Source organism: Arachis ipaensis, chromosome B2 (genome assembly GCF_059453495.1).
Source record: "Arachis ipaensis isolate K30076 ecotype BB chromosome B2, ASM5945349v1, whole genome shotgun sequence".
In the NCBI taxonomy this organism is placed as follows: domain Eukaryota; kingdom Viridiplantae; phylum Streptophyta; class Magnoliopsida; order Fabales; family Fabaceae; genus Arachis; species Arachis ipaensis.
Window position 1 is genome coordinate 119650368 of NC_142437.1, and position 72089 is coordinate 119722456.

Here is a 72089-nt window from a genome sequence, read left to right on the forward strand (position 1 = left end):
TCTTCCGAGCCATTTCATTTCAATTTTTTTAAGGGCTAATAACTACAAGCCAAATATTACAACAATGCATCAATATGTCATATTGGTAATAAGATAGAGGAGAACTCCCTTCATCAATTTTACAGTTTTCCCTTTCATCTTTCTCCTTACCCCTTCTTCTTCCGAGTCATTTCATTTCAATTTTTTTTAAGGGCTAATAACTACAAGCCAAATATTACAACTGTACATCAATATGTCATATTGGTAATAAGATAGAGGGGAACTCTCTTCATCAATTTCACAGTTTCCCCTTTCATCTTTCTCCATGCCCTTCTTCTTCCGAGCCATTTCATTTCAATTTTTTTAAGGGCTAATAACTACAAGCCAAATATTACAACTGTACATCAATATGTCATATTGGTAATAAGATATAGGAGAACTCTCTTCATCAATTTCACAGTTTCCCCTTTCATCTTTCTCCTTCCCCCTTCTTCTTCCGAGCCATTTCATTTCAATTTTTTTAAGGGCTAATAACTATAAGCCAAATATTACAACTGTACATCTATATGTCATATTGCTAATAAGATATAGGAGAACTCTCTTTATCAATTTCACAGTTTCCCCTTTCATCTTTCTCCTTCCCCCTTCTTCTTCCGAGCCATTTCATTTCAATTTTTTTTAAGAAATAATAACTACAAGCCAAATATTACAACTGCACATCAATCTGTCATATTGGTAATAAGATAGAGGGGAACTCTCTTCATCAATTTCACAGTTTCCCCTTTCATCTTTCTCCTTCCCCCTTCTTCTTCGTAGCTATTTCATTTCAATTTTTTTAAGGGCTAATTACTACAAGCCAAATATTACAACTGTACATCAATATGTCATATTGGTAATAAGATAGAGGAGAACTCTCTTCATCAATTTCACAATTTCCCCTTTCATCTTTCTCCTTCCCCCTTCTTCTTCCGAGCTATTTCATTTTAATTTTTTAAGGGCTAATAACTACAAGCCAAATATTACAACTGTACATCAATATGTCATATTGGTAATAAGATAAAGGAGAACTCTCTTCATCAATTTCACAGTTTCCCCTTTCATCTTTCTCCTTCCCCCTTCTTCTTCCGAGCCATTTCATTTCAATTTTTTTTAAGGGCTAATAACTTCAAGCCAAATATTACAACTGTACATCAATTTCACAGTTTTCCCTTTCATCTTTCTCCTTACCCCTTCTTCTTCCGAGCCATTTCATTTCAATTTTTTTAAGGGCTAATAACTACAAGCCAAATATTACAACTGTACATCAATATGTCATATTGGTAATAAGATATAGGAGAACTATCTTCATCAATTTCACAGTTTCCGCTTTCATCTTTCTCCTTCCCCCTTCTTCTTCCGAGCCATTTCATTTCAATTTTTTAAGGGCTAATAACTACAAGCCAAATATTACAACTGTACATCAATATGTCATATTGGTAATAAGATATAGGAGAACTCTCTTCATCAATTTCACAGTTTTCCCTTTCATCTTTCTCCTTCCCCCTTCTTCTGCCGAGCCATTTCATTTCAATTTTTTTTAAGGGCTAATAACTACAAGCCAAATATTACAACTGCACATCAATATGTCATATTGGTAATAAAATAGAGCAGAACTCTCTTCATCAATTTCACAGTTTTCCCTTTCATCTTTCTCCTTCCCCCTTCTTCTTCCGAGCCATTTCATTTCAATTTTTTTAAGGGCTAATAACTACAAGCCAAATATTACAACTGTACATCAATATGTCATATTGGTAATAAGATAGAGGAGAACTCCCTTCATCAATTTCACAGTTTCTTCTTTCATCTTTCTCCTTACCCCTTCTTCTTCCGAGCCATTTTATTTCAATTTTTTTAAGGGCTAATAACTACAAGCCAAATATTACAACTGTACATCAATATGTCATATTGGTAATAAGAGGAGAACTATCTTCATCAATTTCACAGTTTCCTTTTTCATCTTTCTCCTTCCCCCTTCTTCTTCCGAGCCATTTTATTTCAATTTTTTAAGGGCTAATAACTACAAGCCAAATATTACAACTGTACATCAATATGTCATATTGGTAATAAGATATAGGAGAACTATCTTCATCAATTTCACAGTTTCCCCTTTCATCTTTCTCCATCCCCTTCTTCTTCCGAGCCATTTCATTTCAATTTTTTTAAGGGCTAATAACTACAAGCCAAATATTACAACTGTACATCAATATGTCATATTGGTAATAAGATATAGGAGAACTCTCTTCATCAATTTCACAGTTTCCCCTTTCATCTTTCTCCTTCCCCCTTCTTCTTCCGAGCCATTTCATTTCAATTTTTTTTAAGGGCTAATAACTATAAGCCAAATATTACAACTGTACATCTATATGTCATATTGGTAATAAGATATAGGAGAACTCTCTTTATCAATTTCACAGTTTCCCCTTTCATCTTTCTCCTTCCCCCTTCTTCTTCCGAGCCATTTCATTTCAATTTTTTAAGGGCTAATAACTACAAGCCAAATATTATAACTGCACATCAATCTGTCATATTGGTAATAAGATAGAGGGGAACTCTCTTCATCAATTTCACAGTTTCCCCTTTCATCTTTCTCCTTCCCCCTTCTTCTTCGGAGCTATTTCATTTCAATTTTTTTAAGGGCTAATAACTACAAGCCAAATATTACAACTGTACATCAATATGTCATATTGGTAATAAGATAGAGGAGAACTCTCTTCATCAATTTCACAATTTCCCCTTTCATCTTTCTCCTTCCCCCTTCTTCTTCCGAGCTATTTCTTTTCAATTTTTTTAAGGGCTAATAACTACAAGCCAAATATTACAACTGTACATCAATATGTCATATTGGTAATAAGATAGAGGAGAACTCTCTACATCAATTTCACAATTTCCCCTTTCATCTTTCTCCTTCCCCCTTCTTCTTCCGAGCCATTTCATTTCAATTTTTTTTAAGAAATAATAACTACAAGCCAAATATTACAACTGCACATCAATCTGTCATATTGGTAATAAGATAGAGGGGAACTCTCTTCATCAATTTCACAGTTTCCCCTTTCATCTTTCTTCTTCCCCCTTCTTCTTCCGAGCCATTTCATTTCAATTTTTTTTAAAGAATAATAGCTACAAGCCAAATATTACAACTGTACATCAATATGTCATATTGGTAATAAGATAGAGGAGAACCCTCTTCATCAATTTCACAGTTTCCCCTTTCATCTTTCTACTTCCCCCTTCTTCTTCCGAGCCATTTCATTTCAATTTTTTTAAGGGCTAATAACTACAAGCCAAATATTACAACTATACATCAATATGTCATATTGGTAATAAGATAGAGGAGAACTCTCTACATCAATTTCACAATTTCCCCTTTCATCTTTCTCCTTCCCCCTTCTTCTTCCGAGCCATTTTATTTCAATTTTTTTAAGGGCTACTAACTACAAACCAAATATTACAACTGTATGTACATCAATATGTCATATTGGTAATAAGATAGAGGACAACTCTCTTCATCAATTTCATAGTTTCCCCTTTCATCTTTCTCCATCCCCTTCTTCTTCCGAGCCATTTCATTTCAATTTTTTTAAGGGCTAATAACTACAAGCCAAATATTACAACTGTACATCAATATGTCATATTGGTAATAAGATATAGGAGAACTCTCTTCATCAATTTCACAGTTTCCCCTTTCATCTTTCTCCTTCCCCCTTCTTCTTCCGAGCCATTTCATTTCAATTTTTTTAAGGGCTAATAACTATAAGCCAAATATTACAACTGTACATCTATATGTCATATTGGTAATAAGATATAGGAGAACTCTCTTTATCAATTTCACAGTTTCCCCTTTCATCTTTCTCCTTCCCCCTTCTTCTTCCGAGCCATTTCATTTCAATTTTTTTTAAGAAATAATAACTACAAGCCAAATATTACAACTGCACATCAATCTGTCATATTGGTAATAAGATAGAGGGGAACTCTCTTCATCAATTTCACAGTTTCCCCTTTCATCTTTCTCCTTCCCCCTTCTTCTTCGTAGCTATTTCATTTCAATTTTTTTAGGGCTAATAACTACAAGCCAAATATTACAACTGTACATCAATATGTCATATTGGTAATAAGATAAAGGAGAACTCTCTTCATCAATTTCACAGTTTCCCCTTTCATCTTTCTCCTTCCCCCTTCTTCTTCCGAGCCATTTCATTTCAATTTTTTTTAAGGGCTAATAACTACAAGCAAAATATTACAACTGTACATCAATATGTCATATTGGTAATAAGATATAGGAGAACTCTCTTTATCAATTTCACAGTTTCCCCTTTCATCTTTCTCCTTCCCCCTTCTTCTTCCGAGCCATTTCATTTATATTTTTTTTAAGAAATAATAACTACAAGCCAAATATTACAACTGCACATCAATCTGTCATATTGGTAATAAGATAGAGGGGAACTCTCTTCATCAATTTCACAGTTTCCCCTTTCATCTTTCTCCTTCCCCCTTCTTCTTCGTAGCTATTTCATTTCAATTTTTTTAAGGGCTAATAACTACAAGCCAAATATTACAACTGTACATCAATATGTCATATTGGTAATAAGATAAAGGAGAACTCTCTTCATCAATTTCACAGTTTCCCCTTTCATCTTTCTCCTTCCCCCTTCTTCTTCCGAGCTATTTCATTTCAATTTTTTTAAGGGCTAATAACTACAAGCCAAATATTACAACTGTACATCAATCTGTCATATTGGTAATAAGATAGAGGGGAACTCTCTTCATCAATTTCACAGTTTCCCCTTTCATCTTTCTCCTTCCCCCTTCTTCTTCGTAGCTATTTCATTTCAATTTTTTTAAGGGCTAATAACTACAAGCCAAATATTACAACTGTACATCAATATGTCATATTGGTAATAAGATAAAGGAGAACTCTCTTCATCAATTTCACAGTTTCCCCTTTCATCTTTCTCCTTCCCCCTTCTTCTTCCGAGCTATTTCATTTCAATTTTTTTAAGGGCTAATAACTACAAGCCAAATATTACAACTGTACATCAATATGTCATATTGGTAATAAGATAAAGGAGAACTCTCTTCATCAATTTCACAGTTTCCCCTTTCATCTTTCTCCTTCCCCCTTCTTCTTCCGAGCTATTTCATTTCAATTTTTTTAAGGGCTAATAACTACAAGCCAAATATTACAACTGTACATCAATATGTCATATTGGTAATAAGATAAAGGAGAACTCTCTTCATCAATTTCACAGTTTCCCCTTTCATCTTTCTCCTTCCCCCTTCTTCTTCCGAGCCATTTCATTTCAATTTTTTTTAAGGAATAATAGCTACAAGCCAAATATTACAACTGTACATCAATATGTCATATTGGTAATAAGATAGAGGAGAACCCTCTTCATCAATTTCACAGTTTCCCCTTTCATCTTTCTACTTCCCCCTTCTTCTTCCGAGCCATTTCATTTCAATTTTTTTTAAGGGCTAATAACTTCAAGCCAAATATTACAACTGTACATCAATTTCACAGTTTTCCCTTTCATCTTTCTCCTTACCCCTTCTTCTTCCGAGCCATTTCATTTCAATTTTTTTAAGGGCTAATAACTACAAGCCAAATATTACAACTGTACATCAATATGTCATATTGGTAATAAGATAAAGGAGAACTCTCTTCATCAATTTCACAGTTTTCCCTTTCATCTTTCTCCTTCCCCCTTCTTCTGCCGAGCCATTTCATTTCAATTTTTTTTAAGGGCTAATAACTACAAGCCAAATATTACAACTGCACATCAATATGTCATATTGGTAATAAAATAGAGGAGAACTCTCTTCATCAATTTCACAGTTTTCCCTTTCATCTTTCTCCTTCCCCCTTCTTCTTCTGAGCCATTTCATTTCAATTTTTTTAAGGGCTAATAACTACAAGTCAAATATTACAACTGTACATCAATATGTCATATTGGTAATAAGATAGAGGAGGACTCCCTTCATCAATTTCACAGTTTCCCCTTTCATCTTTCTCCTTACCCCTTCTTCTTCCGAGCCATTTTATTTCAATTTTTTTAAGGGCTAATAACTACAAGCCAAATATTACAACTGTACATCAATATGTCATATTGGTAATAAGAGGAGAACTATCTTCATCAATTTCACAGTTTCCCCTTTCATCTTTCTCCTTCCCCCTTCTTCTTCCGAGCCATTTTATTTCAATTTTTTTAAGGGCTAATAACTACAAGCCAAATATTACAACTGTACATCAATATGTCATATTGGTAATAAGATATAGGAGAACTCTCTTCATCAATTTCACAGTTTCCCCTTTCATCTTTCTCCATCTCCTTCTTCTTCCGAGCCATTTCATTTCAATTTTTTTAAGGGCTAATAACTACAAGCCAAATATTACAATTGTACATCAATATGTCATATTGGTAATAAGATATAGGAGAACTCTCTTCATCAATTTCACAGTTTCCCCTTTCATCTTTCTCCTTCCCCCTTCTTCTTCCGAGCCATTTCATTTCAATTTTTTTAAGGGCTAATAACTATAAGCCAAATATTACAACTGTACATCTATATGTCATATTGGTAATAAGATATAGGAGAACTCTCTTTATCAATTTCACAGTTTCCCCTTTCATCTTTCTCCTTCCCCCTTCTTCTTTCGAGCCATTTCATTTCAATTTTTTAAGGGCTAATAACTACAAGCCAAATATTATAACTGCACATCAATCTGTCATATTGGTAATAAGATAGAGGGGAACTCTCTTCATCAATTTCACAGTTTCCCCTTTCATCTTTCTCCTTCCCCCTTCTTCTTCGGAGCTATTTCATTTCAATTTTTTTAAGGGCTAATAACTACAAGCCAAATATTACAACTGTACATCAATATGTCATATTGGTAATAAGATAGAGGAGAACTCTCTTCATCAATTTCACAATTTCCCCTTTCATCTTTCTCCTTCCCCCTTCTTCTTCCGAGCTATTTCATTTCAATTTTTTTAAGGGCTAATAACTACAAGCCAAATATTACAACTGTACATCAATATGTCATATTGGTAATAAGATAAAGGAGAACTCTCTTCATCAATTTCACAGTTTCCCCTTTCATCTTTCTCCTTCCCCCTTCTTCTTCCGAGCCATTTCATTTCAATTTTTTTTAAGGAATAATAGCTACAAGCCAAATATTACAACTGTACATCAATATGTCATATTGGTAATAAGATAGAGGAGAACCCTCTTCATCAATTTCACAGTTTCCCCTTTCATCTTTCTACTTCCCCCTTCTTCTTCCGAGCCATTTCATTTCAATTTTTTTAAGGGCTAATAACTACAAGCCAAATATTACAACTATACATCAATATGTCATATTGTTAATAAGATAGAGGAGAACTCTCTACATCAATTTCACAATTTCCCCTTTCATCTTTCTCCTTCCCCCTTCTTCTTCCGAGCCATTTTATTTCAATTTTTTTAAGGGCTAATAACTACAAGCCAAATATTACAACTATACATCAATATGTCATATTGTTAATAAGATAGAGGAGAACTCTCTACATCAATTTCACAATTTCCCCTTTCATCTTTCTCCTTCCCCCTTCTTCTTCCGAGCCATTTTATTTCAATTTTTTTAAGGGCTACTAACTACAAGCCAAATATTACAACTGTATGTACATCAATATGTCATATTGGTAATAAGATAGAGGACAACTCTCTTCATCAATTTCATAGTTTCCCCTTTCATCTTTCTCCTTCTCCCTTCTTCTTCCGAGCCATTTTATTTCAATTTTTTTAAGGGCTAATAACTACAAGCCAAATATTACAACTGTACATCAATATGTCATATTGGTAATAAGATATAGGAGAACTCTCTTCATCAATTTCACAGTTTCTCCTTTCATCTTTCTCCTTCCCCCTTCTTCTTCCGAGTCATTTCATTTCAATTTTTTTAAGAGCTAATAACTACCAGCCAAATATTACTACTGTATAACAATATGTCATATTGGTAAGATAGAGGAGAACTCTCTTCTTCATCAATTTCACAGTTTTCCCTTTCATCTTTCTCCTTCCCCCTTCTTCTTCCTCCATTCTACTCTCGCAATATAACTCACCAACTTTCCCCTTCTTCTTTCTCCATCTGCTTTCTTAAATCTATATACCCTTCCTCTATTTTCTTAAAACATGTCAGATTACTTAGATAAACCTCTCTACGGGAGAGTGTCTGAGTATCATTGGAATCAAGGGATAATAATGCCCTATGACAATAGGGACGAACTTCCCTTTTTTTAAAAGGATCAACTTGATGATGGTGTTCTTAGGGTTGCAACAGAAGTTCAGTACACCCTTGCCAAAGATAAGTGGGGCTGGACACGTGCCATAAATATTCTGGTACTTGACCACAATGGAGTGCCAATTGCCGCAGTTCCTAAGGATGGAGCACAAAACTTACAATGTGAAACGTGCGGTGCTACCGGCCATGTCAAAGAGAACTGTGTTGTTGGTCCCAGTCAAGTATGGACAATAGCACCTGGCAGATCAAAGAAAAATACTGCATACAAAGAACGCGGGGCGTACATAGCTTTGTTGGAAGAAGACGGTGGTGTTATCTTTAGTTCTTTGTTGTAGTAGTTGTTCTAGTTAGTGCTTTCACTTGATATTATCTTTGATTGTAGTAGTTGTTCTAGTTGTTATCTTTGATTGTAGTTTTTTTTTCTTGTGCAAACTAGAGTTAGGGTTCATGACTCGATTGGGCAAATCATGGTAAAGCTAGCTTTTTCTTGTTTAAAGTAGACATCACTGGATTTATGTTATGGCAACTCTTCCATAAAATCATCATAATTAGTACTACTGCCTTAATCTTTTAAAATTTTCTCCAAATGCTTGCTACTGAATTGGATAGCTTAATTTGGTACAGATAGTTTTTGTTATTTGTATTGTCTTTCTTAACTTCGAATATTACCTTTAAGGAATTTTGGTTTGCATATGGCTGAAAAGCATTTGTTGCTTACTAGATTGATATTGATCTTTGATAATAATACTAGTATAATACAAGAATAGTGGCAAGATTAGTTTGGTTAGTTATCAAGAAGAGTGTGTGTTATCTTCTTGAAGAAATGAAAAATATCTTTTGTATAAATAGTTAAATACTACTCTTATATGAGGAACTAGTGAAAGGCAATAATATAATTCTGCAGAATTTATTTTCACATGCAATTTTACTCTTCATACACAAATTCTATCAACTTGTATGGTGTTTTTTGTTAATCATCAATTGTCTTGTTGTGTTCCCCATTGTTGCTGAGTTTTTTTGTTGGAACATTGCAAAATTTTATTGACATTTTGTTGTAAGCTTCAGACATGATATAAGTAATATTCAAATTGTTGTGCATGCAGAGATTGTTTGTTTCTTTGTTTATTTCATAAAATAAATGGCGTATAAATATAATCATACTTAATAAATGAAGTTTTGTGTTATATCAGTGGCATTGTTTCAGATTTATTTGTTGTCTTATATTGCTTTGCACTAGAGAGATTGTCACTGAAATTTACTAATCAGGTTAATGATCTGTGTTTCCACAGTGATAATGCTGGCTACTAAATTAGATAGCTTAATTCGGTACAAATAGTTTTTGTTACTTGTATTGTCACAAATTATAGCAAGAGTAACTTCATCTGCTATTCGCCGGAGCAATCATTTAATAAGCATGCCTTTTTGACATAGATTGATTACCTGAATATTTATAGTGTGACAGTGAATTAAAGTGAGATGAACATGTTTTAGGTTATCAAATTTTGACCTGATGCAAGCAAAATTTTCCCCAAATGTTTTAACCTTTTCAATAGAATATAGAAGCAAGCATTACTTTATAAGCATGAATATAGTGCAATGATATGTGTGTCATGTGTGTGCGTTTAATTAGAATTTTGGTGAATGTTCATATTGTTACATTTAATGTTTCTTAAACATTAGTTGAGATTTTCCGTGGATATCCTATTTTCTTGACTGGCAGTAAGTCTTGTTCTTATGTAGATTCTAGAAATTAATGATGCCTATATATGAATGCTAACAAGAAGTTTTGAAGATTGTCACAAGGAGCGAAAAATAGGTATTGTGTTTGTGACCAGGTTCAAGGGAATGTTGGTATTGATTGAATAACTGGATGGTTGGTGGATTTACTGGTAAGATAATGCTGAAAATTACCAATGGTTAAAAGCTGAGAGAAGAAATTCTCTTAGAAACTACACATTCTCTGTCAAATTTATGCCGCTAGATATTGCAGATATCTTACATTGCTCAAATCAAGCAACTAAATAGCTATATTATAGCCATAAATACAATTGAGTGGACGCGATTCATTCTCTAGTCTTTACACACTGCAATATTATATTGAGTGTTAATAAGATCTGTTATAGCCATTAATATAATGTCTATGATCTCTATCATAGAAATATATATAGACTAGAACTAGATGAATACAGATTAACTGAAACTTGTGTACATTTCTGGTTCGTCCGAACACTAGGGAGGCCGAGCTTAAGCGCTTCCGAGTGGGTCGTCACCAAGGAGGAAGAGCTTTACGTCGGCCGAAGTCAAACACCGCGGCAGGAATACCTGCACAAGATACTCCGACGCTCAAGTCAGTAGTGATTCACGGTGAATGAGTTAAAAGAAAAGAGTGAGAGAATAAGAGTGATAGAACCTGAGACCTAGCCGAGCATATTAGCTAGGTTTTATAGGAGTTGTCATCTGCCCGTTAGTGGATAAGTCCTAGTTTGTAGGTTGGTTATGATCTTCTGTTTTGTTGAGCACGTTTTCTATTTCTTCGGATGGGCGAAGCCGAGCTTATCTGCTCACGTGCCGAGTATTCTGGGCGGCTGGTACGGGGCCGAGCTTTATGATGCACGTGTCTTTTTATTCGAACAGGTGAGGCTGAGCTTACCTGCTCTTGTTTCGAGCTTGTTTGATGTGATGCCAGCCTCAGATATTTGCGTGCCGAGCTTTGCGGTTGTCCGAGGATAAGGGTGACGTATCACAGCCCCCAAGCTTGCCTTGGTTTGGACAGAACAGAGGCGAGCTTTTTTCTCGGTAGTGTCTTATTCCTCGGTCAAGGATTTTGGTTGTACGTCCATGCCCCTCAGCCCCCAAGCTCGTCTTAGTTCATCAGGTGAATTTGAAAACGTTTTCAGCATTAAATGCTTGCTTCGTCTTTCGCGCTTTTAATGAGTGACTGATGTGATTAGTGCTGTGTTTTCCAAGGCGCCCCTGGCCGTGTGATTGGTGTGGTTTTTGATCGTGGGTATTTGAGTGGCTCAGATTGGAAGGTAACGCTTCATATGTAACTCCCTCTTTTTGTAAAAAGCCTGTTTGCCTTTTGATTTCTCATTGTTTCTTTTTCTGTTTTGGGGATTCTGCGATTCGGAGAGAATGAGCAAAAAAGGTGAGTGCTGATTTGCATTTTCGTTCCTTCTTCCTTTCTCATTTTTGCATGGAAGAAAAAATGGCTGATGTTGTTGGGGATGATCTCTATGGTTGGGTTGACACTAAGGTTAGGGGTTATGCTTCTCAGTTTAGTGATAGGGAGTCTGTTGAAATTTTGGGGTCTAACGTTTGGGTTAGGAGTGGTAGTAAAATTAAGATAGAGATACTGCCTTGTGATTCTGATGACCGTGTCTTCCATTGTCGTAGTGACTGGGCCTTTTTCTATATGTATAGTTGCTTGTTTACTGAACTAGAAGTTAGACTTCCTTTCACTGAGTTTGAATGTGGCGTTTTATACTGGTTAAATTGCGCTCCGAGTCAGCTTCATCCTAATTCATGGGGGTTCGTTAGGGCGTTCGAGATTTTGATGGAGTTTCTGGAATGTCCTCCGTCTCTTAGGTTATTCTTCTCATTGTTTCAAGCTAAGGGGGTTGGTCGTGGGTTGTGGATTAACTTAAGTAGTTATCCTCGTCGTGCCATCTTCGGTCTTTATAAATCTTCCTTTAAAGATTTCAAAACCATGTTCGTTAAGGTTAGGAGCGTTCCGGAGGAGTTCCCCTTCTATTTGAATGAGCATCTTGTTGAGAAATTTCCTTTGTCATGGTGTTCGGAGCCTATGCAAGTCTTGGATGTGGATGATAGGTCGGTTGATGATCAAATTTTAATGGAATTTTTGTTTGAGAAATTGGGTCCGAAAGGTTTGTTGTCTGTGTCCGAGTTGTTGAAGTGGGATGTCGATAGGCCAGCTGTTCTGAGCTATCTAGGTAATGCGAATTTTAGCTGTTTTGGTATTGTATGGTATTTGGTTTATTTTCATATTTCCTCTGTTATGTGTAGGTGACAAGGCTCCTACCATTACTACTGCTGGGCTGAAGTTATTTTTTAGTCAACGAAAAAGGGTGGAGAAGGAAAGTTCGGCAACCAATGCTGAGAAGGATCCTGCATATCAGCCTGAGGGGACCTCCAAACCGAAGCGGAAGAGAGGTTATGTAAAGGAAAAGGTTACTGAAACTTTTTGGAAAAAGGGGAGTCGTCTCAAGAATTGCAGAGAGTGGAGTCAGCCTATGAATCCCAAAAAAAGCTACATGGTTATGTGGAAGATATTCACGCCCGTTCTCTCTGGGCTAAATTATATCCTTTTTCTGTTATGGCTGACGAGCTCTGTTGTTTTCCTGATGATTTGAAGATGATTGACAGTGTTGGTCATGTTGGTATTAGCCGTTTTCTTCAGGTGGGAGTTTGCTTGTATTTATGATTTTTGTCTGTGTTTTACGCTGTTTTGACCCTTCTGCTTGTGTTCCAGGTAATTGGGGCTCGTATTGTTGCTGTAGGCCGAGCACAGGAACTTGCTCTGGAGAGGGAGAGTAAAGCTGCTGTAGATGCTGTCAAGTTATCCATGGCTCTGGAGGAGAAGGAGAAGACCATTACAGAGCTGTCTTCTGAGTTGGTCGAGGAGAAACGCCTTCGGCTTTCGTCTACAGAGGAGGTGAAGACTACTAAGGCTGAAAATGTTTCCTTGGGGTCAAGGGTCAAGGAGTTGCAGACCGAAGTCTATGAAGCTTTTGCATAAGGGTTTGAGCGTGCCGTTTCTCAAGTGCAGGTTCTGTTTCCGGAATCGGATGTGGAGAAGCTTGATGCGACCAAGGTGGTTGTGAGTGGGCAGCTTGTTGATGATGAAGCTGTCGCTGTCAATGATGGCGAAGGATCCAGCATTGGTGACAAGATCGAGTAGGCTCTTAGTTGGATAGGCATCATATGTAGTTTTTGTAGCTTTTTAGAACTTTCTTAGTTATGTCCTTTTTGGATAACTCCGTTCTTTGTGATACTTTGGCTTCCGAGCATATGGCTCGTCTTAAGCATGACTTTATTTTGTAGAAGTTGATATTTTGGAGAAATTTATGATTATCTGTTGGAAGCAATCATATATATGCATTGAATGTGGCCTAAGCCGTTCTTTGAACTTGTCAGAAATGTGAATAGATGTTTTAATGTAGTATTTGTCTTTTTTGAATGGAAGCGGTTTTTGTTTGATGATAATGTTTGTTTGTACATCTCCCGAGCAGTATCCTCGGTAAGCGCGTGTTGTTTTCCGAGTATGAAGCTCGGATTAGTCTGTTAACTGGAAACACTTTGACTTTTTCTTATGATGAGAGTTTTCCGAGGAATATGCTCGGCTTATGATGTTAGTGTTCCGAGGATAATGCTCGGATGATTCGGTGCGTTTACTAACTAAAATGTATGCTAACTGTCAAAATGAGAACTGTTTTGATTGTACATTAGGTTGTATGGGTACAATGATTTGTTGCGTCCGGCCTCATTAAAACCCTTTCCGAGTAAAACCCTTGCGCTTTGGGAAAAAAACCGTCGGAGGGAAAAAAGAGTACCATCATTCGCTATTACACAGGCTATGTCATGATTGATATTCCCTTAGAGAGGAGATGTTCCATGTTCCTGGAAGTTGCTCTCCTCTAAGGGTCTCTAATTTGTAAGCCCCCTTTCCGAGGTTTTGAAGAACTCGGAAAGGACCTTCCCAATTTGCCGCTAATTTGCCATGTGCTGGTGGTTTCCGTGCATCTTCTGTTCGTCTGAGTACGAGGTCTCCATTGTTAAAGGACCTGTGAACTACTCTTTTGTGGTGTCTTTGCTCTAGGTATTGTTTTCTGGCTCGCTACTTTATGGCGGAGATGTCTCTATCTTCTTCTACGAGGTCCAGTTCGGCTGACCGAGTTTGTTGATTGTTTGGTTGATTATAGAGGTCGGTCCTTAACATTGGGACGCTGATCTCTACTGGAATGAGTGCTTCTGCGCCATATACCAATTTGAAGGGAGTTTTCCCTGTGGCAGATTGAATGCTGGTGTTGTAACTCCATAGAATTTCTGGAATGAGGTCAGCCCACTCCCCTTTAGCTTCGCCGAGCTTTTTCTTTAATCCCTGCAAGATAATTCTATTAGCTGATTCAACTTGTCCGTTAGTCTGTGGGTGCTCTACTGAGCTGAAGTGATGTTTGATGTTAAAGTTTGTCAGAAAGGTGGCGAGCTTATGGTCCGTAAATTGTCTCCCGTTATCTGAGATTATTTCTCTTGGGATACCGAATCTGCATATGATATTTTTCCATAGAAAAGATCGCACTTTTTCTGATGTTATGTGTGCTAGTGGTTGTGCTTCTATCCACTTAGAGAAATAATCTATTGACACTAAGAGGAACTTTACCTGGCCTGGCGCTTTCGGAAAGGGTCCGAGGATATCCAATCCCCACCTATCGAAAGGCCAGCTTACCTCTATGGTATGGAGCTCCTCGGCTGGGGTTTCTGAAAGAGTGGCATGCTTTTGACAATTATCACATGCTTTGACTTTTGTGATGCAGTCTCGTTTTATCGTCGGCCAATAGTATCCTGTTCGCAATATCTTTGCTGCTAATGCTCGGCTGCCGATATGGTTGCCGCAGACTCCTTCGTGCGTTTCGGCCATAACCTCCTCGACTTCCTCGTTGCTGATGCACTTGAGCAGTGGTTGTGAGTGTCCTCGCCTGTATAGGGTGTTTCCGAGCACTGTATAGAAGCTTGCTTTTCTTCGGAAGAGCGGCAAGTTCGGCTCATCATTTGGAATGGTGCCTGTATTAATGTAATTGATAAAAGGTGTTCGCCAATCTGGGACCTGTGTAATACTCAAAATTGTTTCTTGCTCAAAACTTGGTTTGTCCAGTGTTAGCTGGGACAGTGCCGATGTGTTTTCGGCCTGCCGTGTTGTGGCTAACTTAGATAACACATCGGCCCTGGTATTTTGTTCTCGGTTTACATGGATAATATTAAATTCTTTAAATTTTGAAATTAGATCCTTTGTTATGAGCCAATATTTCTCTAACAAAGGATCTTTTACCTGAAATTCGCCCTTTATTTGATGTACCACTAAGGAAGAGTCGCAATAGGCTGTTATTCGAGGTATTTGTAGTTGTAGGGCGAGCTTCAGTCCGGCAAGTAGGGCCTCATATTCTGCATGATTGTTGCTTGCGTTGAAGTGGAACTGTAGTGACTGCTCGGCCACTACCTTGTCTCTTTCTTTTAGTAGTATCCCTGCGCCACTGCCCTCTTTGTTTGATGCTCCATCCACATGTATGCTCCAACTGACCTCTGTATTATGTGTGTCTTTAGTCATCTCCGATATAAAGTCGGCTAGCACCTGTGACTTTAGTGTTTTCCTTGATTCGTATTGGATGTCGAACTCGGAGAGCTCGACCGACCACTTTATCAATCTGCCGGCGAGCTCGGGTCTGGTTAATATCTGCCTCAGCGGTTGGTCTGTTCGTACTATGATTGTGTGGCTCTGAAAATAGTGTCGCAGTCTTCTTGCTGTGGTGATTAGTGCTAGCGCCAGTTGTTCTATCTTTGGGTACCTCGTTTCTGTTGGTTGTAGCACCCTACTAATGAAGTATACTGGGCTTTGCTTTCTTCCTGTTTCTGTTACTAAAACCGAGCTTATAGCTTGGTTAGATACTGATAGGTATAAATACAGTGGGTTACCTGTTTCTGGTCTTTGGAGGATTGGTGGTGATGTTAAGTGTTGTTTAAGTTCGGTAAAAGCATTTTCGCATTCGTCTGTCCAGTTGAACTTCCTGCCTTTAGAGAATGTTTGGAAAAAGTGATAAGATCGGTTTGCCACTGCAGGTAGGAAACGTGACAGGGCAGCTATTCGTCCTGCAAGTTGCTGAACCTCCTTTACCGTTTTTGGGCTTGTCATGTTCAGCACGGCTTTGCACTTTTCAGGGTTGGCCTCGATGCCTCGAGATGTTAACATGAATCCTAAGAACTTCCCTCCTTGTACTCCGAACGCGCATTTGTCTGGATTGAGTCTCATGTTATATGCTCGGAGTTGTCTGAAGATTTCTACTAAGTCGTCACAGTGGGACCTTTGCATAGGTGTTTTTGCGACCATGTCATCTACATAGACCTCTATATTGCGGCCTATCTGCTGTTGGAACACCTTGTCCATTAGCCTTTGATATGTCGCACCTGCATTCTTTAGGCCAAATGGCATTACCTTGTAACAAAAATTCCCATGTTCTGTTATAAAAGCTGTTTTGCTTTGGTCTTCTGGGTGCATTAGGATCTGGTTATAGCTAGAGTATGCATCCATAAAGCTCAAAGCTTTGAAACCAGAGGCGTTATTAACTAATTTATCAATGCAAGGCAGTGGATATGCATCTTTGGGGCAAGCTTTATTTAAGTTTGTAAAGTCGACGCACATGCGCCATTTACCTGAGTTCTTCCTTACCATTACCACGTTAGACAGCCATGTGGTGAAGCGAATCTCTCTGATGAAGCCTGCATTGAGGAGCTTCTGGGTTTCTTCGAGTGCTGCTTGTTTTTTCTCTTCTCCGAGGTTCCTTTTCTTCTGTGCAACTGGTCGGACTGTTTTGTCAATTGCTAGCTTGTGGCAGATGACCTCTGGATTTATTCCGGGCATATCGTCTGGCGTCCATGCGAAAAGGTCGGCGTTCTGACGCAGTATGTGAATGAGTCTTGCTCGGTCTGCCCCTTCTAAGGCTTCTCCAACATATGTGCATTGGTTGTCGTCTGCTGTTAGTGTTACTTGTTGAAGATTGTCCACCGGCCGAGGTCTTTCACCGAGGTCTTCCCTTGGGTCAAGATCGGCTAGTGTTGCTGTGTTGGGAGACGTTTGGATGGCTTGGACCTGGGGCCGAGCTTCCTGTTTTGTTTGGTCTGGTTTTAGACCAGCGTTATAGCATTGCCGAGCTTCTTGATGGTCAGCATACACCGTAGCGATCTTGTTTTCCTGCACTGGAAACTTGACACACAGATGTAATGTGGACACCACTGCCCTGAATATGTTCAGTGCGGGTCTCCCAAGTATAATATTATAAGGGCTGTAACAGTTTACTATTAGATATTGGATATCAATTGATTTTGACATTGGGATCTCTCCCATCGTGGTCTTTAGCCATATGTGTCCCATGATGGGGACTCTCTCTCCGGAGAACCCAATTAGCTCTCCAGAGGAGGGTTGTATCAATTTTTCTGATAATTTCATTTTTGTAAAAGTAGAGTAAAATAAAACGTCAGCACTACTACCTGGATCTAACAATGTTTTTCTTACCAACAGTTCTCCGAGCTGGATGGAAATTACCACGGGTCGTCGAGGTTAGGGCTTGCCGATTTGAAGTCTGTTTGGTTGAAGGATATTGTAACGTCTGGTTCTTTGCCCTTCTTTGGTTGTATGGTTCCTTCGATTGCCAGCATTGCTCTATAGCTCCGCTTCCTGGCCGAGCTTGTTTCTCCTCCGCCTGCGAATCCTCCTGATATGTGGTTGATGACTCCTCTTGGCGGATCAGGAGTCGTTCTCTCTTTTTTGTCGTCAGCCGTTGCATGCTTATGCTCTGCCCTGTCCGAGTTTCCTCCTCTGCCCTTCCGGGTCTCAATGTATTTGTCCAGGAGACCTTGGCGTGCTAGTCTTTCCAGGAGGTCCTTCGCAACGATGCAGTCATCTGTGGTATGACCGAACTTCCGGTGGAAGGCACAATGTTTTGTCTTGTCTACGAATCGCTGATCCTGGTAGTTTCCTGCTCGGGCTGGTGGTTTTATGATTCTGGCGTTGAGGATCTCTCTGATGATGTTCTCTCTTCTGGTGTTAAATCTGGTGTATGTGTTGTACTTTGACGCGGGCTTAGGAGGTTTCTTTGTGTCCCTGTTGCCTGGCGACCTGAAAGTCCTTTCCTCATCTCTCCGATGTGGCTGTTTCTCTGATTTCTGGGCTTCTCGGAGTTCTTCGATCTCCATTTGCCCAGCCGCCCTTTCTCGGAATTCCTCTAGCGTCTTTGGTTTTGTTATGGCAATAGTCTCCCGAAATTTGCCAGGTCTGAGGCCGGCTTTGAGAGCATGCAGGTGAACGACCGGGTCCAAGTCTTAGATCTCCATAGTGGCGTCAGCGAATCTGGTCATGTAGTCTTTCAGACTCTCGTGCTGACCTTGTTTGATGGTGCCGAGAAAGTCCGAGCCATGTACATATATTCTTGATGCAGCGAAGTAATCAATAAATGATCTGGCGAGGTCTTCAAAGGAAGAGATCGAACCTGCAGAAAGTTTAGAAAACCAGAGTAACGCCGCACCATCTAGGTAAGTGGGAAATGCTCGACAGAGGACGGGCTCATTGTTCGGGCCGTTGAAGAACATCATCGATTGGAACTTCTTCACATGGGCTCGGGGGTCGCCGAACCCCTTGTACGGTTCTAGCGCGTTGGGCAGCGTAAAGTTTTTCGGCATCTGGTAGTTTGTGATCTCCTCGGAGAAAGGGTTGTCAAGGGTGAGCTTCTCCTTTGGCGGGACGATGTTTAAAGGGTCCGCCGCACTTTGAGCCGAGCCCTTGGAGTTCTCTCCATTGTTCTGTGTTGAGAGCTCGGCTATTCTTCGTACCTCCGCCTGAAGCTCAGCGATTTGAGCCAGGAGGTCGTCTTGCGAGAGTTGTGGATTTTCCTTGTCAGCCATATCCGAGGATCGGGAATCCTGCAAAACAAAGTAGAAGACTAAACGAAGGAAAAAATGGGGTTAGATGTACTCCGGGCCCCACGGTGGGCACCAAGTGGTTCGTCCGAACACTAGGGAGGCCGAGCTTAAGCGCTTCCGAGTGGGTCGTCACCAAGGAGGAAGAGCTTTACGTCGGCCGAAGTCAAACACCGCGGCGGGAATACCTGCACAAGATACTCCGACGCTCAAGTCAGTAGTGATTCACGGTGAGTGAGTTAAAAAAAAAGAGTGAGAGAATAAGAGTGATAGAACCTGAGACCTAGCCGAGCATATTAGCTAGGTTTTATAGGAGTTGTCATCTGCCCGTTAGTGGATAAGTCCTAGTTTGTAGGTTGGTTATGATCTTCTGTTTTGTTGAGCACGTTTCCTATTTCTTCGGATGGGCGAAGCCGAGCTTATCTGCTCACGTGCCGAGTATTCTGGGCGGCTGGTACGGGACCGAACTTTATGATGCACGTGTCTTTTTATTCGAACAGGTGAGGCTGAGCTTACCTGCTCTTGTTTCGAGCTTGTTTGATGTGATGCCAGCCTCAGATATTTGCGTGTCGAACTTTGCGGTTGTCCGAGGATAAGGGTGACGTATCAATTTCTATTGCACTAGAGCTTATCTTTTTTATTTGGGAGGGAGCTCATGTCTTTTTTCATTTTTTTTCCTTATGCTTCAACCGATGCAGGCTTGTGCTCATTTGGTAGTTAGTATAAATTTGAGCATTAATAGGACTTTTTTTTTTTTCAAGTAATATTCTAAAATAGTTCCCGAATAATTTTTAGTCAAATAATTTAATTTTCAACAAATTTTTATTACTAAATTGATCTCTAACTTTTTGTTTTATCAAACATATCAATCTCTATGTTGAATTTTAGTAAAAAAATTAGACAAATTAGTCTATGTTATTATTTAATAAAAGGCATGACAGTTTTTAGCTTTTTTTAAAAATTTTTCAAATTAGTCTCTCTACATAGATAAATAATTTAATGTTAAAATTGATTATCTAGCATAATAAAAATTTGAAAACTAATTTGATGATTAAAATTTTTTGAGGGCATAAGTGTCTGATTAAAATTTTCTTAAGCACTGATTTGAGATATTGTTCTTTTTATGTAAAATAAATTTTTTTGTTATTTCAAAATAGAGACATTAATTTATAAAATATTAATGATACAGTACATACATTAGTTCTTAGAATATTTTAGGTGAGTAAAAGCTCAGAATAATTCATGAACTTTTATTTTCTATTCAAATTGGTCATTAAAATATTAATTAATTTAATTTGAATCTTATAAATACATTGACATCTTTATTAATATTTCAAACTCGATCTACAGGAAAAATTTACATAAATTTTTGTTAATTTAAGTATCAAAATTTTTTACAGGTATCATTCTTCACCTGTTCACAAGAAATTTGGATGACTTCATTTTTACATGAGAAGATGTATGAATTTTCACCATAAAAACATCTAAATCTCAGGGTGTCTCAAAGCACACTAATTTTAAATAAGTCTTGAAATATATGTTTTTATTAAATATGAATAAATATTAATTTATCTAATATTTCACCAAAATTTGACAAAATAACTAATTTCTCTAACAAAATAAAAAAAACAAATACTAATTTAGAATTAAAATTGATTGAAAATGAAAAATTAAGATTATTTTGATTTTTTACTCTTTGGTCTTGTCCGTGTTTTTTTAACTTTTTATGAACCATAGTCGAGAGCAGCTAGGGTTCAGTTTCGTTCTGCTGAGTCGCATACCGCTGTTTAGTGTTTAGTATTAATCATAGAAAGAAGATAAGAGAAAAGGAAGATGAACGAACAAAAAGAGATGCAATACGTGTGTTTCAAGACGCTAGATATGTTTTATGGAATCGACGTCTCCGATTTGCTTTCTCCGCCCAAGGAGTTGGAGGACCAGGCGGTGCTGACTTGGGCTTCTCTTCCTCCGATTCCAGCTGCTTTCAAGGCTGATCTTCCGGCTTTCTGCATGCAGCTTGTGGAGTTCGACTCCAACTTCTATCTCCTCGGCGGTCTTCAAAATCGTCCTTTCGCCAAATCTCGTTTCGGTCCTCCTTCGTTCAAAACATTCCAACTTCATCTGGAAGAAGATAATGAGAAACAGAAGCAGAAGCAGTTAACGTTCAAGGAGGTGGACTCAATCTCTAAACCACCAATGTGCTACGCCAAGATGGTGTTCGACTACGAAAAAATTAAGAAGGATTATTATTTCATCCAGTTCGATCCCATGATGCCTCGAGTATCATCGGATTCCTTCTGGGTTCTGCCCTCACAAACACGTGACTGGCAACCTCTACCGTCTCCTCCTGACTTGGGCCTCAGTATTTTTGATGTACTTGAAACAAATCATTTTGTGTATGATGAAAAAATATATTTTCAAACCATTTATATGACAAATGATGGATCTATGGAATTAAAGAGCAAAACTTCTTCACCCAGTGTTGGAGATATGACAGATGATGCATTTATGGAATTAAAGAGCAAAACTTCTTCACCCAATGTTGGAGAGTTGGAAAGCGTGCTCTTCTATTCCTTTGATCCATCCTTGGGAGGTGGGACATGGACTATACAGGGGGGAGCTGATGCATTCATAGAATCTTTCAGTTTTACTGTTCAGGGCAGACAGCGCTACCACCGTCCCATTACACTGCCTCTTCCAGGTATCATTGTCAGCAATTTCAATCATAATGACTTAATTCGTTTGTTTGTTTCTCTAATTTATTTATCTTTTTTATATGGTGGATCAAAAGTTATTTTTCTCAGCATAAACATACTACAATCGATATGGAATTGAATTGAATTGAGTTTTGTTAGATCATTAAGGATATTTTCAGCAGTGAAACGTATAATTGAATTGAAATCTATTCCTTATGTTTTTTGTTGCAGTTCGCGGGGATTATAGTCTTCATCTCTCTACTTCTGACATTGAAAGATCCGATCATTTTGGTGAATGGAAAAATGGATATAAAGCAACCTTACATGCCTTGCTTGTGAACAAAAGAGGTGTTCGATTTGTTCAGCCAATCGAGGGTTGTTTTGAGGGCATCCAACCTGCATTTTATGCTGCATGTCCGACTCTCGTCTACCTTGATAACAACATGGTTTGTGCCATGTTAATTGGCTTTCTAGAGGAGCATCATAAACGTAGATGTCCATTATTTTGTGTTTCTATATTTCAGTTATCTATCATGGAGGATGCTATTGATATGGATTACATTAACAGTCCTGCTCATAAAAAGGTTCATAATTTCTTAACTGTTAATGTAATCAGGAGAAATGTCTATTCCATGGTAGATTATTTGGAAAGACCTTTTATACGGAGAGACATATACCCATTTATAGATGAAATTAAGGAATTTCTTTGGATAGAGTCAAAAGATCTTCTCTCTCCTGTGTCAAAGAAGCCAAAGCTCATCTAGAGTTATTTCCATTTTAACATCTTTTATTCATGTTTTGCTTAAATTTTCTTTGGATGTATTTTTGGTTTAAGAATTAAGAAGACATGATACTTCCAACTGTATTTTGTGGAATTGGAAACTTTATACTGAAAGAATTGGGTTGAATTTTTTAAAGAATTCCTTTGTAATTGTTTAATTTGGGATGAATGTGATGTTATTAATAGTATTTATGATTTCGTTTACTTTCGAGCCGTGGCGTTGCTAGCTCTGGCTGTACTGAGGCTTGCTTGAGTACTACCTCCGACTGCTTGGTTGCGAAAAAGTTCGAAGAAACACTGATTTTATTGGATGTATATGGGCCATGGCTTTTGGTGAAGTGATAGCAAAGCTGAGCAATCTTGATTACTTTCAAGCATTGAGATTGTGAATGTTTTGGCTTGATCAGCACTTGGCTATGGTTATTGCATAAATTCAATTATTCAAGCTACGAATATAGTAATTGCTTGAGATTGTGGCAGCAAAACAAAGTGTAGTTTGCCATATGAAATTTTAAATTTTGCATGCAAAGAAAGTCTCATTAGTGAGAGATAGAGGAATTAGAAAAACCTACATAATACTATAGCTCTTTGATTATTTCATAAAATAAATTGCATATAAATATAATCATACTTAATAAATGAAGTTTTGTGTTATATCAATGGCATTGTTTCAGATTTATTTGTTGTCTTATATTGCTTTACACCAGAGAGATTGTCACTGAAATTTACTAATCAGGTTAATGATCTGTGTTTTTACAGTGATAATGCTAGCTACTAAATTAGATAGCTTAATTCGGTACAAATAGTTTTTGTTACTTGTATTGTCACAAATTATAACAAGAGTAACTTCATCTGCTATTCCCCGGAACAATCATTTAATAAGTATGCCTTTTTGACATAGATTGATGACCTGAATATTTATAGTGTGACAGTGAATTAAAGTGAGATGAACATGTTTTAGGTTATCAAACTCTGACCTTAGTTAGTTATTGTTGTATAAACCAAATGAACGTCTACAATTTTCAAGTGTGGGATTCGTGTTTTGCTGATGCAAGCAAAATTTTTCCCCAAATGTTTTAACCTTTTCAATAGAATATAGAAGCAAGCATTACTTTATAAGCATGAATATAGTGTAATGATATAAGTGTCATGTGTGTGCGTTTAATTGGAGTTTTGGTGAATGTTCATATTGTTACATTTAATGTTTCTTAAACATTAGTTGAGATTTTTCGTAGATATCCTATTTTCTTGATCGGCAAGAAGTCTTGTTCTTATGTAGATTCTAGAAATTAATGATGCCTATATATGAATGCTAACAAGAAGTTTTGAAGATTGCTTCACAAGGAGCGAAAAATAGGCATTGTGTTTGTGACCAGGTTCAAGGGAATGTTGCTATTGATTGAATAACTGAATGGTTGGTAGATTTACTGGTAAGATAATGCTGGGAATTACCAATCGTTAAAAGCTGAGAGAAGAAATCCTCTTAAAAATTACACATTTTCTGTCAAATTTATGCCGCTAGATACTGCAAATATCTTACATTGCTCAAATCAAGCAACTAAATAACTATATTATAGCCATAAATGCAATTGAGTGGATGCGATTCATTCTCTAGTCTCTACACACTGCAATATTATATGCTAAAAATATAGTCAGAATTTGCCTTATTTAGTATTCATTAATTATCGCAATAATTAATAAATGCTAAATAAGACAAATTATAGCTGTTTTTGACTAATTTTCTTTGATTACCAAATATTTCCGTATTATATTAAGTGTCAATAAGATCTGTTATAGCCATTAATATAATGTCTATGATCTCTATCATAGAAATATATATAGACGAGAATAGATGAATACAGATTAACTGAAACTTGTGTACATTTCTATTACACTGGAGCTGATTTTTTTTATTTGGGAGGGAGCTCATCGTCTTTTTTCATTTTTTTTCCCTTATGCTTCAACCAATGCAGGCTTGTGCTCATTTGGTAGTCAGTATAAATTTGAGCATTCATGGAACGTGTTTTTTTTTTCAAGTAATATTCCAAAATAGTTCCCGAATAATTTTTAGTCAAATAATTTAATCTTCAACAAATTTTTATTAATAAATTGGTCTCTAACTCTTTATTTTATCAAACATATCAATCTCTACGTTGAATTCTAGTAAAAAGATTAGACAAATTAGTCACTTTTTTTTTTTTTGGTGACTAGACAAATTAGTCACTGTTATTATTTAATAAAAGACATGACAATTTTTAGATTTTTTTTTTTAAATTTCTCAAATTAGTCTCTTTATATAGATAAATAATTTAATGTTAAAATTGATTTATCTAGCACAATAAAAATTTAAAAACTAATTTGATGATTAAAATTTATTGAAGGTATAAGTGTCTGATTAAAATTTTCTTAAGCACTGATTTGAGATATTGTTCTTTTTATGTAAAATAAATTTTTTTGTCATTTTAAAATAAGGACATTAATTTATAAAATATTAATAATACAGTATATACATTAGTTCTTAGAATATTTTTAAGTTGAGTAAAAGTTCTGAATAATTCATGAATTTTTATTTTCTATTCAAATCTGTCATTAAAATATTAATTAATTTAATTTGAATCTTATAAATACATTGACATCTTTATTAATATTTCAAACGATCTACAAAAAAAATTTACATAAATCTTTGTTAACTTAAGTATCGGAGTCTTTTGCAGGTACCACCATTCTTTACCTGTTCACAAGAAATTTGGATGACTTCAACTTTATATGAGAAGACGTCTGAATTTTTACCACAAAAACATCTAAATCTCACGTTCAGTCTCAAAGCACACTAATTTCAAATAAGTCTTGAAATATATGTTTCTATTAAATATGAATAAATATTGATTTATCTTATATTTCACCAAAATTTGACAAAATAATTAATTTCTCTAACAAAATAAAAAAACAAATACTGATTTAGAATTAAAATTTATTGAAAATGAAAATATCCAAATGTTGGTATCAATATTCAAATGTTACTCAAAGTCAAATGTAGTGGTTGTCGACGTACGAGGACAACCAGATAAATAACGACGTTAAATTAAAATTCGGTTCGGTTCGATTAGAAATCCAGTCACTCAGTCATCTGGTTGGGTTTGCCACCCTCTGGACTGTTTAAGCATTTGACCGAGTAAAAACCAGTTCGACTTGTCCAATTTTCATCAAAATCGGGGATCCGGCCCATTTTCTTAATCCAGGCGTGGTCATGTTTTTTTTTTCTATTTGAAGAACGACCCATTTACTTTTCAGGGTTGGAAAAAAACTAAAAACCCTCAAATAATTCTCAATGTCAAATGTAAATGGCTCTGTACGCGCAAGAGCAGTGGGACAAATAACGGCTCTAAATTAAATAAAAGTTTTTGTAGCAAAACTGCAAAAGCACAAAAACATTTAGAGTCTGTCTATAATAAGCTCAAGTCTTTTGAGCTTTTTTTAATGTGCACAAAACATAATTTATAAATATACCTCATATGAAGGTTAATAATAATAATATTTTTTTTACATTTTACCCCAAACATTTTTTAAATTCATAAAGTGAAATCCTAATTCCTTTTCCCTCCAATCCGTCCAGAACTATCACACCCACTCCACCCTTCTCTTGTTTATGTCCTTGCCGTCGCCGTCCAGCCAACACTCACTGCCGGTCTCATTTCATCTCCTGGCGTCAGTTCCTAGGCTTGCTCTCTCCGTCTCCTCTTTTCTCTTCTCTCTTCCCTCTTCTCTCTTTTCTCTTCTCTCTTCGAGTCGTCGTCAGCACCGTGGTGCTCGATCTTCCCCTTCATCCTCCACTTCCAGAGTTCCAATGGAACCTCAGGTATAAATTTTCTTAATTGATTTCATTTTTTTTTTGTTCCAATACAAATTAAGAATGCTTGTGTATATTCATGAAGCATGCCAAATTGTTTTCCAATAACACAGTGAATACCTATTAGTCTTCTTCGATCCTTCCTCTCTCGTTCTGTTCCTTCCATTTTCTCTCTCCAAATCCACGATTTTTCATTTTTTTTTTGTTAAATTATGATTACGATAAAATCTGTAACCTAGAACAATGAATAATTTAAGATTATGAACTGGAAAATATGTAGAAATTGGAAAATGTTATTTTCTTCCGTTGCTTATTTGGAGATTTTGTAGATATAAGATAAATACATTTTTTTAAATTAGTGGTTCATGAACAATGACAACTAAAATAAAATTGTCTCATTAATTTTGCTTATTTGATTATGGAGTTTAATTATGTGGAGTTTATCTCTTTGTTTTAACAAGTTTTGAGAATCTTTCATATAGGAGAAAAATAGGACCTATCAATTTATTTATATGTTACACTCTGAATTTAGAAATATGTAATATTGAGTTCTTCGAACAATCTTTTTCATTATTTTAAGCCAACGTGGACTTAACGTGAAATTTATATAGACATCAAAACATTTTTAATTTAAAGGCCTTGATTTATTAAGCACATACTTCTAGGTGGAGTAATTTATCTAATGCATTTTATATTTAGGGCAAATTACTTAAATAAGCTAAGGGGAGCAAAAAATTACACAAATTCGCCAAACCAAAAATTATTTCACGAATCAACCAATGCACATTTCTATATAGTTCGAATTAGGTTGTTTCGAATTTGATTTACATGCCTTGATTCGAATTACACACACGCACATACCCACTAATTCGAATCAACCTGATTCGAATTACACTCATGCAATAATTCGAATCAGGGTGATTCGAATTACATCCTGATTTATTTAAAAAATTAATAATTTATTAAAAAATTAATAATTTAAAATTAAAAAATATATATATTTTATTTCATGCATTAAAAAAGCTAACAAAATATTTAATTATGAGACTTCTTTAAAATATTAATGAGCTATCAATTCGAATTCCATACAATACTCTTTTGTCCATTTTTAATAGCTCATGAATATTTCTTGATAAATTGTTTTACATTATATGGTGAGATATTACATGATTCGAATTACGCATGAAAAGTTCGAATCACTTTTTTTCGAATTATATGGTGAGTAATTCGAATTCTATACAATACTCTTCTGTCCATTCTTAATAACTCATGAATATTTTTTAATCAATTTATTTTAATTATACCACAAAAAAATATTTTATTCTATACAAAATAATTTTAAAAATAACTTAAAAGATGTTAGAATTATTATAAAAATTTATAGTACAATATTCTTCTGTCCATTTTTGATAGCTCATGAATATTTGCTAATGAAATTGCATATGTTATTGTTCTGAAATTGAATAAATAAGAAAAAAAAGAATTTGTGCAGATTCAAGTCTCAAAAGTACAATTAGTGAAGATCTAATTACATGAAAAAGTTGTAGAATTTTACAAAATAAAATCAAAGAATAGAAAACTTTATTTACAACCAAAAGCAATCTTAAAAAAAAATTAATTAGAACAATATTAATGGCCTCATCAATAACGGGAGTAAGCAGTTAGAGCAGTGGCAGCAACGTCAATGACTACAGTATCACTGGTTGTCCCCGTCGTCTGCCACCTCATCATTGCTTAAATCTGTAATCTTCCTCTTTTTCATTCTCGTTGTCATGGTCTCTTCTCTTCAATGTTGCCATTGGTAAAGCCGGCAACCATCATCTAAGACTTTGTTTTCAAGCATGTCGTCGGAAGTCTTCCATAACATTATCGGACTGATCATGGAGGTAGGATAGGGTTTTACTGCGGCTTTCAATGCTTGATTTGGCTTACAATTAATTTAAGAGTGGTTTTGAAATATTCAAATACTTGTCATCTATTTCTCTAATTTCTAGCAAATTGTTTATGGAGTGAATGTAAACCATTGGATCTTCTACCAATTTAAAATCAATGCTTCTGATACTATGGTGCATCAAAAACGTCTAAAAGATTTGAGCTGATTTTAGACTGACCCAAAGATTTAAATCAAAAATAAAAAATTAAGATTATTTTGATTTTTTACTCTTTGGTCTTGTCCGTGTTTTTTTAACATTTTATCAACCATAGTCGAGTCGAGAGCAGCTGGGGTTCAGTTTCGTTCTGCTGAGTCGCATACCGCTGTTTAGTATTAATCATAGAAAGAAGATAAGAGAAAAGGAACGACGGAGGAACAGAAAGAGATGCCATACGTGTGTTTCAAGACGCTAGACAAGTTTTATGGAATCGACGTCTCCGATTTGCTTTCTCCGCCCAAGGAATTGGAGGACCAGGCGGTGGTGACTTGGGCTTCTCTTCCTCCGATTCCAGCTGCTTTCAAGGCTGATCTTCCGGCTTTCTGCGTGCAGCTTGTGGAGTTCGACTCCAACTTCTATCTCATCGGAGGTCTTCAAAATCGTCCTACCGGCGATGCTCGTATCGGTCCTCCTTCGGTCAAAACATTCGAACTTCGTCTGGACGAAGATAATGAGAAACAGAAGCAGAAGCAGTTAACGTTCAAGGAGGTGGACTTAATCCCTGAACCACCAATTTGCTACGCCAAGAGGGTGTTCGACTACGAAAAAATTAAGGAGGATTATTATTTCATCCAGTTCGATCCCATGATGCCTAAAATATCAAAGGATTCCTTCTGGGTTCTGCGCTCACAAGCACATGACTGGCAACCTCTACCGTCTCCTCCCGACTTGGGCCTCAATGTTTATGATGTATTTGAAACAAATCATTTTGTGTATGGTGAAAAAATATATTTTCAAACCATTTATATGACAGATGATGCATTTACGAAATATATGGAATTAAAGAGCAAAACTCCTTCGCCCAATGTTAGACAGTTTGAAAGCGTGCTCTTCTATTCCTTTGATCCATCCTTGGGAGGTGGGACATGGACTATACAGGGGGAGCTGATGCATTCATAGAATCTTTCGGTTTTACTGTTCAGGGCAGACAGCGCTTCCACCGTCCCATTACACTGCCTCTTCCAGGTATCATTGTCAGCAATTTCAATCATAATGACTTAATTCGTTTGTTTGTTTCTCTAATTTATTTATCTTTTTTATATGGTGGATCAAAAGTTATTTTTCTCACCATAAACATACTACAATCGATATGGAATTGAATTGAATTGAAATTTTTATCTGCTTGGCCTGGGATAGTTCGTTAAAGTACACAATTTAATTGAATTGAGTTTTGTTAGATCATTAAGGATATTTTCAGCAGTGAAACTTATAACTGAATTGAAATCTAGTCCTTATGTTTTTTGTTGCAGTCAGCGGGGATTATAGTCTTCATCTCTCTACTTCTGACATTGAAAGATCCAATCATTTTGGTGAATGGGAAAATGGGTATAAAGCAACCTTACATGCCTTGCTTGTGAACAAAAGAGGTGTTCGATTTGTTCAGCCAATCGAGGGTTGCTTTGAGGGCATCCAACCTGCATTTTATTATGCATGTCCAACTCTCGTCTACCTTGGTGACAACATGGTTTGTGCCATGTTAATTGGCTTTCTAGAGGAGCATCATAAACGTAGATGTCCATTAATTTGTGTTTCTGTATTTAATTTATCTATCATGGAGAATGCTATTGATATGGATTACATTAACAGTCCTGATCTTAAAAAGGTTCATAATTTCTTAACTGTTAATGTAATGAGGAGAAATGTCTATTCCATGGTAGATTATTTGGAAACACATTTAATACTGAGAGACGTGTACCCATTTATAGATGAAATTAAGGAATTTCTTTGGACAGAGTCAAAGGATCCTCTCTTTCCTGTGTCAAAGAAGCCAAAGCTCATCTAGAGTTATTTCCATTTTAACATCTTTTATTCATATTTTGCTTAGGTTTTCTTGAATGTATTTTTGGTTTAAGAATTAAGATGACATGATACTTCCAACTGTATTTTATGGATTTGGAAACTTCACACTGAAAGAATTGGGTTGAATTTTTTAAAGAATTCCTTTGTAATTATTTAATTTGGGATGAATGTGATGTTATTAATAGTATTTATGATTTCGTTTACTTTCGAGCCGTGGCGTTGCTAGCTCTGGCTGTACTGAGGCTTGCTTGAGTACTACCTCCGACTGCTTGGTTGCGAAAAAGTTCGAAGAAACACTGATTTTATTGGATGTATATGGGCCATGGCTTTTGGTGAAGTGATAGCAAAGCTGAGCAATCTTGATTACTTTCAAGCATTGAGATTGTGAATGTTTTGGCTTGATCAGCACTTGGCTATGGTTATTGCATAAATTCAATTATTCAAGCTACGAATATAGTAATTGCTTGAGATTGTGGCAGCAAAACAAAGTGTAGTTTGCCATATGAAATTTTAAATTTTGCATGCAAAGAAAGTCTCATTAGTGAGAGATAGAGGAATTAGAAAAAGATACATAATACTACTATAGGTATGAGCAAGTTTTGTCTCAATTATTCAATCTACTAATAATCTATATGATAACTTTATCCAAATTCAATACTAAGTTTATATTCAAAATGTAAATGCAAGATAATATTTAAATTTGTAATTTAATTTTTCAAATAACAAACTTAATTAATTTTAGCAAAAATATTATGTCTCAGGTGAATTTTTTTATAAAATATTTAATATAAACATCATATTAACAATTAAGTTAGTAAATAATTAAATAATTAGTTTTAAAATTATTCTCTATAATTATAAAAATGATACAATACTAAAATTTAATTATAAATACAAAATTTATTTATCACAAATTAAAATTTAAGAGAGAAATTTTTACTCTACAGATTCCAACAAACAAGAAGAATGATTTCGTTGAGTATCAAATATCACAAACATAACAATAATAACTCTAATAAATTAATTTTAAGATCAATTGATATAATAGAATATATATACCCAAAATTTTTAAATTCTATCTTACCTTAATCCTAAATTTTTTGAATTTATTAATACCCATAACTATAATTATGACAAAAATTAAACAGTCACTTTGATGTCTTAGTAATTAGTAATATTTGAATTAAAAGGTGATTTTTTTTTTTCTCAAATTTAGGCTAATTTAATGAAATTTTGGAATAAGAACCAACATAAAAAAAACACAATTGATAGAATATAATAGAGTTGGAATAGAAGAAGAGTAATGAAAATAATTAAAACAAAAGTATATAAAAATTTATTGTTGAAGAAAATAGCACAAGGGAGGGGAGGAAGACATATTCTGACGGTGAGAAAGGATGGAATGGTAGCATATAAGCATAGTGTCTATGTGTGTATGATAATTTTAGAGGGTGTGTGTGCCATTGGAAAGAAAAGAAAAGAAGGAAATGTTATAGGCTTGGCTCAGGTTTTTTTTTTTTTTTTTTTAAGATTTTATAGTCTCTTCACCTTTAAAATATTCGGTTCCCAAACTTCAAACACGAAAATATTTTAAGTTTCAAATAAATACGAATATTTAATTTGTGGCGCATTATATTATCAGGTTTTTTTATTTTTTTATTTTTTTTCGAATAATTTTCTCAGATAATTTTATTAGAGGCTACTTCTTTAAAATGTAACTTCCTTATTTGTCGATCAATTATAGTAATAGGTTTTTATTCAAATAATAAATCCTCTTTTAATTCCACTGATTGAAAAGTAAGTACATAAAATAGATCATAATGATATTTACGTAACACAGACATGTGAAATATTAGATGAATCATAGACAAATTAAGTAGTATACGTTACTACGCCTATTCATTCTAAAATCTCAAAAGGACCAATATAGTGAAGACTAAATTTACCTTTTTTGCCAAACTTAATCACACCTTTTATAGGTGACACTCGAAAAAAAACTTGATCACTCACTAAAAATTTTAAGTATTATATCTCCTATAAACAACACCTATATACTTTACATCAATCAGCAAAATCAGTAAAAGTATCTAAATATATAAAAAAAAATAGGACAACTTATACATATAATCAAACACATAATTAATATATCCTAATCCGCAAAATTCGCACATCACACATTGTATTTTATGTATCTTCAAAGTCTCAAAACACCTATTGACGTGATTCTTCCGTCGTCTATTACTCTCATTTTTTCTCTCGTTTAATTCTTTTTTCTCTTTATACACAATTGCTAAATTCTAAAACATATCTTTCTTCCTCATAATTCTATTTCTCAAAAATCTTTTTTCCCAATTGATTCAATTACATCCTTTAATCTAATCTACCACATTTTTTTGTGATACCATTACTGTTAGTTCTTCCTCTCTAGTGTTGGCTTCTTCAACTAGAAATTGCACAACCTTCTTCAATTATTATTGTCACAATTAATATTGAATCTAGGTTTTAAATCAAATGTTAATTTATATTTTTTATTCTCTTTCTAGGGTAGGAAGGTATTCAATCAATTTGCAAGTCCAAAACAACCGTTGAGCTAGCCTAGTTTTATGTCGGTAGAAAGAGGAGCTTCATGGTAGAAAAAATATCAAACATGTTGTGACATGTATACACTAAGCTTAGTATTATTAGTGTGAGAAATATATAGAATAGGTGAAATAGCTAAATCCTCCTACAAATTAAAATAAACTTTTGTGGTAAGATGGGTGATGAAGAGCCACCAACTAATCAATGTTGACACTACTTAAACCTTAATCAATCACAAAAAAGATCATAAAATTGATATATACTAATTAATACCACTCAATCATCATTCATCAAAACATACATTGAATTTACATATAATAAGATAATAGTAATAAAGATACTTTTAATGGAAATTGCAACATATGTAATAATAATTAATTTTATTATTATGTCAATGAGTTATAGTTCAAATGACATAGTCTTCCCATACTCAATTAAGAGGTTGCGGATTCGAGTCTCCTATCTTTAGTAAAAAAAAAAAAATAATTTTATTATTATTATTATTATTATTATTGAAACGTACGTGGACCCTTCATTTTGATTTTGCTGGTGAGGAACAATAATAACGTATTGAGTGTTGCAGTTCAGTTCCTTGGATGAGGGGTTTGGTTTCTTTGTTTTTGTGTGTGTAGTGATTATATATATATACATATATTACTGAAATTGATACATATGCTATGCACGTTACGTCGTTTAATTTGAGCTAAGTGACAATTGATTGGGAAAGGTCCATTCGTGTATATTCAATTAATTAATTAGCATCTTAGTTAGTGTGGGTACGTTATACATTTATATATATAAGTAAATTAATTAATAATTAACTAGTACTAATTAATTACTAACTAGTGACAATCTGGCAATCTTAAAAGAGTTAAGAGACGGTGATCAGTAAGAATTAAGAAATGATTTTGTGTTGCGAAAATATTTAATAACAAAAAAATTTAATAAAAAACTATTAGAACTTGCTTTATTTAATATTTATTATTTATTATTAAAATTAATAAATATTAAATAAAAAATGTAATTATTCTATCAGTTTTATTAATTTTATTAAATTTTTAATTAGATTCCTATATTTTTTTTTAATTGGGTCTATATACTATATCAAATTTTGTAACTAAATTCTTACCGAGACAAAAAAGTTAGAATTGATGAAATATTTTATTTAATTATACAGAATATTCAATCAAGTGTTAGACATATTCATTTTATTTAATAAAATATTCTATTAATTATAATATTTTTGTCGTAACAAGGATTTAATTACAAAATTTAATATGGTATAAGAATTTAATCTAAAAAAATATAAATACTTAATTAAAAATTTAATAAATTATAAAAATGTACAGAATAATAATTAAATTTTTAAAAAAATTTAGAAAGTTTTTTCTCTAACATTTCCGTTTGTATAGATGCGAGTATAGTCTAATCTTTGCTGTTGATATGATAATTATTTAATCTGTATTATTAAAAATTTGAAAAATTATGATTCGAGTCTGAAACTTTTTTTTTTTAGAAAAAGAGAAAATTTACTACTGCTACCATGTGACTCACTCATAGTGCGTGGTGGTTTGAATTTATGTAAACTTTATTTATTTATAAAAAAATAATTAAAGAGAAAAAAAATAATGCACGGCCATATATATGCTTGTAATTTTTTTTTTTACTAAAGATAAGAGACTCGAATCTACGACCTCTTAATTGAGTATGAAAAAATTATGCCATTTAAATTATAACTCATTGATATATATACTTGTAACTTAAAAGGGAAAAGAAAGCAAAAGGGAAATTCGTGTGTTGGCATATTAATAAATGAGAAAGGGATAATAAAAACACGTAGCAATAGCAGCAAGACGTGTTTATTAATTATATATCATCCACATATGTATAAATAATAATAATGAATACAATTATGGTGTGGCCACACATACATATTATAACGACCTTCTGGATCCTACTTTTTTTTTTGCCCTTTTCTGAATTAATTAATATTCAACTCTACATATACCCAAAAAGAAAAAATAGAAGAGTTCATTTGAATGAGATGGAATAATATAAAATTGTGAGAGAATGTACGTTAATTACGTATAAAAATTCTTAAACGTCATGTTAGGTTATCACTACTTCGCAGCCACGCTGATGCATTGATTATTAGTTTATGGTACCAATAATAATATAACAAAGAATGAACCGACAAAAATATCATCTTAAATATTATATATATATTCTTTTAGGTAACCTATTTTTCTTTAATATCTAACTCCACTTCTTATATATTTTCCTTGTGTTCCTTTAATTTAGAGCTACTTATTAGACTTCGTTATTCTGTAACCTTTTATATCAAGATTTTAATCAAGTCTTTATAATTTAAAATTATTAATTAAATTTTTATATTAGATAAAATATTAATGTAGTATTTTTTAGCTAGTCTATTAAAAAATACAATTTATTTAGAATATTTATTTTTGTGTAATGTAGAATAAATTATTAAATATTCTAAAAATATATATTTTAAAATTATTACTTTTTTAAAAAAATAACAACTAATAAGATTACAAAATTTTATTTAGTAATTTTTAACTATAAATATCTAATTAAAAAATTGATACAACTATAAAAACCGTAAAATAATTAAACTTCTAATTAATTATGGTTGTTAAAAAAACAATTCAAAATTATTTTAGTTTCCAAAATTTAAAAAACCTTGTGTCATTGTAGGCGTTTGTTTTGAAGAACTGAGACAGAGACTGAGAGACTGAGACTTAGTATTATGTTTGTTGGTTCAGAGATTAGTACTAAAATTTTTGTCTTTGTCTCTAAAATTTCAGTATTTCAGTACCTCCAAAAAATAGGGACATAGGGGACTAAAATTTTTAGAGATGGAGACTGAAACTTTAATAACATTTTATATCTAAAATATCCTCATTCCAATTAATTAATTTCAATTTTAGCCTTTATACAAATTAAATTAGAATTTCATTCTTATTTCAATTTCTGTCTCTCACTTTACACCAAACAGAATATTAAAATTTATTTCAATCTCTGTCTCTTAGTCTCTGTCTCTCAATCTCAGTCTTTTTGTCTCTATCTATCTACCAAACGCTACCTAGGACTAGTGTACTAAGATGTTGGAGACAGTTACCTTGGCCTATATGGTTGGTTAGTTGCAACTTGCATTGCAAATTCAGGTGATAGCTACTTCACACTAATCTATGCATGGCAATAATTGAAAAAGGGCGCCATGGAAATACCATTCAAATAAAGTTAGGTTAAAAATTGATATGTTTGCATACATAATCTTAATCTTAAGCTTATCAATATTAAAAAGGTCAACATAGTTGCAATTTATAATTACTACTTTCTTGTTTGCTTATCTAATCAGATAAGATTGTAATGGACTTTATTTCAAGACTCCATGTCACAAATTGACCAATGAAATCATATATAAAATAACCAGACATTATTATCTATGCACATAATATATATAATAAAATATATTCTCTCTTTTGATAATATTGTTAAGCATAAATAAAATAACCAGAAATTATTATCAACTATGCACATAAAAAATAATAACTAAATTAATTATCCATATAATATATATTAAATAATATATATAATAATTTAATTTTTTTATATATACCTAACATTTTTACATTACTATTTTTGTCAAATAAAATATATGTCTCTCTTTATTTTTTATTATCAAATAATTTATATTACGTACGAAATAGAATGAATATAAAAAATTAATAAATTTAAATTAAAATAATAAACTTTTTCTAAACCCCATTTTCCACGTGGCGTATTGAAAAAGTGACCACAGCCACAGGTTGGCGTCTGTGGCTCTCTGACCATAGAAGCTACCATGCTTCCATGCCAACCATAAATTGACATTTAATTTAACAATATGCAAAACTCCAAATTACATAATTAATTAATTAATATTCTTACTTTACACTTTTTTTCTAAATAAAAAATTTTAGTTTTTTCGATATAAATAATAATTAATCAATTTTTAATAATTTGTGTTTATTATAAAATTAATCAATTCTTTTAACGTAATTCAATATTTGGTCAAATAAAATAAATTTGTTGCAAAAATATAAAATAATAACTATAATATAAAATTTTTTAAATAAAATAAAAAATAATTCTATGTACTTTAAAGATATGTAGCATGATCTCTAGCATTAATAATAATAATAATAATAATAATAATAATAATAATAATAGAAACCCACCAACGTAACCAATATAACACTCTCTAAAATATACAATATAATATTTTTATTTAATATTTGAATATAATTACTACTAAATTGTTCCTTCTATAATCCGCAAAATCTTGGGATAAAAAAAGAGGGAAAAAAAAACATTTTGTGATAAAGTAAACGAAAGAAAAAGGTGCAATGATGATAGTAGTTTGCTGAAGCGGAGATGCTAAGTAAATTAAAAAAACCTTTCTGATATGTCTCTTTCCTCTGTCTCCTCCTCTGTTTCCTCTGTTTCTGTTCTGTTTTTTTTTTTTTCTTCTTTCCTCTGTTCCATGTTTTCATCATACAATTTAATAAAATCATATTAATAGTTTTATTTAAAACTTTCACTAACGTTTTCTGTCTTCTAAGTTTCCTTGCATTTATTGAGAGATGATGTTGTGTTTTTCTTATATGTTTCTGAGATGCAGGGGACTCTCTTCTTCTTCTTCTTCTTTGGTGTGTCATTAGATTAAATCTTCTTTTTCCTGTTGCTTTGGCTTATCCATTTGGGATTCTTTGATTCCTTCATCACTCAGAGGAACATTTCTTCTCTTTGAAAATTTTGTTTCTTATGAAAAAATCCTTAGATATTCCAATCTTTTCTTTCTAAGATACCAAAAGGTTCCTTCTTTCAATGTCTTCAATTTAATTATTTGCATCCACTTTTATTAGTAGTCCCCTCAGCTCTTATTATTACATATTTTTTCATATAAAATCTTAATCTTTTGTTTATGGGTGGCTCTTAATTTATCAGATTTCTCTATACCTTGTACCTAAGAGGGAAAAAGAATTTGGTACCACAAAAATATCTATTTTATATATATTTTAATCTTCACCATGAAAATGGTCATTTTCTTGGTTGGCTTTTAATATATAAATATATTTCATTTTCTAAATTTTTCTGTGTTTTGGAGGGTCTCCCAAAAAAGGAAAAAAAATGAAGGAAAAAGTGGATTCACCAGTTACAGTTCTTGAGGACTATTTCAGGTCCTCAGATTCATCAGAAACAAGTTGTTCAAAAGATCATGATCATAGTGGTTTGGATTCTGAGTCTCAAGAAATTTCAAGGCCAAGTTGTTCAAGGTGGCATTCGTTTGTTCAAATTTTGAAGGGAAAATCATCATCCAAGAACAACACATTGTTGCACCCTTTGAACATATCAAGAAGAATGAGTAGTAGCATGAGAGAGTCTCTATGGCCAAGTTGCCTCTTAGATGTTGCAAGCCCTTCACCTTGTAGGTCACCTTGGAAGATCTTCTCTCACCATGATATTCAACTAGCAACCAATCATTTCAGCCAAGGTAATCCCTAAATTGTTGTTCCTTCAAGCATTTTGATCTTTCACTCAAGGAAGTTTTCTTAGTTTAAAGTATATTAAAATGGGTAGTCGAATGTACAAGCATTTTGCGTTAACATAGTGTCGTAGACAACCTAACCTGATAATTACATCAGACTAATTCTGTTGCTTGAATCTTTGACTTTGAAATCACACGGATACAACTCAATCGTTGAAGTTGTTCTTAGTAGTTATTTTTAGTATATTATTATGTATATCTTACTTTTTTATATAAAAGTATCATATTATATTATATGTTACTAGGTTATCTCAGTTTCCATGTATTATGACAATGGTTTAATTTGAGTTTTCTGCATTGTTTTTGGTGCAGAAAACTTGATTGGAAAAGGTGGTTATGCTGAGGTTTACAAAGGGTGTTTACCAAATAATCAGGTTGTAGCAATTAAGAGGCTAACAAGAGGAACTGCTGATGAGATCATAGGTGACTTTTTATCAGAACTTGGAGTTATGGCACATGTCAATCACCCCAACACTGCTAAGCTTGTTGGTTATGGTGTGGATGGTGGAATGCACCTTGTTCTTGAATTGTCTGAGAAAGGGAGCTTAGCTTCACTGCTTTATGGTAATCATTGATGTTATGCTATCATTTTGTTTTCTTGCTTTATCTTATTATTGACTCAAGAGTAACAATTGAAATCCTCATTCATACTCTTAAAAAATTCAATTTTTTTATTTATTTAGAACTTAGAAGAATAATTAAGAAAATTAGTTAGGAGTCTAATAATTCATTTTGATACAATAGTTGTTAGGGAAAATTATGCAGTCGAGGGGATGATATTGAAAAATATTAGAAGATTAATATTTTTTTATCAATATTAGCTAATATTTTGGATCATCAATTTATTTTTATACTATTAAAATTTAGAATTTAATATTTAGATTTAGAGTTGAAAGTTTAGGCCAAAAACAATAACTTTTGTTGGTCATATAGTAGTGTTCGGGTAAATATTATATACACCATTTGTTGAGTGAAATTATTCACTATTTCTTTTAAGAGAATTGCTATTTGTACACTAAAATCAGCCACTAAAATCAACCACCAATATATTTGTGTATAAATACATATGTAGTTTAATTTATTTTCAATGTGTATTTATATTCTAGCATGTATTTTATCCTGGTGGCTGACTTAGTGGCTGATTTTGATGTACACATAGCATAGCCCTTCTTTTAAAGGTTACGTGATATTACATTATATAGTATTTGATTTTAAAAAAAATAGGATATAAATATAAAAATATAAATTAAGATAATATAAATATTTTTTCTCTCACTATCAGCTTTCCTCTATCACTAACCCTTATAAATAGGAGGAAAGTTAATATATTTTATAAATTCAAAGAAATCAATATAATATATAAGATTGAATTATTTGCTCCTTCATCAGGTTCGAAGGAGAAATTAGCATGGTGCATGAGGCAAAAAATTGCAGTAGGAACAGCAAAGGGTATATTATATCTTCATGAGGGTTGTCAAAGAAGAATAATTCATAGAGATATAAAAGCTGCAAATATATTGCTCACTGAGGACTATGAGCCTCAGGTATCATTTTTTACTATTTACACAATTTTGATTCTTGCAATTGATCACCACAAACACCTTTTTATTAATGTTTTTATTGCATTTTGTATTCACCCCAAAAGACAAAAGGACAATTTTGTTGGAAGATTCTTTGTTTATTTATGGATGAAAATGAAAAATGAAACTGAAACTGAAAGTGAAGCCTCTTTGTTTTTTTGTTTCAATTAATTAGCTCATCCGTACTTCTTAATATTAAAAGCACTCAAGTTTAATTATTTATTTCTATATTAATGTTTTAGTAATTAAATAAGTACTATATAAACTTTAATTAAATTTCTGTGCAGATATGTGATTTTGGGCTAGCAAAATGGCTACCGCAGAATTGGACTCACCACACTGTTTCGAAATTTGAAGGAACTTTTGGGTATGTGACCTTTAAATGATTTTTTTTCATTTCAATTTTATTATGTTTTGATTGGAGTAAGAGAATAGAGTGAAAATATTTTCATATACAAGTTCTTTGTTAATTTTACACACCAAATACTTTCATAAATAAATTTTGTCGCCCAATTTTTATTTATTAACCAAATTCTTTATTTTTTCGGATGCATATACATTAACTTAACAAATATCTCAAACATTTTTTCCGTCTTTTTAAATTCAAAAATATATTTATCTTTTATTTTTAAACATGTTTTTATTGAGACTGTATATGGATCGGATAATATCCGTATATCCATAGTAATTATTGTATCCGATTTGAATTTTGTGGATTATCTGATCCGCAGAGCCATCGGATCGGATCAGATCCCGTCCGCACTATGATAGGATAATAGGATTGGATTGCGGATTTGGCAGTGATATCTGCGGATGCGATTCGCAGATTTGCATATCCGCACGTCTTATATAAATAGTATAGTTTAAAAAAATAAACTTTAATGTGATATGAATTTTAGTGTGTTATTTTATGAATTTTATGATATCTTATTTTTAATTTTTCATGTTGTACTTCAACTTAGAATAATTAAATTTAGATCTTGTGTTTTTTTTTTTTGTTATTCAAAAGAACTTTTATGGATAATATTTTAAGAATAAATAGGCTTAAAGAGGTAAAAAAATAAATTTTTTGGAAATTTTTTTTAAAACAGCCAAATTTCATTCTTAAAACGGTTTTTTTTTTAATTATGCCGATCAGATCGGATCGGATCCGACATGAAAAAATGCGGATATCGTAGCCGATCCGATAAGTGCAATGCGGATCAAATAGAATTATAAGTTATATTTGATCCGTGTGTAATCGTAGTTTCTATCTGATCTGTGTATTTCTATCTCAGAATAACAATCAAATAATAAAAACTCAAATGCAGTTGTCTTTATACGAAGTTATTAGTTAAGAATCATTATATAATTTAGTATATTTGACTAAATTATTATCTAATGACTTTTGACTATCAATTTCACATGAAAATAATTTCGCGGAGTCTTTACCTGACCAAATACTAATCCGGTGTTACAACTTCTAGTGTGTTTCTATTAACTAGGGTTTTGATTTATGATTGCCACAGGTACCTTGCACCTGAGTACTTGCTTCATGGAATTGTTGATGAGAAAACAGATGTATTTGCTTTTGGTGTGCTTCTATTAGAATTGGTCAGTGGAAGGCGTGCACTTGATTATTCACAACAAAGCCTTGTTTTGTGGGTATAGTATCCAATTTCATTCATTTCCAAACAACTTTTATTTCACATGATCTTCATAAAAATTCAAGTTAATTTATGTTCTCATCAGGCAAAACCATTGCTGAGAAAGAATGAAATTAAGGAGCTGATTGATCCATCACTAGATGAAGAATTTGACACAAGGGAGTTGAATCTCATGTTATTGGCAGCTTCTTTGTGCATTCAACAATCTTCAATTCGTCGCCCCTCTATCAGACAGGCATGCACGTCTTCTTTGCGTTTTTATTTTTATTTTTAATATTTTTTATTTATTAAAATTTTATAAAAAAATACAGATGAAATACACTCTTATCTTTTTATTTTTATAACTGTATAAATTTATGTGCCATTAGTATTTTCAAACACCGCTTTTATTATTTGTTTTAATTTTTTTCTTCGGTTGGAAGTTATCATTTAATTGAAATTTTATTTTTCATATATATACATAATTACTAAAAATAATAAGAATATTAAAAAACACATGCTGGGTCTTTTAAGAAGTTGAAAAGAATGTTGTTTCTTGAGGCTAAATTTGTTTATAATGAACGAGGATCGTGTGCAATCCAATTATGTTGACAATGTGTAATTGGTTCGTCCAATTATTTTGCAATAGAAATTTTTAAAAATATTTTAATATCAAATTAAAGGGTTCGTTTTTTTAGTGTTTGTTTTTTTTAATTCACAAATTGGATAGTCCGAATTTTATTTCTAAAAATCAAAAGTCCGTTTTTTTCCTCAAAAATTGAATTGTTCGATTTCTACACTCTAAATCCAAATCTAAGATTAATTTTCTTACCATTCACTCCAATATAAAAAATAATTTGCGATTTATTGATTATCTTTCTTCTCATTTATATACACATTTCAAATTGTAATTTTTTTTCCTCTTCTTTTTGTGGTGGTAGGTTGTTCAACTTTTAAATGGAAATCTCAGCTGCTTTAAGGGCATGAAGAAAACTAGATTTCCATTCTTCAGAAAAGTCTTCCAAGAAGAACTCCTTGATTCTGAATAATTTGAAGGGAAATGCTACAAATATATCAGGTTGAATTTGGAACATTATATATTAAGATAAATTACTAGTATAAATTTGAATATATTACTCTTTAAATATTCAAATATATATACATTTTGATTATTTTAGTGTATGATGTGCCAAATTCAATCCGTTGTATTCACTATTCAAGACTTACCTTTTGGTGCAACATGAAAATCACATGATCTTCTTCAGCATGCACACACAAAAAGGAGATTGTGATCACTGATGAGTTAATGGTAATTGATGCATGTGATGAACTCCTTTTATTCATTTTGCCACAAAAAATTTCTTTTCTTGTTTTTTTTCTCAATCCAAACAAGGTATTGATGGGCTTCTATATATAGGAATTGACTCATCAAACCCAAAAAAGTTTTGCCCTTTGTGAAGCCCAAAAGAATTAAAGAAGCATTCTATTGCCCCTAAACCTGTGTACATAATAGAATTTTATTTTATTTTATTTTATTGGTAATAGATAGTTATTACTTCATTGTATATTGAGTCTTAGTTAAGACACCAAAAAAAAAATATATATATATTAGAATCTTTTCATGTGCAAGTTTCGCATAATTTGGTATATATATGGAAAAACATGTTGTTTAGTAATTTAGATAATCTTTATTGTATATTGTTTTTCATTTTTTTATTTTTAATTAATAATTATTTAATGACATACGCTTTTGATCATTATAGGTATCGATTGGATATTTGACTATTCATTGATCAATCAATAATCAATTAAAAAACATATTAAAAAAATAACCAATTAATAACGAAGAAAAATTACCCCCTTTCCAAGAAAATTGACTCTATTATTAGTTTATAGCAGATCTTCCAGTAAATTTGGATGGATTTATAAGTGATTTTTTTTAAATTTTTAATTTATATAAAATTATTTGAATTATTTACAAAAAATTAAAAAACTTCTCTTATAATAATTTTTTATTATTATTTTTTTAAATTAAGTATTTTTATAATTGAAAATTGAAATATAAAATAATTTATTTATAAATTATTTTTAATATAAATTTTTATATTTTAAGTTTTTTTTAAGAATTTGATTTAGTTATTTATTTAAATTTACTCTTAATATCTTATGTTGTCTATAGATAATAACTCCAGCTAATAAGTTTTTATAAATTTTTTCTTTTGGAACTAATTTCTAAACTAGAATTATCTAAACCCACTCAATGTTATCAAAATCTATAGAGATTAGGGTTCAACTTGTGTTCCTGTTATCGAAAAAAATAGTCCATAACATAGAAGAATTAGGTAGATATTATATTTAAAGTTTAATTTTGAGGAAAAAAACTATGTAAAATTTAACAAACTTTCTACATCCAAAATTGGATATTCAATATTATAAAATCTGTAAGAGTAAAATATTTTATAGTAGTTCATTTGTTTTTTTGGTTTCTAATAGTATCCTTTAATCCGGTTGGCTAAAGATTAATCCGTCGTAGATTAGAACTTCATTTAAAGATTTGTTATTAGTCAATGACTTGTTACATGCACAAAACAGAATTTAAATTTTTGACATTTATTTAAACAAATTAGTAAACTACCTATTAGACTAATCTAACTTGGTTTATAGTAGTTCATTGGTAATTATTAATTATGGGATATAGACTTTAATTTGATATCAGTTATCACGTTATAAATAATTTATGGGCCCAGCTACACATACAAGTATCCAAGCTTCCAAGTTGGCCCAGCCCAAATCGAAGACACGCGCATAAGGAAGCATAACATGGCGCGTCAAAATCACGCGCTCAACACAAACGGTTCGTATGGCAGACTCTTCCACTTCCTCCACTTCTTCCACTTCTCAAAACGCTTCGAAACCAAGGAAACGCTCCCAATTTCGAGCAAAAATCAAAGTTCAAAAAATAGAAATCGTTGTTCGAAACCTCCATCAAAACAACATCAAACTCTACGTGAAGAATCTGAAGAGAAAACGAAGCAAATACACTCAACGTAAGTTCATCAAGAAAACCTCCCAATTTTAGTTTTCTTCTACGTCGTTCTTCTCTAGGGTTTACTGTGCTATTATTCTTGCTTCTTTGTCACACTGTTCTAAGTTCTACGTCATTCTTCTAAGTTTTACGTCGTTCTACATTCTTGTTCTAAGTTCTCTTGCTACTGTTGTTGATTTTTGGGGCTTTATTCCGTAGATTGGGGGTTGTATACTGTTTGAACTTGTAATGTGACTTGATATTGATGCATGTTTGAGTGATATCTCACTGATATATATGAATGTATCTGAATAATTTCAATGGGTGTATCTCACTGTTATCAATGGGTGTATCTGATTCTTACATATGGGTGTATCTTACTCTTATCAATGGGTGTATCTGACTCATATATGCGTGTATCTTACTGATATCTGAATTAATTTGATATTGAAGCATGTTTGAGTGATAACTGACTGATATATATGGATTTATATGAATAATATCTATGGGTGTATCTCCCTGTTAACAATGAGTGTATCGGATTCTTACATATGGGTGTATCTTACTGTTATTAGACCTTGTAATGTTGCTTGATATTGAAACATGTTTGACTGATATCTGACTGATATATATGAATGTATCTGAATAATTTCAATGGGTGTATCTCACTGTTATCAATGGGTGTATCTGATTCTTACATATGGGTGTATCTTACTGTTACTAATGGGAGTATATTTGTGTGTATTTTTTGTTTCAGACAAAATGGCAGCAAGAAACCAAACGAAAGACCTTAAGTGTGCCACACATCTCCTGAGTGATAAGTTCAGAAACATGGCTGAGGAGAAGAAGGCAATTGTCAGGGATCTCGGATTTGGTGGGTTGATGCACGTCCCACCTCTAAGGGTGGATCACCAACTCTTAAGGGAACTGGCAAACAACTTCAAACTTGGGGAGAACAAACTGAAGACAGGATATGGTTCTTTCCAAATAACACCAAAGACAATAGGTGATGCGCTTGGCATCAATGCAACAGGTAACTAGCTCAAAATTATAGGTGTATATTAAGTTCATGCTTGGGTGTATTTAAGGTTGATGCTTGGGTGTTTTTGAACCGATTTTGATACTTTGTTGTTTTCTTTTTTGTAGGAAATCTGTTTCCTGAGAAAGTTGAGTATAAGCAACTTTATAAGCAACTTTCTGATGATGACAAAATAATTTATAGAAGATTCCAGGGTAAGACCCTCAAAAGTCTTACCGATGAAATGATGGAAATCGGCGTTGGCAGCGAAGAGGAACGCCTGATGTTCAAGAGGATATTCATCCTCTACATACAGATGGCGTTCCTTTTGCCAACGACGATAAACAAAATATCGCCCGTGCACCTCGCCCCAATTTTTAAGATGGACGGCATATCGGAGAGAAACTGGGGGGCGCATGTTTTGACCTTCTTGATCAAAGGCATCACAGACTACCAGGATAAGAAGAAGAAGGCAATTGATGGCTGCCTCTTTGCCCTCATGATAATATACTTTCATCTTTCTGAAAACAAAGGCAAGAAGAGGGCCGAAAGACCACCAAAGCCTTGGATTGCCAACTGGACTAAGGAGAAGTTGGTGGAAAGAATGACTGCAGAAAAAGAAGAAACTTTGGTAAGTAAACATAATATGTTGCTTGTATTTTATTTACCTGAATGCTGCTAGCTAAAATATCTCATGTTTCAGGGGATTGTGAAGATGGCGGAGACAAGAGCAAGAGAAAAAATGAAAGAAAAAGAAAAAAAAGAAAAAACACAAGAAATCAAAAAAACAAAAAAAAGGAAGGCGAGTCCAACATCGTCTTCGGAGACAGAAACAGCTACTGACAGTGACACTACTACCTCTGAGTCTGAGAGTCAACAAGACTCGGAGGATTCAGCAAGAAAACACCCCATCAAAAAGGGGAAAAAGTAAGTACCATACTTGGGTGTAATTTCTTTTTCGAGTTGGGTGTATCTTGTTGATCACGTTGGGTGTATTTTATTATGTTCTAAATAATCACTGTTTGCCTTCCAGAATGGACTCCAGAAAAAGAAAGCAGAGGCAAGAGGAGCCAGATTCTGATTCAGAATCTGAATCTGAACAAAGTGATGAGTAATGTCCTGAAATTATTACTCCTTTCTTTTGGCTTCATTATAAAGATTTCGTGTATTAACTGAAGTGTCTGTTATTAACTTATAGGAGTGAAGAATCATCACCTGCAGAGAAGGAGAAGGAAAAGAAAAAAACAAAAACAACACCAAAAAAGTAAGCACTTCTTTGCATAATATTCTGTGATAAAATTAATTTTTTATTTCTGATTGGTACTCTTTTTTTTCCACCCAGAACACAACCAAAAAAGAAAAAAGTTCTCGTGGAGGATTCACCTCCTAAAGAAGACCAATACTTTGACGGGTACAGTACCTCGTAAGCTATATTACCGTCTATCGTCGTAATTATTTTTGTTAACATCTTCCTTTATGAATGTAGTGAGACATATGAAATATCAAGTGATGAACTGGATGAATGGCTAGGGCAAAACGTTGATAAATCTGCTGCAGAGGGGTATGTCTTGATGGGCTGTCTATTTCATATTTTTTTGTGTTTTGCATGCTAATAATTGTTTCTTGTTTTGCAGGGAGAACCAACCTGACCTGCGATCGACAGAAGGTCGCTATGTGTCGTCTGAAACGTAAGAAGCTTTATTATTTAATAAAATCTTGTTATCATGAATTGGGTGTGTCTTGTGGTACCATTTGGGTGTATTGAGTGGATCAAGTTGGGTGTATGTTGTCTAATAAGTTGGAATATTAACTTTGTTGTGTTGCTTGGATCAAATCTGTCTTAGAATACCGGCTGTGAACTTGGGAACTGATGCTCCTTCCTCTCAAGGAAACACAGAACAGAGTAGTGTAAACCAGCCGTCACAGAGCATGTAATTTCTCTTTCAAATCACCGTTACTTTTGTTCTTCTATTACCCTTCTACTTCTAATTCTGTATATATTTTTTTTTAGAAAAAAAAGCCCTTTATTATTTTATTCAAGAAAAAAAAGGCAGGAAAAAAAAGCAAAAACTGCAAGTATGTAAGTTCTCAAAAAAACAAAGCCTGTCTTATTTTTGAATTGTTCGGGTGTATTTCTTGAATTTCTTTGGGTGTATTTTAGGTTGAGTCCGTCTGATTCGAATATGATGGTTGTGAGGGAACAGACACCGTCCGAAGCGCTTGCAATGTGAGTTTTACAATAATATTCAACCTTATAACCTTATTATTTTCAAAGGCGTTGTTAACCTTTCATTTTTCTTCTTGTTTAGAGTCCCGATTCAGGTTTTTGTGCCGGCATCCCAAACAACCACAGAGACAGATTTTGAACCAACCCCTATGCTACAGATTGAAGGGACTACAGAAACGTAAGAAATAGTATTGAGTGTATATTTGTTTGGAGTTTGGGTGTATATTAGCTAACAGTTTGGGTGTATATTGTTCCTGATTAGTTTCTTTTACGCCGTGATTAATTTTTTGTAACTGTGCAGCACTCCTGAAACCCCCAAACAACTTCAAGAGACCACACCCACGGTTCCCCCAGCTCCAACTAAAGTGTAAGTTCATCAGACTAAAATCAATCTTTGCTTATCATCTGTATATTCTTATTCTTATTCTTATTCTTATACATGATGACGCAGTCATCCAGACGCAGAAGACGCTGCTGCCCTGTTGATGATGGCACGGACAGCTTCCTATGTTCCGAAAACAGATCCAGGGGTGCCATCATTCAGCCTTGGATTGACTGATTCAAGCCAGGAGGGGGCGTCAACGCAGGAGACAGAAATGGAAAAATCTCCAGAAGCTGCGAATTTGATAGAACAATTGGACAGTTTGGTCCAAAGAATAGCAAGCAGCGCGACGAAGGGAAAAAACACAAGTCCACAAATTCAGAGGGAGACTGGGGGAGAAAGTTCTGCAAAGTTTGAAACTCCTCGGGGATTATATCAGATTACGGATGATATGAAACAAAAGTGCTACATCTGGGGGACGAGACTGAAGGAAGATGCAGATGGCAATACTAACGAGTATGAGGAGATGTGCACTCTGATTGGCCAAGGAGAATACATTTTGATGAGAATGCACCTTGCTTCCCTCCAGGCAAAAAGTGATATAGAATCTCAGGTAATATTAGAATAAGATTACTGTTTTTACACCAAAGTCAATTACAATGCTTATTAATGTAAAATTGATTTCGGCATATATTTCTAGATTGTATCTGCCGTCTGCCTCATCCTCAACAACAAAAATGAAAAGAGATTTCAAGAACAAATATACTGTCTCCCCCCCGATATTGTGGTAAGTCTTACTTCTACGATCTTCGGGTGTATTTTCTGTATTGATTTGGGTGTATTTGTCACGTTCCATTGGGTGTAAGTTTAGTGTTTCATTTCTCGTTTCCCATTCTTGCAGTGCATGGCGCTTTCGGATCACCCAAACGGGGAATTCGTATCACCAAAAACGAAAAAGGAATTCAGGGTGGAAGCCTACCCGAGTTTCATTCCCTTCATAGATAGAAAAAAATTGACTTCGCACCCATATGTAAGTTTTCGTTTGCTAAATTTGTTACTACGCTTATTTACTTATTTGCAAAATAAAATAACACACTGTTCATGTGTGGGAATCCTTCAGATTTTTGCCCCTGTCTGCTACGCCGGGCATTGGTGGTTATGGCTGATAAATACAAGAAAGCGGAAATGTCAAATACTTGACCCGCTACACAAAATAGCTCCCACTGATGAGAGAAAGACCATTAATAAATTCACTGTAAGTTGCCTCTGTCTTCTTTACTTTAATAGATAGGTCTATTTCGTTAGTTGTGATGGGTGTATATTGTCCATTCAGTTGGGTGTATCTTGTCCATTCATTCGGGTGTATTACTGATTTGTTTTCGTATTTAAGGGATACGTATTTTCAAGATTGATAACATATGCCGGCGGGAAACCTCTTCAGAAAGGGGAGAGGGAGAAGGAAATTAAATCACCATATGTTAAAATATCAGGCCAAAAAACAAGGTATAAATTTGTGAGTCTGAACATTAAACTTTTGTAAATGAGATTTGTAATTTATATTCTTTGTTTTCAGCTATGACTGCGCTGTGTACGTTATGAAATGGATGGAGATAATTGAGCCAGAAAACATCAAAAAGGGGAAGTATCAATGGGATAATTGGCCACAGGTAACTGTCTTTAAAACCATATAACTCTGTATTACTTTACTGAATTAATATTGCTGTTTAAACAGAATATACTTTTTTATTGTAGGAGGAGGTGGACCACTATAGAGTGGAATACGCATCCCGTATACTATTCAGTGAGATGAATACACAGAGAGATCAGGCAATTAGAGAGAGTAGTGCTATAAGGCTGTCAAAGCCATCCTCTATATTATTAAGTCCATTTTGTCAGATTAATTCTACTGATATAGAAAGTGGGTAGTTTGTAAATTGAACAAATGATGTAAATATTTGCCATTTATCAACAACTTCTATTCCATGTATATTTTTTCCCATTTATCAACAACTTCTATTCCATGTTAAATTATCTGTGCTGGTAAACTGTCTGTGATGTATTCAAAAGCTGTATTACAGGTGGTAAAATATGAAGGAAAAAATCAAGGCATATATAAACACAAACTATAAACTGCTACACCCAACGCAAGTCTAATAATACACCCAAGGTTGTATAAAAATATACACCCAAACTGTCTGCACCGTATTCAAAATGTATGAATTACATGTACTAAAATATGAAGAAAAAAATCAAATCAAATATAAACCCATAACCTGAGAATTTTTACAGCTTTTGTTTTATATATATCTATATATGTGTCTATATCTAAATTGTGAATTAACGAAAATACACCCAAAATAACGGTGCTTTTACACCCATATTCTGAAAAACTATACACCCAACCAGTTATCCCCTGCTGCTGGTACCCTGAACTGATAACTCATAACGTGTCCTTGATATTGGCTGCAATTTGAATGCGCCGCTGATGCAGCATCAAACAGGTTTATCTGAAATATAACACACACACATTACCTAAACTATTAACGAGAAAAATAAACTCAATCGCCACAAATTTAAAGAACATTACTTTTACCTCGCTTAAAACTTTCGTCTTCTTCTTCTTTGTGGCATTTGCGATCTGTTTCTCCAGCTTTGAACCTAGCCTGTTTTTTGGACGTCCTCTTGTTCGAATCCTTGGCGGGCTTTGAAGCTCGTTAACGGATTCCAAGTTGGCGTCTTCGTGGGATAAAGAAGATGTCCCCTTCCTTTTGGCTTTTAATGCTTCCATCTCGGCCATGACGTTATCGTACGCGCGGTGCAGAATTGCAGTCAGCTCCTCCGATTCGGAGGCAAATTCGCATATATTTTGCGAACGAAAAACCAATTGGTCGAACCTCTTGCTTCTTGGCTCCATTAGTGGCTCGTCGTGGCTGCTCTTGATGTGTGTGTGTCGCCTCTTTACCTTCTTGCTCCATCGTTCCAGTATGTATCTCGGTGACACTTGGCTTACTTGTTCGAAGCTTAACACGCTTAGTGCGTGACGGCACAGTATCCCTCTCGACTCGAATAATAAGCAATGGCATTTTACCTCGGCTGCAACCGAGTCGTAAGTAACCACGAACTTGTTGAATATTGAGCTGGAAACTTGTTCTCCGACTTCGTATACTGAATAGCCTAGAGCGGAATTCTTCAGTCTGGTGATGCAATTCGCCTTTCCTCTGAATTGCGCTTGGACTTCCCTAAACTTTGCGTGAGTGTATGCATCTTGAAACTGAGCTTCAATGCAGGATTTCGTTGCACACGGTATGACCGTATGAAAATCTGCAGCATCTGATTCTCTCTCTGCTTGCTCCCTGCTTCCGAGGCAATTATCGTATTGTTTGACGAACTGAATAAGCGAGCTGTTCCGGGTGATATACTTGTTAAAAAATGAATGCATGCTCTCGCTCCTTTGTGTGCTTCTCATCCCTGCCCAGAAATGGTGATCCAGATAGATAGGAACCCATATGTGACGGTCTTCGTACAGATCTGCATAATACACCCAAAGACAGTCTATAAATACACCCGAGAAAATATGTAACTTACACCTCTGATGCAGATTTTAAAAAGACATTACCTGAAAGCCACTTGTTGTCCCCAAGACCAAAATTCAGCAGAAAATCGTTCCAATTCCTATCGAATGAGTCTTTGCTTTGAGAGTTCCAAACAACTTGGCTCATTTCTTGTTCGATATCGGCATGTCCCTTGTACCCGTTTAATTTGCTTGGAATCTTCTTCATGATGTGCCAAATGCACCAGCGGTGAACTGTTGTTGGCATACAGGCCTCTAAAGCCCTTTTCATGGATGCGCACTGATCGGTGAGAAACCCTTTCGGAGCGTTTCCTCCCATGCAACGAATCCAGCTTTGAAATAACCATTTGAATGATTCAATTTCTTCGTTCTTCATCAAAGAGCATCCGAGAAGTGTTGATTGACCGTGGTGATTCACCCCGACAAAAGAACCACAGACCAAATTATACCTGAAACAAATTACCATGGTCCAGAATGCAAAATCATTAGCTACACCCTAACAAATGCTTCGCATACACCCAATGAAACAGCCAATATACACCTCTACTGCGGATTCGTAAAAATAAATTAATTTGGCATCATAAACAGGGACAGTTTGTTACCTGTTTGTGTTGTAGGTGGTGTCGAATGAAATGACGTCTCCGAAATACTCAAAGGCGGCTCTGCTTCTTGCATCGGCCCAAAAAGCCAGCTTAATCGATTGATCCTCTTCGAGTTGGAGCTCAAAAAAGAAATTCGGATTCTTCTCTTTCATTCTTAACAAATATTTCCCGAATTCCTTTGCATCTTCTTGTTCGGAAACATTCCGCACTTCCCTGGTAATGTAATTCCTCACGTCCTTTTCGATAAAATTTAACTCGCGGTGACCCCCGGCAGCCGCAACAAATGATTGGTAGGTTTTGCTTGGTCTGATACCGGCCTCCTCGTTATTCTCTATCGTACGACGAATGGACATGCTTAGTTCCCTGTGCTGTTTGAGCATCTCTGCTTTGCTTGGACAGCAGGGGTGTGAATGATCCAGCACAACCTTTGAAATGATCCAAGCACCGACATCCTTCAATGTGTGTATATAAATTCTTGCAGGACAGTTTAGACCGGCTGTCGGATTGGTCTTCTCGGCCGGAGATATTTTAGATTTCCATTTTCCCTCTCTGCTACATGTAATCAGTTGGTTCTTAATCTCGTTTCCCTTCCTATTTGTGCACCGAACTCTTGTAGAGAAACCTGCAGCCTTGGCGTAGTTCCTGTAAAATTTTCCAGCATCTTCAAGGGTAGTAAAGGTCATTCCAACCTTTGGAACAAGCTCGTCATCAACAACTGAGACAGGCTGCAAAAGACACCGTGTCAGAACTGTAAATACACCCATAGATATGATTCAAATACACCCAATCATGTCTAATACGATACACCCTAACCGCAACAACTCAACTACAGAATGACTTTTAAAGCAATAAACTGTAAATACACAGCATGCAGATATAATACAGTTCTAAAAACACACCTAATCATGTCTGTTATAATACAGCTGAACAACAACAAGTAAATTAAAATAACAAAAAACCAGTAAAGTGTAGATACACCCACACTTCTAGCTAAAGTACACCCAAACAAGAATTGATCTACACCCGAGCGTCTGCTACAAATTCCAAGTAATTAATCACAACTAATACATTGAATCGACAGATTCACGTAAACGTGTTACTTTCACAGTAATGTTCAGCAATTTTTCAACTACACAATGCTATACAAATTACTGAAAGAAATTTCATACTAATCCTATGTAAATCAAACCTCAGGGACTTCGTTAGATTCTGACTCATAATCCACTTCGCCTGCATTCAGATGACAATCTGAGGTTGTATGATCCATTATCTTCAAAACGAGATCAAACTTTGATTTCGAAAAACAACAAATCAAAAATAGAAAACGAAGATGGAGTTGCAGAGAGAGACAAAGGTAACCTAAACGAAGAAGATGCTAGTGAGAAAAGGAGAAGAAAAGAACAATGGAGAAGAAGGAGGGTAAACGCGGGAGAAGAAGAAGAACGAAATCTCAAAATAACGAAAACGAAAAGGGAAAGAAATATTTTAAATCTGGTAGTTAGATATACGCGCGATATTATATAGCGCGTGTAATCAACGTACCTGAAGCAGCGCGTATTTTGATCTTATTGTTTAATGAACTTGTATGGCATACAAGCCATTAGGGCTTGTATGCAGAGCTTTTCCGATAATTTATTATACAAATTTAAACTATTAAAGGAAATAAAGGATAGATAATATCATCTCAAACATCATATTATTTATCATTTATTATTTTTTAGCACTATGATGGGGCCTCTACTTTTGTATTCAAAAAGAAGGACCAATAATAATCATAGTTATAGGCTATAACATTAAAGTGGGAATATATAATAAGAATGAAAAATTCTTCCAAATCCAATCTCTTGAATCTTGAAGCTATTTTACTGTTAAACAATTTGGTAAAGTAAACAAAACTAAGTTTATCTGCAACGTCACCAAAATAAAACAAAATTTAATGGATGTTTTTTAAAGTAATATATTTATAAGTTTGTTTTATATTTATATAATTTATTTTAGAATAAAATATATTTTTTGTTTTAATATTTTTCAGAAATTTTTAAAATATTTTTAAATTTTATTTTATTTTAGTTTTATCTTAAAAAAATTTTATTTATATTAAATATATGTCAAATAGCTAATTTTTTAAAAAATTTAGGGTCAATTCAATAATAATTTTACAAGAACAACTTTTAACATAAATAAGTTAGACATAGTTGTCATATACTATTATTAGATTATTCATAAATTTTTTGAAAATTTAGTTGTTAAAAATATATTTAATATAAATTAAAAAATTTTAGGATAAAATTAAAATAAATAAAATTTAAAAATATTTTAAAAATTTTTAACAAAACATAAATATAAAAGATATAATTTACTTTCTTCTTTATTATAAGATACACAATGACCAAAAAATGTACATACACCACTTTAAACCTCGCCATTTAATTTATATTAATAAGTAAGAGCGAGATAATGATATGAATCTTGTGGGATTAATATTTGAAAAAGAGTTTTATTTTAGAAAGTTAACATTTAAAAAATAGTTTTATAAACTTTTAGATTCTTTCACCATCCGAGCTAACTTTTATGATGATAGTTTTCCCAAAGTCTTATAGTTCATTAAGTTGATGCTTTCGTTAAGAGTCGATCAATCGTAAAGAATTACTTGCAAAGGGTTTTAATAACTAATGGGGATTTTGATCAGTAAAACTGCGTTTGTTTATGAGAATATGATAAGATAAGACGTTGAGAACAAGATATAAAGGACAAAAACATAAAATTTTGTATTTTTATATTTTGTTTGCTGATAAATTATAATAAATTATAAAAATTTAATTTATTCTCATTTTTTTATTCAAAAAAATTGAAACGAAAAATATAATAATAAAAAAATATAATTATAAAAAATTAACAAAAATAATAAAAAAAATAAAAAATAAGTTGTATTTTTTATTAGTGTCTTCATATCTTTTTTGTCAAGATAAATACAAAATATATTAATTCAGTATCTTTGGACACATTATTTCTGTCTATGTCTTTTCTATCAAACAAAATTTTGTATTTCTGTAAACAAATATAACCCAAAAAAATCAAATAAAATACCATTAAATAAAATATTATAGAGTAGTCATCGAGCCGCCTCTTGAAAATTAGTTGACCAAAACGAATTATCTGCCAAGAATTAACCAATAGAGAGTTCTAATTGACAAAAAGTTCAGTTAAGTACCACAGATATTGGAGTTATTGATAAAGAAGCTTTGGAACACTAACTAGTTTAGCAAGAAATCAAAAATAAAGAAAAGAAAGGAAAGCAAAATGAAGCAGAAAATAAATTCTTTGATTTATGAATACCTAAGAGATGTATAAAATGAATACAATGCTATATATTTCCAAAAGGGTTAACTACTGATATATATACTAGCACAAGAGAGAGAGAGAGAGTTAATAACAAACCACTAATTAACTAAACTAACACTCTGTTTCTAATAAAGATTTACAATCTTTATCTTTGTTATCCTTCACACCACCCCTCAAACTGGAGTATGGTCGAAGAGCTACTCGCAGTTTGACCCGTAATCTCTCAAAGGCAGCAGCTGATAATGGTTTGGTGAGGATGTCTGCAATTTGTTCAATCCCTGGAATATGCACAATATGCAGGGAGTTGTCCCTCAATTTGCCTCGAATCAACTGGACTTCAAGCTGAAAATGCCTGGTCTTGTCATGCAAGATTGGGTTGTACATAAGCAGAACTGTGCTAAGGTTATCACAGTAAATAGTGAAAAGAGTTGAAAGGGAAACATCTAACTCTTGAAGAAGGTTTTTAAGCCAGACTAACTCAGCTTCACAGGATGCCAAACTTCTGAATTCTGCCTCAGTAGAGCTCCTACAAACTGTAGATTGCTTCCTACAAGACCAAGACACTAAATTAGTGCCAAAATACACACAAAATTTAGATACTGACCTTCGATCCTCAATATCAGCAGCCCAATCTAAATCTGAGAAAGCATAGAGCCTTGTATCATTGCATCTATGAAATGCCAATCCAAACTCCTTTGTCTCTTGCAAGTATCTTAATATCCTCTTTGTTGCGTTACAATGAGGAAGAAGGGGGTGCATGCATAAACTGACTTAATTTATTGACTACAAAAGAGAGATCTGGACGGGTGATGGTTAGATATTGCAAGGAACCCATCACTGTCCGAAATAGCTTAGGATCTTCATAAGCTTCAGCTCCTGAAGACAAGAGTTGTAGAGAAGAAATCATTGGTGTTGGCATTGGAGATGCCTCTCCCATGCCAACTTTAGACAACAAATCTGTTATGTATGTAGTTTGTGACAGATGCAAGATATCATCTTTGGTGTTTTGAACTTCAATGTCCAAAAAATAACTTAATGGTCCCAAATTCTTCCATGAAAATATTTGATCAAATTATTGAATCATAGAAGTTATTTGATTATAATTATTCCCTGTTATAATTATATCATCAACATAACATAAGATGTAGATTAATGGATCTGAAGTCCTTCTAATAAAGTGAGATGTGTCACAATTAGCACTTTTAAAGCTAAATATATTCAAAGTCTTACTGAGTTTTAAAAACTATTCTCTTGGGGCTTGTTTTAAGTCATAAAGAGACTTGTTCAATTTACAAACATGAGTATCATTTTTTTGTTCAAATCCAATTAGTTGAGACATGTAAATAGTGTGTTGTAAATCACCATTCAAAAAAGTATTATTAAAATCAAATTGCCTAATGATCCAATTTCTATATAATGCTATACTTAAAACTAATCTAATGGTAGTTGGCCTTATAACGGGACTAAAAACTTGCTCAAAATCAAAACCCTCTTGTTGATGAAATTCTTGTGCAACTAACTTAGCTTTGTATTTTTAAATTGATCCATCAGGTAGCTTCTTAATTGTGTACACCCATTTGCACCCAATAATTTTGACATTTTGAGGTATAGGGACTAAATCTCAGGTTTTAGTTCTTAGAAGAGTATCATACTCTTCAATCATAGCTCTATGCCAATGTGAAATACCAAGAGCAATAGTTGGTATTTTAGGGATATAATCTAGACTATTGGTGATAGTATTAATCGTAACAGTAAAGATTTTTGGTCTAGAACAACCAGTTTTAGACCTGGTTGCCATAGGGTGTACATTTAAAAAAGGTTTAGATTGTTGTGACTCAGATAGGGAATCATCTTGTCTCTCAACAGAAGAAGGCTCTATGTAGATGTTTGATATGGGTATTATAGAATCAGTATTAGTAGTAACTATATCATCATTTCTAGTATTAAGAGTATCTTGGTGAGTTTGAATGTCAGGATGATTTAAATTATTATTAGTAGTAACTATATCATCATTTTTAGTAGTACGAGTAGGAAAATCATTAATATTAGTAATAGTGCTAGTGTTACTTGGCATAAAAGAATCTGTACTGATAAAAGGAGTATTAAGAGTAGTGCAAAGCTTATTATGTGACACCAAAGTAAAAAAATTAGAACTTATTACCTGATCAGTATTGAGAGGAACCTGTGAAGAATTTGTAGAAGAAGATTGATGAAATAATTCAAGATATGAAAATTCAGACTCATTAAAGTATACATGTCGAGATATATAAATTCTACTATTGGAATCAAGACATTTATAACCCTTGTAATTTGTAGCATAACCTAAAAACAAGCATTTCTTAGATCTAGATTCAAGTTTGTTATTAGTGTAAAGTCTCAATAATGGATAGCAAGAACAGCCAAAAATTTTTAGAAAACTATAATCTGGTTTACGATTGAATAAGACTTCATGTGGTGATTTGTTAGACAAAATAACAGTAGGTAAACGATTGATTAAATAAGTGGATGTAATAACAGCTTCATCCCAATAAGTTAAGGGCATAAAAGTAGTAGATAACATATACAAACTCATTTCAATGAGGTGTCTATGCTTCCTCTCTGCACAGCCATTCTGTTTAGGAACATAAGGACATGAAAATTTATATAAGATGCCTTCTTGTGTTATAAAATTAGCAAAAGCAAGAGATTTATATTCACCACCATTGTTAGATTGAAACTCCTTAATTTTGCAATTAGTAAGATTTTTCATTAGATTTTTGTATTGTTTAAAGGCATGTAAAACTTGTGACTTGTTAACAAGCAAATAAGTACAAGTGTATCTACTAAAAGCATCTATAAAAATAACATAATATCGATAACCAAGATGAGACACAATAGAGGCAGGACCATACATCACTATAAACTAATTGTAAAGGAGAAGTATAAGATGTAGTAGAATCTGAAAAAGGAAGTTTATGCATTTTTGCTTCAGCAATCAGCACAATTATTACAAGTCTTAGAAACTAAATCAGAATTGAGAATATTGTGAGCTATATTACATTGATTGAGAACTAATTGAACTGTTTTAGTGGCTGAATGTCCTAAACGTTTGTGTCACAAATAAAAAATAGAACAAGAAATAGTAAAGACACGAGGAGGATTAGAAACTGATGTAGTGTGAGGCACAGCCATATTCACAAACTGATAAAGGCCTCCTCTTCTAAAACCTTGCAGTAGAACTTTCTGGGTGAACTGACAACGAACAACATAGTAAGTTGCATGAAATTCAAAGTAAATAAAATTATCTTGAGCAAACTTAGATACACTAATTAGGTTCTTAGTAATGTGAGGTGTGTGAATTAACTGTTGCAATGAAAACTATCGTTTAAAATCCAAAGAATACAAAAAAGAACTACCAATATGAGAAATAGAGCTACCTGAACCATTGCCAACTTGAACCTAATTAGATACACTAATTAGATTCTTAGTAATGTGAGGTGTGTGAATTAACTGTTGTAATGAAAACCAGCATTTAGAATACAAAGAATACAAAAAAGAACTACCAATATGAGAGATAGAGCTACCTGAACCATTGCCAACTTGAACCTGCTCAGGACCAGAGTATTCAGAGCAAGATAGCATGTTTGATTGATGTGGAGTCACATGATGTGAGGCTCCTGTATCTGGATACCATGCTGGATCAGAAATGATAGATAGTGCAGCTAGAAAAGCTTGTGGATTATGAAAAGATGAAGTTGGTGGTGGAAGAATAGAAGTTGAGGTATTGTTTTGTGAAGAGGAAGCTGGTAATGCAATGTTGTATCCAGAATTATTGGGTCTAAAGGATTGAGACTGGGAAGGGGGTGGAATTTCTTGATTAAATCGATGGAAGCAGTGCCTGTAATGTGGCCAAAACGCCCACAAACTTGGCACTGAGATATAGGAGAATTATAGAAAGATCTTCCTCCTCCTATTGTGAATCTTCCACCTCCTCTCCCTCTTCTTCCTCCTGTTCCACGATTGAAGTTTGGAATGGATGGAAAGGAGGTTTGTGTGAGGTTAGCTTGCATCACTAGATTCTCTGGTTTTCTATACTTGTCCAACATTTCATCATGAGTTAACAACATAGTTTCAACTTCACGTAGGGTAAACATATCTGATTTTGAATTGATAGTAGTCATAAGTATTTGATAATCTTCATTTAGACCTTCAAGAATAGCTTTAACCTGTTTTTCTGGTTTAAGAGGCTTTTCCAAGGCTATTAATGAATCTGCAATGACTTTGATCTTTGAAATATAGTCTGAAGCAGTGTGGTTGTGTTTCTTGATAAGCTTGAGCTGTGCCTTTAATTATTTGATTCAAAGTTTGCTTGATTCGAAGTTTTGTAGACTCAGCAAAATATGCCTCAATCCTATTCCAAATCTGGTAGCTATAAGTACATCCAACCATTTTAGGTTTGATAGCAGAATCCATAGAGGCCAGCAACCATGAAATTAGGTTTTGATCATCTTGAATCCATTGTTTGTATTGAGAAGATTCAATACCAGCAGATTGATTTTCTAAATTTTTAAAAGGTGCAAGGATCTTTTCTTGATAAAGGTGATTTTCCAATGCTTGTCCTCGAATGGCTGCCAAAGCTTGTTGCTCCCATATCCTGTGGTTATTTTCTCCCAACTTATTTTGAATTGGATTAAAGGGCCTTTGGTTGAAGAATTGAAGTGGAATCTGAGAAGAATTTGTATTTGCAGCACTTGAATCTTTATTAGCAGATATAGTAGAATCAGTTGACGGAGAAGTCATGAAACCACTTATCCCAAAAGTTTAAGCTGATAGGAGAAGGTAACACTAATTGTTATATCTCTAACATTTCTCTTTAAGCAAGAGCCTCTCTTTTTTAGTTTTGCTTTATTTGTTATTTTTTCACTTTTTGGGGTTCATCAAGATTTGAACTCTTGACCTTTCGAATATAGAACTCTGGTACCATAAAGAAGCTTTAAAACACTAACTAGTTTAACAAGAAATCAAAAAATGGAAAAAAGAAAGGAAAGTAAAACGGAGCAAAAAAAAAATTCTTTGATTTATGAATACTAGAGATGTATAAAATGAATACAATGCTATCTACTTTCAAAAAGATCAACTACTGAAATATATACTAGCACAAGAAAAAAAGTTAATAACAAACCACTAATTAATCAAATTAACACTCTGTTTCTAATAAAGATTTACAATCTTTATTTTGTTATCCTTCTCAATTGGAACACCAAGTCTTAAAAAAAAATACAGATATTATGAGTAGATTAATATACCTGACAAAAGTTATACAATAAAAAACTAATATTTATAAAAAAGTCTTATAGAATTTTAGGTTCTTCTATTATACGAACTAATTTTTATAGTAAATATTTTTTTAAGATAATTATGAATTTATGAAACAAGGATAATTATAAAGTATAAAAATTAAAATAGATAAAAATTGCATAAACATATCTAATAACTAAATATGGATCCCATTTTTTTTAAATTGAATAAAATATTAAAAAAATAATAATATATAATCTAATAGGTTTTAACTACGGAATAAGATTTGTCCACATCTAATTTGAACTATTTATCAATGAATCATTAACTCTAACCATATTTATATATTTAGATCGAATTAATTTTGATTATTTTCTACTTAACTCAACTATTTAGTCTACATGTTAAATATATTTTAAAATTTTATTTTAATATACTATGAAAAAAATTATATATTTATTTAATTATATTTATATATTTGAGTAATTTTTAAAATAATAAAAATTTACTTATGCGACAATATAAATGCTAACATATATTCTTAAATTAATTAAACAACGTGTATGATTTGATAATTAGAATAATTAAAGCTATCCATATTCAGCATTCAATTCCTCTTTCCCCATAAAATTTAATATTCATTTCTCACATACTTGGGGATCAAGTATGAAAAATGATCATTTATGACTCAACCTAATGCATCTGAAAATTTTTTCAAAGTCATTGGTCAAAAGTACCACCAATAAACTCTTTTGGCAGTTTAGGGTGAGTTTAGTTTGTGTTTTTATTTTTTATTTTTAGTATTTTTTGTTTTTAGATTTTATAAAAAATAATAAAAATAGTAAAAATAATAATTTTTTTTATAAAATTTAAAAAATAAAAAATATTAAAAATAAAAATATAAACTAAACGTATTTTTAATTTGTTTTTAATAATGTTCTTTTTTTTATTTTTTTTTATTTTTAGCAAGTTAATAATTAATTTATTATAAATTTAAATTTTACTTAAATGTTTATCATGAAATAATAAATTATTATATATATAAAACAAAATTTAAATTCTAATATTTATTTAAATAAATTAGTGAATTAATTATTAGACAAATCTAAATTTATTATTTTTCATTCTTTTTGGTTTCTTCTTAAGATATGCATTCCGCGTTGTGTGTATCACAAGCCCAATCCATATTTAAGGAACCAAACTCAGAAAACGGCTTAACTTTTTTTTTTTTTTTTTTTGAAAATCATTAAAAATCATATCTTTAATAAAAAAATAAAAAACAAATTTAATGTATCTTATCTTAAAAAAAAAAATAAAAAGCATAGATTAATAGTAAAATAGTCTCAAGTGAGTGAAGTGACATATCTTCATTTACGTGATAAATAAGGAGGATTTTATTAGAAACAAATTTAATGTATCTTATCTTTCAAAAATCAGATTAACAGTTTAACACACATACTTTTTTTTTTATTTTAACTATTTCCAAAATATATTAATTCTAAAATAAAGAGATAGAACGAAGAGAAGTAGCAGAAGTGAAGAAGAAAAGAAAATGAAAAAGAAAAATCAAAGGGAAAAAAAAGGAAAAAGATAAAAAAAAAAAAAAAAAAACAGTAAATACAAAATTTCAGGCAAAAGCTTAGGCAAACAGCGATGATGGACGAAAGAGAAACCGAAAGAGAAAGCGAACTCTTTCGTTGTTCTTCTTCAGTTTGAGACTTTCACTCTTTCACTCACTCACAACGAGTTTCAACTTTGAAGTCAAAACCTCTTTTTTATTTGTTTCTTCTTTGATCGTTTTTCCGATCGTAAAAAAAAAATAGAATGTTTTTTTTTTCCGGTGAGTCTGTGTCGGTGGAACTTCAAAAGCTATAACGCGAAAAAAGGAAAAGAGGGTTAAGTGAATTAACAAAACACTTGTTGTGTTTAGTTTTAATTAATAGTTTAATTAATTAGTAATTGATTAATTGTGATTAGTCAATGATTATGAAGAAAGGGAAGGGGAAGAACAACGGCTTGTTACCGAGTTCATTGAGGATAATCTCGTCGTGCTTGAAGACGGTTTCCACCAATGCCAGCACCGTCGCCTCCACCGTCCGTTCCGCCGGCGCCTCCGTCGCCGCTTCTATCTCCGCCGCTGCTGAGGATCATAAGGATCAGGTTACATCACTCTACTGTTCAATTTTTTTTTTTCAAGTTCCAATTCAAATTCAGTTCGACTTGTTAATCCTTATCCTTAAACTGCAAAGTATTTAAAAAACAAAATTGAAAGTAGGAAGCGAACTTTATTTGGCATGATTATGTTCGATTAGGAACTTTTGACCTATTAGAGAAAGTTACGTTTTTTCTTTGTTATTTGTTTTTTTTGGTAGTGAATTTTGTTGCGCTTTGTATGTACATGTTTCTTACTTGTATTGGTTTTGTTGGATTAAGTGGGTGTATTGGTACAAAGTGCACTTGTATTGTTTAGTTTTAGAATGGAAATTTTCATCAATGAGTTTGATGCTTAAAATTACGCATGGAATGGGGATATTCAACCAAGCAAAGCATATTCTCAGTCCTTAGAGTAATATTCTTAGTGACAAATTATGATAGGCTCCAACGCTGACTTATATGTGTTAGTACTTTTTTTAATGTTTCTAAAGGTTAAAAAACAAAGTATAGTAATAATTATTTGTGATTTGTGATAATGGTGGATGTTACCATGATTCATGGTTGAAGTTTCATGTTCTGGATGGACTGAGTGTGATCCTATTTGACGCTTCGGAAAGTGTGCGATCATTGTAGTTGACGTGTCAGGATGTTAAGTTGATTGAATTCTAAGAGTGATGCTGCACAAATAAAGGCCATAAGTTTACATATTGCAGATATTGTAAACTTTGTATACTTGCATAGATTGTTACTCACTCTTAGCTTCATAGCTTCCTTAATTAGATTTGACTTGGTAATTAGTCTTCCCAACATTTTGCACTTGTGCTTCTGCTTGGTTCATGTGTTTGTCCATTCTAGCTTGACTCTTTGTAATTATAGTTTCCACTTGTTGGTTGGCAGGTTACTTGGGCTGGTTTTGATACACTAGAGCTTGATTCATCTGTGTTTAAACGAGTTCTTTTACTTGGTTATCTGAATGGATTTCAAGTACTTGACGTGGACGATGCCTCTAGTTTTACTGAACTTGTTTCAAAGCGCGATGGTCCAGTTTCTTTCTTACAGATGCAACCTTTACCTGTTGGCTCTGGTGACCAGGAGGGATTCAGAAAATCACATCCTTTACTGCTGGTTGTTGCTGGGGATGACGCTGAAAGCATTAACCAAAATGGTACTCATGTTGGTGTGGGAAGAGATGGTAAGGTGGAGATTCCATCTGGAAATAATATCAACTCTGCAACAGCTGTTCGGTTTTATTCTTTGAAGTCTCACAGTTACGTTCATTTACTGAGATTTCGATCCACCGTGCGCATGATCAGATGCAGTTCAAAGATAGTAGCTGTTGGTCTTGCCAGCCAAGTATGCAGTGGTTCCTCTGGTGTCTTTTAGAATTGTCGAAAGATAATTATTGTCAGATAAAGCATAAGAGTATCTATATGACTTAGCTCAATTTTGTTATGCAAACCAAGATTGATTTACTTTATTAATAATTTTTTTTTGGGCAGATATACTGCTTTGATGCATCAACACTTGAGAATAAATTCAGCGTCCTCACCTATCCTGTTCCTCAGTTATCTGGACAAGGACCAATAGGTGTTAATATGGGTTATGGTCCAATGGCTGTGGGTCCAAGGTGGCTAGCATATGCTTCCAATAACCCTCTGCCCGTAAATGTAGGATGCTTAAGCCCACAAAACCGAAGTCCTTCTCCAGGAGTTAGTCCATCGACATCCCCAGGTAGTGGTAATTTGGTTGCTCGTTATGCAATGGAGTCCAGTAAACATTTTGCTGCTGGAATACTCAAATATTGTCACGAGCTGCTTCCTGATGGTTCTAGTTCTCCAGTGCCTCCAAATTTAGGCTGGAGAGCCGTTAGGGCTACAGGACATGAGATGGATAATGCAGGAATGGTTGGTATTATTTTATCATGGCCGAGTTAGTTGATTGCATATCGGTGAATTAGAAATTTGTACACTGTAGATCAAATTATTTAATCTAAGACTTGTTCATGGTTCTTATGTATTTCAGGTAACTATTAAGGATTTTGTCTCTAGAGCTATTATCTCACAATTTAAGGCTCACTCAAGTCCTATATCTGCACTGTGTTTTGATCCTAGTGGGACCCTTCTGGTCACTGCATCTATACACGGGAATAACATTAACATCTTTCGGATAATGCCATTGTGCACACACAAAGGTTCAGGGCTTCCAAGCTACGACTGGAGTTCATCTCATGCACATCTCTATAAACTTCATCGTGGAATAACACCAGCTGTTAGTATATCGTAGTTCTAATATGCTTATTTTATTCGTTTTCAATTGCCGTTCCCATTTCATTCTTTCATATTTTTTTGCGCTTGTTTGACAGATGATCCAGGACATCTGTTTTAGCCATTATAGTCAGTGGATTGCAATTGTCTCATCCAAGGGAACTTGTCATATTTTTGTTTTGTCACCTTTTGGAGGTGATACAGGCTTCCAAGTTATCAATTCTCAGAGCAAAGAACCCTCATTACTTCCAATTTTGAGTCTACCTTGGTGGTCTACTTCATCGTCTCTTTCTTATCAGCAACCGTTGCCTCCTCCAGCACCTGTTGTCCTTTCGGTGGTTAGCCGTATAAAATATAGCAGTTTTGGATGGCTTAATACTGTTAATAGTTCTACTGCAAATGCATCAGGAAAAGTTTTTGTCCCATCTGGTGCCATTGCTGCCATTTTTCACGATTCTTTATCTCACTCACAGCAGCTTGTTAACTCAAAAGGAAAACCCTTAGAGCATTTGTTGGTATATACACCATCCGGTCATGTGGTCCAGCATGAACTTGTGCCTTCTTTAGGTCCAGAACCTGGTGAAAGTGGTTCAAGAGTCCAGTCTGCTGCTATTATGCATATGCAAGAGGATGAGTTCAGAGTAAAAGTTGAACCTATTCAATGGTGGGATGTATGTAGAAGGTCAGAATGGCCGGAAAGAGGGGACCCTTGTGGGAATACCTCTGATCGACAAGATGTTGATAAAGTTCAAGAGCAAATATGTTCTGGTGGTGTCCATGGATTGAATATTTTGGATACAAGTAATGTTGGGGAAAAGATGGTGAAACCTTATACAGGGAAGCCCGAAGACAAATTTCACTGGTATCTATCTCATGCAGAGGTGCAAATGAATTTTGGAAGTATGCCAGTTTGGCAAAAGTCAAAGGTATTTGTGGTGCTGTTTGACTTCAATATACATTGTTTGCTGTTGGTTGCTGATTGTCTTGTTTCTACAGATTTGCTTCTACACAATGAATTCCGTGAGAACTAGTTCGATTGACAGTGGAGAGTATGAAATCGAAAAGATCTCTGCTAATGAAGTTGAAATAAGACAGAAGGAGTTGTTGCCTGTTTTTGATCATTTTCACAGCACCAGACCAAGCTGGAGCGAGAGGTGGTGATATCTCTCTCTACAGCAGATTCAGCTATCAGCTTTGTGTGCCATTAATTTTGTTTTAATCATTTTGTGCTATCTAGTAAGACTACTTTTAGATTGCTAAAATTGATTGTGATTTTATGGGATTGTTAATAGTTTTTTAACTTTGAAATTTGGGGTTGCATATTCACTCCTGAATCCTGATTGCCTTGCTGAAACATGAATGTACCTATCTTCCTGCATTGGCTTCAACTGATGCTTTCTTGACTGCCTGTTCAACCTCTCAAGGAGAAAAATCATCTATTCCTTTTCTATTTATCCACATTCATTATCAAGTTCAATTCATTGAGAAAAACTCAACATCACCTGTTGTCAAATGTTGCAATTCTTTTCATATGATCTCTTTTACGTGGTTCATATTTTGAGCATATGCTGTTTTTGTTTACAAATTGGAGGCTTTTATAAGATTGATCCCTACAACTTATTATTATTTGTCGCAAAATGCACATGTTATCATTTGTATCATTTATTGTATTGTTTTGTTTTTATATTCTTGATATTATTTAATTTTTTCTCATGCATATTGGAATGCAACTCAGAGGCCTACTTTCCGGAGAAAAATATTTTATCGCATCTCCAATTCGTAATCAAAGTGAAGACAAGCAAACTGCTGATGTGACGGTTATTTGTCACTCAAAGCCAGCATCGCTGAGCTCCACTGAGAGCTCTGATGGAGGTAAGATATTATTTTGTTAAGATATGTAGTTGAAAAATTATTAGTTGGAATTTTGACTCTTACTTTAAATGAAAGTTTTCTGTATTATTTCAAGCATTTAACTGATTTATTCGAATTTATGGTGGTTGTCTATCTATTATTGATTTGATGTTTGTAATTTACTTCAGGTTCATCAAGGAGGACTGAAAATCTGTTTGACCTGGATCAAGTTTCTTCTCCTTGTCAAATACTTGCCGACATCCACTTGGAAAGATTGGGGGCGATTAACATTGAACCGTCTGTGCAAAATAAAATTACGCTGGAAAATTCATCTCGACCAGAAAATTTCAAGCATGATGAAAGGAAAGAGACCATAGAAGATGCTAGTATCTCTGAGGGCTCAGCATTGCTCATGAAACAACATACTGCAGATAAGAACAATTTTGGAGAAGTCACATCAACAATGCAAAATGAATCTTCATGGCAATCTTTTTCGGATGACCATTGCGATACACTTAGGGGCGATGGAAGTAACATGTTAACTGAAGTAGGAACTGATGATGTTGACAGTAGCAGTAGTCACCATGAAACAGAACAGGAGGATGATGATAAGGATGAAATGATTGGTGGCTTCTTTGTCTTGTCGGAATAAGGTAAAAATACAAATTGCAGTTGAAATTGATTGTGGGTGTTCTTCCATAGTTAAAATTTAATTTTACATCAGATGATCATCTTTTGTTAATGAATCAATTCAATCATCTGTACTCAATAGATTCTCAGATTAAAAAGATATAAAAGTCTATGCATGTTGTGAATAGCAAACGAACACATGAACAACAACTAAGGATATGATTGTTGTTCAATTGTGTGAACCTCCATTTCCTCTCTCTCTTAACCTTGTACATTCTATAGGTGGGAATTCGTATATTCATGGGTTTACTAATGTTGGGTTTGGATTGTTTCATTATGCTTAGCATGTAAATATTATGGAAGTTGTATAATATATATTTTTTAATTCTTGAATTTGCCAAGGAGAAGAAAGTAAAGTTGAATTTTTTAATATAATTTATGAAAATTCATATATATATATATATATATATATATATATATATATATATATTCTAAGCATGTTTGCTTTCCTTAACTCATTACTTTGCAGGGAAGAGTGCCTATGGCAAGTTGTTGCAACTTAAGACAAAATATCTCTTCAATCATTTCTTTGTTTAAAAATTAGAAACATAATTAAGAGTATATTAGGATAGGAGATATCATTAGTGAATAACCTTTTTTTTTGGGCCATGCTTGGTGGCTCTTTTAATAAGTACTCATTTCTAAAGGTATTTTGATGCTGAATTGGTGAAGATGAAGACATATATGTACTTCATCTTCATGAAAACCTCATTATTGATATCAACCACCTTTTCTATTCTCCTCTTCCCCCCACCCCCTTCCCAAAAATAAAAAACATGTAGAAGATATTGAATTGAATATGAAATTCAATGATACCATTTATATAAAGAGAAATGATGTTTAAATCACTTTTTTATACACCTCTTTCATACAACTTTTTTTTTTAAGATATAAAAAATTAAACATTTTTTCTCTAACTTCTTATTAATCACTCTTAGTGTATAAAAGTGATATATAGAAGATAGTGCATATAACATTCACTATATATATATATATAAAGACTCTCACCTGGTATTCTTATGTCCTTTTTATTCCACTAGTGGTGCCAGCACAACACTTAATAGAACAAGATTATGTTTTCCAGAAAAAAAAAAAAAGAGCCAAGATTTCCATGTGTGGGGATGAAATTGAATACATAAGCACATAAAAACAAGGGGGAATAAAACAGAAACCAAAAAGGAAAATGAAAATGATAGGGGTTGGAAAAAGGGCAACGTGGTTAATGGAAGGCAAATAGATTTGAATCCTAAAGCACATGTAGCTTCTAATATTGGTCGGTTTTTATGTCAATATATATTTGTTTACTTAAACCGACACCTTTGGACCCAAATCAAATTGTATTATTGCAATTTTCCTTTTACTAACCAAACATTTTTTACTCTCTTTTCCTTTGGAATTTTGCATTATGTCACATTCTGTCACAAATCAAATGTTTGAAAAAAAAATTTGTAAGTCATTAAAATTGTTATAATGGAGGGCTTGTTTGGACGTCATTTTTGAAAAAGATTCTTTATAAAAGTAAAAATAATTTTATATTTGGATATTTAATGTAAAAATATTTTTTTATTTATTAATTATGTTTGGGTAAAATAAGACAAAAGTACTTTTTTTATTCATTTATTATGTGAAAAATATTTTTTTTAAGATAAAAGATCTTTTAAAAAAAAGATGTAAATTGTAGTTTCTCAAAAAATAATTTTTTTTCTAGTACTTTTATTTTGTTATTAGAAATTTGTTAAATACGCTAAAAAATAAAAAAGATCTTTTTTTATTGAAATTTTTTTTTATCGAAATTTTTTTTTATCGATTTAATGATGTCCAAATAAATACATATTTTTTGTTGAGTCAGACAAAAATTTCAAAAAAAATGGTATAATTTTGCATTAGAATTTCTAATGAGTAAAAGAAAAATGAAGATTTGCTACTATGATGATAAATTATTATGGAGCAATTCATAGTTAATAATTTTTATGTTTTTCCCTTTTCTTTTTGATGCTCTCATGAGTTATGACCAATGTTTTTGGTCAATCAATGTTTGCGTTTAGCATATAGTTTTCTTTTCGGGGTTTATGATTCCAACGAAAGCAAAAAGAAATAAATGGTGTTCCCCACAATGAACAAACACATTCTCATATTGATTCTCTATCAATCCATTCTATAATCATATGTCAAGGCAATTCATACAATTATTTGTGTCATGTGGATTCAAACAAATAAATTCTTATTTCTTTTTCAACTGCTTATATTTAATATATATTGTATATAGATTTAATTTTGATAAATTACATGAAATTTAAATGTCAAATTTTACAATTTGTTTAAGACTTGTTTGAAATCCATACTGAAATTCGCTATGTGGATTAAAATACAGTGCCAAAGTATATGACCATGGTGGGATGATTGGGTTTAAAAGTAGATAGAAGATTCACTAACTCATTTAAAGCTTTTTTTTTTGTTAATTTGTTGAATATCAAAACCAAAGATTAATCCTTTTGCATGTATTAAGGGAAATTTAAACTCCTAATACTTAATTAAATAGTTAATAAATTAATCGTTTGACCAACCTAAACTGATTAGAAGTTGTGTGTGTAACTAAGACCAAGAGAAATGTTTATTTTAAGTTTGTTATTTATGATCTACAATATACATTAAATTATCACCTATAATTTTGAAACCCAATTATTTATTAAAATACATATTTTATACACAACAAATAATATCAATTATCATATTAATTATGCCAATGAATTACTCAATTAAGAGATTGTGGGTTCGAGTTCTATCTTTGGTAAAAAAAAATTATTATATTAATTATTATATATTTGTATAAATTTTTAATTTGTATTTTATTAATAATTAATTTTTAGCGTGTAAATAATATAGTCGTTATATTTATATATTATTGTATTGCTTTTTATAAAATGGCAAGTCAAAACCAAATAAATGGAGAAATTAACAGAGGAATCCCCATTTGTGGTAACCTCATTAATTCCATCACATTCATTGAACAACATTATTGCTACTAATAACTCTCTCTTACAACACAAACACCAACGTTTTCATTTCATTTCAGAATTTCAGAAACACTCAAATAATAAACGCACCAACCACCACGCCACCTTTTAAGTGAGAGAAAGAAAGAGAATTGGAATTAGAGAGAGAAAGAGAGAAAAAAAAAAGTGCTTTTAGTTTTGAGTGCATACCCCTTGTCTCAAATTCAGTGCTACTCAATCTCAATTTCAATCCTGACTTCATTTTCGCTTTCAAGTCAGAAACTTTTTTTGTGGGCTGCTGAGATCTGGTTTCTGCCATGGACGTTCTTCAGCTGCAGAGGAAGCTAAGAGAGCACCAAGCTGCCATGCTTCGAGAGGTTCATAAATCATAATATTATAATTTTCTGTTCTTTTTTTTTTTTATCTTCTATATTAGTTTTCTTTTATTCCCACAGAAAATCAGGGTTCAGTTTTTTCAGGTCAACGGCAAGTTTTTTTTTTTTTTTTTCTTTCTTCTCTATCATAATTACATTCAGTTATATCTTAATAATAATAATAATAAATTAAAATAATTAATAAATATGTATATGACGTTGGTGTGTTGTCCCTTTGTTTGAATTTTTGGTTGGAGAACTTTGTGTGTTTTTATTGGGGAACTAATGATTGGTGTGATGTCACTTTCTTTTGAAAAACAAGATAAAAATTGAATTTTTCCCACACCCCCTTTTTTTTTTGTTCATTTGTTGAAACAAAAGACAAACAAAATTTGTGTACTTTGGTTCTTGTTATTAGGAAGTTATGTAGTCCCACAAAGTTATGATGATGATGATGATGATGATTATGTTTTTTCCCCTTCAATATTGTGATTGTGATTATGATGTGATTCTTGGTTTTGGGGAAAATAGGGATTTCTGGATGATCAGTTCAGTCAGCTTCAGAAACTTCAAGATGAGAGCAGTCCTGATTTTGTGATTGAGGTTGTCAAAATGTTCTTTGATGATTCTGAGAAACTTCTTAACAACATGACAAGAGCTTTGTGAGTATTATTATTGTTGATTAGCTAACTTTGTATCAGAATCCTTTTAT

The 72089-nt window shown here is 33.3% G+C and overlaps 6 protein-coding genes across 7 annotated transcripts in view; all 6 read left to right on the forward strand.

The window, feature by feature from the left end:
- The first annotated feature begins 20750 nt into the window (after positions 1-20750).
- On the forward strand, positions 20751-22621 carry LOC107628573 (uncharacterized). Its single transcript, XM_016331204.3, has 2 exons — positions 20751-21695; positions 21922-22621. Exons 1-2 carry the CDS (start codon positions 20828-20830, stop codon positions 22452-22454), a joined length of 1401 nt encoding a protein of 466 aa, XP_016186690.1. The 5' UTR covers positions 20751-20827; the 3' UTR covers positions 22455-22621.
- A 5461-nt stretch (positions 22622-28082) lies between these two features.
- On the forward strand, positions 28083-30425 carry LOC110269075 (uncharacterized). Its single transcript, XM_021116447.2, has 2 exons — positions 28083-29434; positions 29719-30425. Exons 1-2 carry the CDS (start codon positions 29335-29337, stop codon positions 30249-30251), a joined length of 633 nt encoding a protein of 210 aa, XP_020972106.1. The 5' UTR covers positions 28083-29334; the 3' UTR covers positions 30252-30425.
- Positions 30426-37237: 6812 nt separating this feature from the next.
- Positions 37238-43343, forward strand: LOC107626097 (receptor-like cytosolic serine/threonine-protein kinase RBK2). Its single transcript, XM_016328878.3, has 7 exons — positions 37238-38408; positions 38775-39026; positions 39852-40006; positions 40330-40409; positions 41551-41686; positions 41774-41923; positions 42609-43343. Exons 1-7 carry the CDS (start codon positions 38045-38047, stop codon positions 42714-42716), a joined length of 1245 nt encoding a protein of 414 aa, XP_016184364.1. The 5' UTR covers positions 37238-38044; the 3' UTR covers positions 42717-43343.
- Positions 43344-44412: 1069 nt separating this feature from the next.
- LOC148575401 (uncharacterized) lies at positions 44413-50185 on the forward strand. Of its 2 annotated transcripts, XM_088504044.1 has the most exons (21): positions 44413-44714; positions 45450-45725; positions 45839-46341; positions 46414-46637; positions 46744-46821; positions 46909-46974; positions 47053-47121; positions 47197-47271; positions 47345-47398; positions 47555-47641; positions 47722-47790; positions 47872-47937; positions 48020-48115; positions 48239-48304; positions 48389-48872; positions 48960-49046; positions 49161-49289; positions 49380-49514; positions 49650-49762; positions 49833-49926; positions 50012-50185. In XM_088504044.1, exons 1-21 carry the CDS (start codon positions 44528-44530, stop codon positions 50183-50185), a joined length of 3132 nt encoding a protein of 1043 aa, XP_088360170.1. In that variant the 5' UTR covers positions 44413-44527. The 2 variants fall into 2 exon arrangements, with proteins under 2 accessions (XP_088360170.1, XP_088360171.1); XM_088504045.1 differs by lacking the exon at positions 47722-47790.
- Positions 50186-62462: 12277 nt separating this feature from the next.
- LOC107626098 (autophagy-related protein 18g) lies at positions 62463-68385 on the forward strand. Its single transcript, XM_016328880.3, has 8 exons — positions 62463-63211; positions 64103-64558; positions 64705-65109; positions 65228-65473; positions 65568-66395; positions 66466-66623; positions 67205-67341; positions 67509-68385. The coding sequence occupies exons 1-8, from the start codon at positions 63032-63034 to the stop codon at positions 67970-67972; spliced, it is 2874 nt and encodes a 957-aa protein (XP_016184366.1). The 5' UTR covers positions 62463-63031; the 3' UTR covers positions 67973-68385.
- A 2551-nt stretch (positions 68386-70936) lies between these two features.
- The window catches only part of LOC107627923 (histidine-containing phosphotransfer protein 1), a 3083-nt gene continuing 1930 nt past the window's right edge, over positions 70937-72089 (forward strand). Inside the window, exons 1-2 of the mRNA XM_088504046.1 lie at positions 70937-71380; positions 71909-72039. Of these exons, the coding sequence (XP_088360172.1) occupies positions 71321-71380; positions 71909-72039 (191 nt within the window). The 5' untranslated portion in view covers positions 70937-71320. The remainder of the gene's footprint in view (positions 71381-71908; positions 72040-72089) is intronic.

Bases quoted from the DNA above. Each gene is read 5' to 3' on its own strand.
- LOC107628573 (XM_016331204.3), top strand. From the start codon at position 20,828: ATGAACGAACAAAAAGAGATGCAATACGTGTGTTTCAAGACGCTAGAT. The intron at 21,696-21,921 runs GTATCATTGTCA...TTTTTGTTGCAG, and splicing joins CATTACACTGCCTCTTCCAG to TTCGCGGGGATTATAGTCTT.
- LOC110269075 (XM_021116447.2), top strand. From the start codon at position 29,335: ATGGACTATACAGGGGGAGCTGATGCATTCATAGAATCTTTCGGTTTT. The intron at 29,435-29,718 runs GTATCATTGTCA...TTTTTGTTGCAG, and splicing joins CATTACACTGCCTCTTCCAG to TCAGCGGGGATTATAGTCTT.
- LOC107626097 (XM_016328878.3), top strand. From the start codon at position 38,045: ATGAAGGAAAAAGTGGATTCACCAGTTACAGTTCTTGAGGACTATTTC. The intron at 39,027-39,851 runs GTAATCATTGAT...CTCCTTCATCAG, and splicing joins CTTAGCTTCACTGCTTTATG to GTTCGAAGGAGAAATTAGCA. The intron at 41,687-41,773 runs GTATAGTATCCA...TGTTCTCATCAG, and splicing joins AACAAAGCCTTGTTTTGTGG to GCAAAACCATTGCTGAGAAA.
- LOC107626098 (XM_016328880.3), top strand. From the start codon at position 63,032: ATGATTATGAAGAAAGGGAAGGGGAAGAACAACGGCTTGTTACCGAGT. The intron at 64,559-64,704 runs GTATGCAGTGGT...TTTTTTGGGCAG, and splicing joins CTGTTGGTCTTGCCAGCCAA to ATATACTGCTTTGATGCATC. The intron at 65,110-65,227 runs GTTGGTATTATT...TATGTATTTCAG, and splicing joins AGATGGATAATGCAGGAATG to GTAACTATTAAGGATTTTGT.
- LOC148575401 (XM_088504044.1), top strand. From the start codon at position 44,528: ATGGCAGACTCTTCCACTTCCTCCACTTCTTCCACTTCTCAAAACGCT. The intron at 47,399-47,554 runs GTAAGAAGCTTT...AATCTGTCTTAG, and splicing joins CGCTATGTGTCGTCTGAAAC to AATACCGGCTGTGAACTTGG. The intron at 49,515-49,649 runs GTAAGTTGCCTC...TTCGTATTTAAG, and splicing joins AGACCATTAATAAATTCACT to GGATACGTATTTTCAAGATT.